This window comes from Diabrotica undecimpunctata, chromosome 4 (assembly GCF_040954645.1).
Source record: "Diabrotica undecimpunctata isolate CICGRU chromosome 4, icDiaUnde3, whole genome shotgun sequence".
Lineage (NCBI taxonomy): Eukaryota > Metazoa > Arthropoda > Insecta > Coleoptera > Chrysomelidae > Diabrotica > Diabrotica undecimpunctata.
The window spans coordinates 138,011,082-138,083,170 of record NC_092806.1 but is presented as its reverse complement, the minus strand read 5'-3'; the positions used below and the strand labels follow the sequence as shown (position 1 = coordinate 138,083,170).

Sequence of the window (72,089 nt, the reverse complement as noted above, 5' to 3'; positions counted from 1 at the left end):
AAAGAATGGGAGAGGATAGGCTACCAAAACGAGCACTGAACGCCAGAATGCAGGGAAAGAGACCAGTTGGAAAGCCAAGAAAGCGCTGGGAAGACACAGTAAGCAGCGACGCACAAGCACTTTTAGGAGTCCGTGTATGGAGAAGAGCAGCCACAGACAGACAAGGGTGGAGGCAAAAAATAAAGGAGGCCAAGGCTCATTTTGGGCTGTAGTGCCGTAGAAGAAGAAGATTTAAAGAATGTTTATGAAACGAAACCTGCAAATGTTGGAGACTTAAAAACAAGAATTCGTAAAGAAATAAACAATATTTCTCAAGAAAGCATAACCAAGGTTCTACAAGAATTTGTACAACGTTTGGGTTACTGTCAAATACAACCAGGGCTACAATCCGAAAATATAAGATTAAGTCATGTATTAATTACTGGATTACTTTCAAGTTATTTATTATAATTTTTTTATAATTTATTATTATTATAAATCAATAAAAATTAATTTTCTAAGCGCATATCTTTCAAATTATATCCGTTAGACCCCCAGTCTTATACTTTTTTGAAATCAGCTCGTTTTTATCGATCTAAAAATGTCCTAAAATATAGGGTGTTACATTTAAAAAAAGAGCCGATGACGTCATCGCTGTAATGTGTATCATCTTGTGTAATGAAATTTTATTGTAAAATGTAGAACATTAAATTTAAAAAACGACGTGTTTTATATTTTTTTAAAAAGGCTTTTTATTTAGGAAATATCGAATTTATTCCATACTTTACGGACACACTGTATATATAAATGTATATAAAAATACTTGAGTTACTTGTACCTAAACGTACTGCAATTTCTTAGTTATTCGTTAAGAAACTCTTCCACTGAATCATATGGTCTTTCAGATAGATAGGCTTTTGTCAATTTACGGAACTTAAGGAAGAAAGTTGTAGATTTAAGTTACGCTGACATCCTCGAAGCTACTCCAATAGCTTACAGAACCCACCTCTAACTTCTAATTCCTTTTCCATACCTTGGACAGGGGGAGATTGGTTTTTGGTTTTCCAATCTCACTACTCAGCGATACCTGTCCGTCTCTGAGAAAATGGCCGCAACTATTTTCTTACCTGGGCCGGCAATTGCTGGAACCGTCTATCGAACTCCGACGAGGGCTGGCCGTTAGCGAAAGCGATCAATAACAGAATTACAGTGCAATACACTAGTTCTGAAGTTGGTCGCAATCAGAAAAACGGCTTGCAGGAACAATGGTAACTACAGAACACGGTGTTAGCCTCTGCCGACTCAGACTCGCACACTCTCAACACTTAACCCGGCGTCACATACGTGGATTTTTCTGTCATTAGTACATATGTGGGGTGTGACAAACCCCAATTTCTAAGAAAATCAGAATTTTTACTGGCAGTTTTTTTTTATATGTTTTCTAATTTCATGGTCTGAAGTGATCATCTAAGGACTATTTAAGCAAAAAAGAAATAATCAGAACACCTTTATTCAAAAGAAATTAAAAATAAACTAATAATAGGCAATTCTCCATAAGCAAAAACCACAACTTAACTGAACAATCTTACCAAAAAATATAAACACCATATGATCAAAAATACAATAGTAACTGAAAATCTAATAGTAAGATAATACAAGGAAAAATTCTGCCTGGTTGTACAGTGAAAGAAAAAAAATTAATCGCTATTTGAATTCATGCAATTTTGACAACTTATGACAGCATGCTCCAGGCACAGTAATGATTTACAGTTTGAACAGAAATATTTAGTTTTCCGATCTCGGCTTCTTAGACATACTGAACATCTTCCCATGAGTTTTGGAATCTTGGCAGGTGGCACTGCAGGGGCATCTTGGCCAAAATGTGCAATGTTTTGACGAATACTCCTTGGTATTCTTGGATTATTTTTTCTTTCAGATATGTGGTCCTGGATCAATTCAAAGCCCAAAATTTTGATAAACAATCTTCTGGCAAGTTTGAAATCTTGATCGTTTTCTCTGTATATCACCAAAGCATTTATGGCGGCTGTATTCAAGAGAGAAAACACGATCGTAAGAGGCCATCTCCGTGAGTTTCCAGATACGTTATATGATGCAGACAGTTCATCCACTACATCTACTTTTAGTAAAGTTGTAGAAGCTTATTATTTCTGGTAAATTTTTATCGCCAGTTGCTTCATCAATAGCTCCATCATGGTGCATGATGGACAACAGTAGGACGTTTTTATTTTTTTTTTTTTTCGGCACATACGATAAAAGTGTAATATCTTTCTGAAAGCCAAATAAAGATGTCATTTGTTCTCTGTTCTGGACTGTCAAAAATTGTGCTGGGATGCATCGTTTGTTTTTTCTCAGTGTGCCTACTGACGTAAGTTTATGCTCGTTCAGCAATTTTATCATTAATTCATAACTAGTGTACCAGTTGTCAAAGGTCACATTTCGGTTGGAACCAGAAATAGGTTGTATTAGCCTCTCTACTATATCTATTGGGGAATTACTAACACTGTAGGGACCTTCTGGCTGTTTTCCTGTATATACTTCCAAATTTAAAACGTAGTACGAACGGGTATCAACTAGGGCTTGCACTTTGATCCCATACTTTGCAGGCTTGTTGGGCATGTACTGTTTGAAAGCACATCTTCCACGAAAAGACTCCAACTTCTCATCTATCGTCACATATTGAGAAGGAGTGTAGGCCTGCTTACAATTTTCAATAAATTTGTCCAGAATTCCACGAACTGGAGCTAATTTGTCAATCGCCAATCTGTCTTTACGATTCTCGATGTTATCGAACCGAAGACAGACCATCAGGAATTGAAAACGATTTATAGACATCGTATTGCGGAATATATCGACACCAGTGCCATCTGTTTGCCATAAGTCTCTCAAATTCTGACGATTAGAATGAAACATACCTGCTAAATAAATATTCACATTGGGCAAAATGCGACAATTGGACTCTCGAAAGCTAAGGGCCTCTATTGGCGAGCACACTCGACCGCAAAATTACAGTGCAATACACTGGTTTTGCGGTCGAGTACAAGCTTGAAAATGATACAGGAACAATAGTAACTAGAGACCCGACTCTATCGCATCTAGCTCAAAAAACACACACACTCTCTCTGCAAAGAACATTACAATCCAGACAAGCCTTTCACCTCTGATTCGAATAGTGATTCCATCTCAACAGCCTTTAAGATGTTCCACAGTTCCCAGTAGAAGAACGCCAACGTCCCAGCAGGTTTTCGGACTGTCTTGCTTTTTGCTTTTCTCAACACATTCAACGTAAGCCTGAAGAGTATCAGATGATCCTAAACGGGTACAAATTGTTCATTCCTTTTTCAAACAGTTTCTAGAATATATAAAGAGGGAAGAATTAAAATCCCGTGATTTTTGAAGTAGCTTCTGCAATGTGTTATTCTACTGAGGCCAAAAGGATACCGTATTGCTCTTTTTTGTAATTTAAAAATAACATCAGATTAGGCAAATTAGGAAAACGCAAAATAACACTAAAAAAAAGAATCAACAACAATATATAATGGTTCAGAAAAGAAATAAAAGAAATTTAAAGAGAAATGAGAGCCCTACACGAATTATAAAACATCAAATACTCCAGAAGCCCGAGACACCTATAGAAGAATACCAGATGAAACAAAACAGTTGGTAAGAAGAACAAAAAATGAACACTGGGCATGATTTACAAAAATAATGGAAAGCGACATCTCCGGTACACAAAAACAAATATCGAGATTTATAAAAAACCAACGGAAAGAAATGGCAAAATTGAAGGAACAACGTACCAGCAAACGAATGGAAAAGATACCTGACGGAACTTTTTAAAGGAAAGGAAAATAATAATCAACACAATAACGTACCTGAATTAAGACTCGAAATAGAAATCAGTTTTCAGGAAGTAGAGATAGCCATAAATTCACTCAAAAATAGAAAGTCACCAGGACCAGACGGAATAACCAACGAGCTTCTCAATGAGGAGAAAGTATAACCCTTGAGATGACTAAACTTATACAAAAACTAATATTGCACTGCAAGATACTAGATGCTTGGAGAAACAGCATAATGATACCAATGTTCAAGAAAGGAGATAAAGAAGACTCCAATAATTATAGAGGTATAAATCTATTGAACACCGCACTTAAGCTTACCGTCGATCGGATAGCCAAGCGGGCTGGGCGGCTGGCTTCTCCTTCGCTTCACTGCGAGAGATGTCAGTTCAATCCCCAGCTCGGTGTACAGAAAAACAAAAAGGCTAACGCAGCAGTTTAAAATTCTAAATGAATCTGCGGCTTAGTCTAGAATATGCTGGTATCTGATCGGCCTATGGTGGAGCAGTACGGCAAGAGATAAGGGCTTGCGGCTTGGTGATACTCCTCCATAGATCCCTACCGGAAGGGCGTGTGCCGCCTAAATAACAAGTATATATATATATATATATATATATATATATATATATATATATATATATATATATATATATATATATATATATATATATATATATATATATATACTTAAACTTACCACAAAAGTCATAACCAACAAAATCAATAAACTAACAATTTTATCAGACAAACAACAAGGATTCAGATCTGGCAGATCCTGGGTAGACGCCGTATTTGTACTAAGACAAATCACAGAAACGGCCATCGATTACAGTAAACCAGCATATATATGTTTTATAGACCTGACAAAGGCTTTCGATCGCATCCACATTGAAGACGTCTTACACCTAGTGTATACAAGAAACATACCATTCCAAGTATCTACTTCCATAATCGAATACAGGCAAAGATAAATGGAAAACACAGTTTTAATATAATTCTCTTTAATATAATAATGGACAAAATAATACAATCAGTACGTAAAGGTCATGGTTACAGAATGGAGAACAAATAAATCTAAATATTATGTTATGCAGACGACGCCGTATTAATCGCCGAGACAGAAGACGAGCTCCAAAGATTAACACACATCTTCAATACAACAGCCAAAAAATACAATATGATAATATCAGCAAAAAAAACAAATCTATGACAACAGATAAAAAATATCTGGGTATAAATATAACTAGTTATGAAGATGTTGAAGAAGAAATACGACAGCAAAGCTTAAAAGGAAGTAAAGCGGCGGATTTCTTAATGACACAATCTCGAAGAACCAACACCTAAGACAAGACACAATAACAAGAATCTATAAAGCAGCAATTAGACCTATATTAAAATACACGGCGGAGACAAGATGAAAATACTCCGATGAATATCAGGGAAAAGTCTGTTGGATAGGAAGAGAAGCGAAAACATAAGAAGAGCATGTAATATAGAAAAAATAAATGGATGGGTGAGGATGGACGAAGAAGTATTGGCAGACCAAGAAAAAGATGGTGCGATAATTTAAACAATTTAGGAGGCTAATATTGAAGAAGAATCAGGCTTTAAAGACTACATACACGAAGAACGAAGAAGAAGCCATAACCAAAATTTTTAAAGCGTTTTTTTTTAAGTCAAGTGTACAATCTTTTTTGTATTTTTTTATTGAAATATTTTAACATAGAACCAGCTTAAAGAAAATTTTCTGTTTTTTCCCAAATAAGATCTCTCCTAGTAGTGATACTTTTAAAAACTTGTTGACTATAGCTCTGAAGATGGCTTATAAGCCGAAAGTGCTCAGCTTGGAAACAAATTTTTACACACTTCAAACTTTTTTTTGTGTTACTTTAATTTTGTAAAAATTTTTTTTTATTTTTTTTTTTTGTAATAAACGCAATTATTTTTAAGGCTACTTAATTTTTACCAAGCATTTGCAGAATGGCGTTTCTTCTTCATTATATTGACTGCCGGTACCTGTATGGGTTCACTTTTGGTTTACGTTTTGGTAAGTATAACGTCATAAAACTATTTTATAATAAAATACAACAAGTTCAGTTAATGCGTTCATTGAATTTACCAACAATTTAAAGAGTTAATAGTACGTGAATACTATTATATTCTATAAAAATATTAAAATAACGTAAGGGCTTGTTTTCCTTATCTTATATATATATATATATATATATATACAATAGCACTAAAGGCCTTAGAGGCCCATGGCTTAAAAAGTTTGTTCTTTCTTCATTTTCGCTTTTCTTTATGTACTGAGATCTTCTCTGGCTCGATATGTGATTTTTCTCCATTCCTTCTTGTTATTCATTTTTCTTTTCTGGCCTTGTAGTCCAATTTCTTCCATATCTTTTTCTACCTCCTGATTCCATCTATTTTTTGGCCTTCCTTTTCTCTTTTTTAAAGTTATAGTGTAGTTCATTACCCTTTTTGAAGTCCTCGTGTTCGACATCCTTTCTAGGTGACCTCGCCATCTTAGTCTCTGTGCCTTTATGACTCCTATTATGTTAGGTTGATTATATAATTTCTTTAACTCATCATTTGATCTTCTTATCCATAAACCGTCCCTTATTATTCCTCCATATATCTTCCTCAGGATTTTCCTTTCCCATATCTCCAGTAAATTTTGTTCATTTTTTGTCATTGTCCATGTCTCACTGCAGTACGTTACTATTGGTTGTATAGTTGTTTTGTATAACTGTATTTTTGCCTTTCTTGATAAAAACTTGCTTTTCAACATTCCACTAAGAGCATATACACTTCTATTGCCTGCCATTATTCTAGCTTGTATTTCTTCTTTAATGTTAGGTTTGCGTGATATTATTGTACCTAGGTATGTAAATCTTTCTACCATTTCGAATTCGTATGATAATCTTTCTTCTACTTCTACTTTAAACTTTTGTCCATCCCTGAACTGATCATCTGTCCACTGCATACATTTTGTTTTAGTTTCATTTATGTAAAGTCCCATTTTCTTTGCTGCTTTTACTATTCTCTGTACTATCTCCTGTAGCTCTTTTTTTCCTCTTGCCAGCAACACTATATCATCCGCAAATGCCAAAACTTGGTGTCTTTTATGATATAGGAGTCCTTCTCTATTGATTTTCTCTTCTCGCATTATTTTTTCTAGGCATAAATTGAAGAGTAATGATGACAAAGGATCGCCCTGCCTTAATCCTTCGTTTACTATAAATTTGTCCGATACATGATTGTTTACTTTGACTCTGTTTTCTGTATTCTCTAAAGTAAGATGTATCATGTTATTTTCCTTATCTTACATATGTTTATTATAGAATAAACTTACATCATCTTCCTTTTATTCGTTTCCATGTTTATGAACTGTTTTATTAGACTAGATGTTTTGACAAGCGAAATCACGCATACATATTCATTACTTACTAATATTATTCAATTTTTGTATATTTTTTTTAGATGGTACACAATCAAGTTGCAATGCTTCAATTTTTGGCATTACTTAGTGCATTAATAAACATTTTTCTCACTTCTGAAGCTGGACAGACCATAGAGAACGAAGTAAGCTATTTCAATTTAAATTCTTTCAATTATAAAGTTCGTCACTACATAAAATGTATCTCAAAGTGAATAAATACCGGTTTATAATGCGTTAAAAAGAAGAATGTAGAAGAAAGTCGTCTTGTTATGCAGATAATAGTACAACTCAACATAAACAATTAAAAGCAAGACAAACTACAATAACATTTAATAATTATATTTGTTCATATTCACAATAATTCTATATATATATATATATATATATATATATATATATATATATATATATATATATATATATATAGTTAACTCTCCTACGCCAGTCATGTTGGCACAACTTTCGACTATGTTGCGAACAGTGTTTGTGGGATTCTGATAAACCAGAGCATCGTGAACATTTAGGACAATAGTCTTCTCTCTTGGTGAATAGACAGACTTACTGACTGTACGCAACAGTACCGGTGTAAAACTTGATGATGTTGATAATGAAGCAATCACAAACAATTCAACAAAACGAGCCCGAGCGAAATATACGTATATGTTCGTAGGTATATGGAATAAAAAATCACTCACGCACTGCATATAATTCGCAAAATAAATATTCGAGACGCTAATTACTGCCGTAGACGCGGAAATACCGACGAGCCATAAATTACATGCGATCAAAAACGTACTAAACAAAAAAATTGTTTTCGTTCGTAATAACTTCACCCTTTCAAGTTAAGTTTCGAATATCAACTGAACAGACGAGGCACGTGGCCAAAGCCGGCATCTTTATACCCATTATATTATTAAAAATCTGGGGAATTCCATCCTAATTATCTTGCAACGAATAGTACCTTCGGATATGAATTCCAGGTTTTCTAGTTAAGTGATTAAACGCGAAGATTAGTATTGAAATATCCAAAGAGATAAGGTATTCTTATTTACAAAATTGTTAATGGTTAAATTCTTATTTTTATTAATAAACACCTTAGGAACGTCTATGATTTACGACCGTTTTATGAGTTTGAGGCACATTTCGTGCTATCAACAATTTGTGAACGGAGAATAAATAGTTCTGAAAAGAACTGTTTTTTTATATACATGCAAACGAAAAATCTAAAAGTTTAAAGGAATAATGCTGAAAATACAAAATATCTTGATATAAATTTTGAATTTTAAAATTTCATAAATGTCATTAGTCACATCAGTCATCATCAGAATGTCACAATTTAGTGGAGTAAACTTGCCTGCGGTTGGACCAATTACAAACAAGCATTACGGAGCGGTAAATGTGAATTACTCCTCCTGGTTAAAAAAACAAACCATAGTATTGTAGGACCAATATAAAATTGTGCCTGTTCATGCACAGATGTAAATATTTTGGTGTAAATCGACTGTGAGTTAAAATGGTTTTCTAATTCTATTTTTACTAAATTATAAAAAAAATTTAATTCCTGTTCACAGTGTATCCCTTAACATGCTTTTTAGTCAGAAACTGTTGAACGTGCCGCTTCATATTTCAAGTGGTATCAATGGAATAAGAGCAATCGTCAATTGCTGAATATGTTACTTATACAAACAAGTAGACCTTATAATTTAACGTTCTATGGAATCCTTGTTCAAAATCGTAGACTGTTAGTGTTTGTAAGTATACAAGTATTAATATATCAAATACTACACCAGCTTATACATTTTAAACATTCAAATACTAAAATCAAAATAAACTCATTATTATCTTGCCTAATTCATTGAAGATCTCCTTATACATGTCCATATTATACATACAATATGAGGATCTGATTGCTCTCCCGGATATATTCGAATTGCTTGGCATGTATTCTTGTTAACGGGTGAAAAATTACTAAAGTGGTATAAAGTTCAATGTTGATGTATTAAAAAATATTTTTAACGATTTGAAACATTTTTAGATCGAATTGTTTATAGACAAAAATTAATTTTTTACTTATAAAATGACCTACTTTTTTCAACCCTTACAAGCACCCCTTTTGATGAAAATGAAATCCTTAAATCCTTAACTTAGACATGGACATAAATAGAAAAAATTTAGTTTATAATATATTACAATTTTTTTATTTTCCAAAAAACTAAAAATAAATAATATTTATATAAAACGAGGTATAAAATAAATGAATATCTATTCATCATCGGAATCATAATTTTCAGCGTCCAATTGGTCTTCGTTATCTGGAGGACAATTTTGGCAATTGTCACTACAGCATGTTCCTATTGGTTTTTTTACAATAACTCGGTTAATTTTGATGCTACAACATGCATAAAAAAACGATTTTACAGGTAATTTAACGGGCTATTAGTATAGTAATGTTAAAACATTCTAAAGTCCTTCATGTTTAAAGGGAGAAGGGTCAAAGGGTCGGAGAGCAGTTGTTCATGCGCTAGTTTTCAAACTTTAACCAACTATATCTCCGTTATTTTTTAAGCTACAAAAAAAATTAAAAAATGAAAATTTTTGTTAAAAAAAACCTATATTTTTGTATTTGTATTTTGTATGTCATCTTTTACGTATCTTTTATCATACTTTTTTCAAAAACTGGGTATTCCAAAGTGGCTAAACTTTTGGATCATACAAAATACACTAAAATAAAGTGAATTCTATAAGGAAAACAATTTATTTCAATCCTAGTGAACATGACGTTAGTTTTATTGCGTTTTTTTTACAAAAATTTGAGAAACCCATCGTTTTTTTGATCGTATCTCACATACAGTTAGTAAGAACTTTTACCACCACTCATTTTAAAGGTCTTATCAAGCTCTTAAAATATTATATGAGTTTTTGTCGAAAAATGTACCCGTTTTCCGTTATTTAACGTTAAATACTCGTATTGAAAGACAAAAACAAAAACAATCCTTCTTTAAACAGCCATAACTCAGTTAATATTGAACTGAAAATATTCATTAAGAAGCCAATCTTTTTGTTTTTTTATGAGCCTTACTTTTAGTTGTTACACTTTTTTGATAAAACTCTTAGTTTCAGAGGTATTCTTAAAAAACCTTTGAAAACCATGTTTTTTTAACGAAAAATGACACTTTTTAACAGCGAATAACTCAAAAAGTATTGATCTAGCGAAAAAAATGTTTACCACATTTTTTGTTTGAAATTTATCCTATCGAATAGCGTGGTTATTTTAAGTGAAAAAATTTACACCCTCAAAAAGGGGTGGCAAACATCCCCAGAGTGGAAGCTCACATCGGCACTATATAACTTTTGTTCCTTGAGTAATTATTTACCAACACACAAAATTTCAAATAAATCGATTCAGTTATAAAGAATTCAGAGGTAAAAACCCTCAGTAACTAATCTATTAAGATGTTGATATTTCTGTAACCAGTTGCAATTTTTTCTTTTGACAATTATATTATAAAATTACATTTTTTTATTTTCAGGTACTTCGAGTTATGCACATATACGTTACCTATTACCAATCAGTTATTCTGAACAATTCTTAAAGTCTCGTCTATTCAAATTTGTGATTAATGCGTAGGAAGTAATCAGTTAAATAAACGTTGCATATGCTTAATTATAATTAAATAATTAGTATTAAATAAATAATTTCAATTAAAATTAAAAATAGTAGCGTTTTATTATGTATTTATGTGTTGTGTAATTATTACTTACAGATACAGAGATGCTTTACGTGTATAAAGCTTTGGTTTCCTCGAAAGCGGTACCGGCAAATTTCGACCGTAATATTGCGATGAATGTACGGGTACCACACCCGTTGCGAAATGTTACAAAAGCTAATTGCTCAACAAACGCCATCAGTTATTTGCCTTCAAGAAACTCATTTCAAAGATTCTTACCATGCAAGGTTAAAGGGTTTTAAATGCTTTTATAAAAACATGACCAATAGAGATAAAGCAAGTGGTGGAGTAGCAATCTATATCAACCAAATGTATAAAGCAGAACTAATACCTTTAAATACATCCTTAGAAGCTGTTGCAATCACAGTTAATAGTGATATAAAGATCTCAATATGCAACATTTATATTCCACCGAGTGAAAATTTTTCAACTGCCATAATTGAGGAACTACTTCAACAGATCCCATCTCCCCGTATACTATTAGGAGATTTTAATAGCCATAGTCCCTACTGGGGGTCCAAATTTCCATCATTAAAAGGAAAAGTACTAGAACAATTACTAGACAGTAACAATATAAACATCTTGAATACAGGGAAACCCACAAGATTTAATATACAAACAGGAGAATCCTCAGTTATCGACCTGAGCATGTGCGATCCGATCCTACAAACATCCTTAAATTGGGAAGTCCATCCCTACTTATACGGGAGTGATCACTTTCCCATTCTTATAACCCGTTCTTTTAAAACCGCCTTAACCACTCCTCTCTCAAAATGGAAATTAGACCAGGCAAATTGGAAAATCTTCTCAAAGCAAGTAGACCAAAAACTCCTATATCTCCCTGACCCTAGTACCTCAAATATATCTTCAACTTATCTAAAATTCTCTGAGGTACTATTAGAAGCATGCCATAAAGCAGTCGGAAAAACCAAAACTCTAAAAACTCACACGCCAGTACCGTGGTAGAATACCAAATGTGACGAAGCTATTAAAAAATACAAGCGAGCTTTTAACAAATTCAGACGATGTCCTTTTACACAAAGTCAGATAGGTATAAGAAGGTAAGTATAAAAAACTAAGAGCTGAATCTCGATATCATATTAAGCAAACCAAAAACAAAACTGGAAATCTTTCGTGGCATCCATCAACAACTCTACTCCCCTGTCTGCATTATGGAGGAAAATTCGTCGACTATCTAGAAAACAGCAAAAAACCCAAATTAGTTTCTTAAAACATAATGATCAATTCATTACCTCAACAGAAGAATAACTACTCTCCAAATTTTCTTCAGTTTAAATTTAGAAATGAAAAGAAGGAGATAATGATCACAGAAAGCACGGAAGACTTCATGAACTCTCCAATTTTACTGGAAGAAAAGGACGTTGCATTGTTTGGCATTAAAAACTCTTCTCCGGGTCCAAATGATATACCAATAATTTTTTTCCAAAAGCTAAGCACAAACGCTAGAACATACCTCCTTAATGTTTTGAACCAAATGTGGATTCAGTACTACTTTCCAAACTCTTGGTCAGAATCATATATTATCCCAATCCCTAAACCCCAAAAACCGAAAACAGATCCCCAGTCCTATAGACCAATATCCCTAACCTCGTCAACCTGTAAGCTATTTGAAAAGATTATAAACCGTCGTCTTACATGGTTTCTGGAAGATAAAAAATTACTTATCCCGGAGCAAAATGGCTTTCGTCAAAATAGATCAACGACGGATAACCTAGTTGATCTTGAATCCGAAGTTCACGAAGCACTCGTTAACAAACAATACTGTCTAGCTATTTTGTGCGATATAACAAAAGTCTACGATTGCACATTGAGATATGGTATAGTAGAAAAGCTTCACTTCTGGGGTATTAATGAAAAATTCCTAAAATATATTCAAAATTTTCTTTAACTTTTGAAGTTGAACATTTAAGGTATGAGCAAACGGAACACTATCATCAACTATTTCTTGTTGCAATTAACATCTTGGAACAATGTCAACATCCAGTAAAAGCAAGACTATACGCAGACGATCTGGTTATCCTACTAAGAGGAACAAATCTAGAATCCACCCAAAGAATCCTACAAAGAGCATTAAATAATCTCCAGAAATGGTCTGACAAAACAGGACTCAGTTTCTCTAAAGAAAAAACAAAATGCTTGCTCTTCTCAAAAAAGCGAAAAGGGGATAATCCAATTTTAATATTGAATGGTAAAAATCTGATCTTTGTAAAAGAAATAAAGTTCCTCGGTCTTACATTTGACAAAACATTGAATTGGAAAAGTCACGTTAAAAATCTAAAAGGTACTTGCAAGCAAAGCATTAATATTTTGAAGACACTGTCAAACATCAGCTAGGGCAGCGATACGGCAAGTCTTCTACGAATCTTTTCATCCTTAGTTCAATCAAAAATTGACTACGGCTCAGTGGTATTCAACTCAGCCAAGAAATTTGTTCTTAAAGAACTAGATGTAATTCAAAATACGGGACCGCGAGTCACTTTGGGTGCCTTTCGAACAAGCCCCATACTAAGTATATGCAGTGAGTCAGGGCAAACCCCTTTAGAATTTAGAAGAGATTTTTTAAGTTTGTCGATTGCTTATAAAGTTCTATCCTCTCTAGATAAACCAGTCTACCACAACGTTCATAGCAATCGTTTTAGCCACTACTTCTCATCTCATCCTCAATGTAATTCGCCTTTGTATGAACGAATTAACCGATTACTTCATAAATATAGCATAATATTCCCGACAATATACCACCCTTCCGAAAACCCTCCTCCTCCATGGACTGTAAATAAATTACCAGTAATCACTGATCTATCAAAATTTAATAAACATGAATCTCCACCAGCCTTATTAATAAACCACTTCAAAGATATTATGGATAGATTTAGCGACTACCGACAGATCTACACAGATGCATCAAAAACAACGGACGGAATAGGTGCAGCCATTTTCTGTAATACTCATAATGCTAAATTTAAGTTGCATAACAACTGGACTATCTCCAATGCAGAACTATACGCAATCCCTAAAGCTCTAAAATTCATTAACAAAACGAACCAGAGAAATTACACAATTTTAACTGACTAAATGAATGCCCTTTGGGACATCCAAAACATATACTCCAGCAACCCTATTCATAAAGACATTTACAAAGAACTTCAAAATGCTGCAAAGGAAAACAAACACGTGGTATTAATCTAAGTTCTATCTCATATTGGAATACACGGTAACGAGGTTGTGGACCGTCTAGCTCACGAAGCAGCGACAAGTGATGGTCAAGTTCAATTAAATAAAATAGTGCCAAGTGATCTTAAATTGTGCTTAAAAAACGTAGTTAGTTGTGCGTGGCAAAACAAATGGTCGCAGTGTTCCGAAAAACTAAGGCAAATTAAAGACAATGCTTTACAAAAACAAACTTTTGTGTTACCTAGAAAAAACAAGTCATCTTTTCTCGACTTCGACTTGGTCACACCCGCCATACACATCTTTACCGAATTACAAGAGACAATCCTCCATACTGCAACCAGTGTCAAACCAACAGTACAGTAAAAAAAATTTAACCGAATGTCAAATTTTCCAGGAAACGAGAAGTAAACTCAACCTTCCCAGCGACATAGGCGAGCTCCTTAGAGACAATAATTATCTAAACAACATTATAAAGATCTCAAAGGTTATAGGCATAAAAGATCTTCTTCTTAAAGTGCCTATCCGTTCCGGACGTTGGCGATCATCACGGCTATCTTCACTTTGCTTATTGCAGCGCGGAACAGTTCAGTGGTAGTCGTGTTATACCACTTTCGCAAATTTTGAAGCCAGGAAATGCGTCTTCTTCCCGGTCCTCTCTTACCATTTACTTTCCCTTGGAGAATCAGCTGGAGAAGGTCGTAACGTTCTTGATTTCTCATTACATGACCTAGATATTCCAACTTTTTAGTTTTGACGGTCATGAGAATTTCACATTCTTTCCCCATTCTACGCAGGACCTCCACATTAGTAACTCTGTCAACCCAGGATATACGTAAAATGCGCCTATAACACCACATTTCGAAAGCTTCGAGCTGATTCATAGATGCAACAGTCAGTGTCCATGCTTCCATTCCGTAGAGCAGAACTGTGAATATGTAGCAGTTCAATAGACGGCATTTTGTTTTTAATGATATGTCTCGACTGTTGAAAATAGATCTCATTCTAACGAATGCTGCTTTTGCTTTTAGCATTCGCTGTTTAATTTCTGTTGAGTGGTCCCATTGGCTATTTAAATTGGTGCCTAGATATGTATATTGCTCGACTCTTTCGATATTCTGTTGGTTGATTGTAAGTTGAGCGTTTAGTATTGGTTTTTTACTAATTGTCATAAATTTGGTTTTCTTTATGTTAAGAGCTAGTCCGTATCTGTTGCTGACTTCTGTTATGCGATTTGTTAATATCTGTAAGTCATTCAGATTATCGGCAAAAACTATAGTGTCATCTGCATATCTAATGTTATTCAACCATTCACCGTTTATTAGTATTCCTTTCGCACAACCGTCTAAAGCTTCCTTAAATACCCATTCAGAATAAATATTGAACAACAATGGAGACAAAATACAGACCTGTCGTACTCCACGTTCAATTGCAATTTTATCAGTTAACTGGTCTTCTATTTTGATTTTGGCCGTTTGATTGTAGTAAATGTTTCTGATAATTCTAAGATCTTTGTTGTCAATTCCAATTTCTTGCATTAGAGTCATTAATTTGTCATGTTTTACTCTGTCAAATGCCTTCTGGTAATCTATAAAGCATACGTATATATCACAATTCACATCCCTGCATCTCTGAAATAGCACCTGTACAGCAAAAAGGGCCTCCCGTGTTCCCAGAGCATCACGAAATCCGAATTGTGTTCTTGTTAGTTGTTCCTCACATTTTGTATATATTCTTTTGTGGATGACCTTTAGAAATGTTTTAAGTAAATGGCTCATAAGGCTTATAATTCTATAGTCTTCGCACTTTCTCGCATTGGGTTTTTTTGGAAGATTTATAAAAGTTGACACTAACCACTCTTGGGGAACCACGCCCGTATCATATATACTGTTAAATATATTTGTCAATCATTTTAAGAATTCTGAGTGAAAATTATCAGGGCCTACTGCTTTACCATCTTTGGTGCTTTTGATGGCATATTTTACTTCTTCGATTGTAAATGGTGGTCCAGATTCGCAATTGGTGTTTGTTGTAATACCAGTGTTACTTCGTATATCTTCAAAAGTTTTTTCCACGTATTTGATCCAAATATCTCTTTTATGCTCTATTTCCAGTACTATGTTTCCCTGATTATCTGTCAGGAATCCAGTGTTCTTGTGTTTATATAAGCCTGCCGCTTCTTTAATCTTTTTATGGAGGTTAAATGAATCATGTTTTTGTTGTAATGACTCTATCTCTGTACACTTCGAGCTAAACCAATTTTCTTTTGCTATTTGAATAGCCCTTTTTATGTCGTTATTTATGTTGTTGTAGTAATTCTTATTATCTTTAGCGTTTCTTCTGTCTTCCATCATACATAGAATCTCCTCCGTCATCCATTCCTTTTTATTTGTTCTTTCAGGTTTTAAGTATTTTTCTGTTATTTCTTGACTTACTTTGTGCAAATTTTCTAGTTCTACATCTGTGTTATCTGTTTCTGTACGGGCCCATGGTTTTTCTGTACGAGAACACGTTTTTTCTTTTAGGCGTTTTTGTACCTTTTCCTTTACTGTTTTATTTTTCAGTTGGTTAATATCGTACTTCATAATTTTTGGTCTTTGAACTTTCTTTAAACTAAGTTTCATTTTGGCGATAAGTGGATTGTGGTCCGAATTTATGTCGGATCCCGGGTACGCTTTAACAGATGTTATAGAGTTTCTTAATCGTTTGTTAATAAGAATATAGTCTATTTGATTTCGTACTGTGTGATCTGGAGTATCCTGGGGAGATTTCCACGTATATAGTCGTCTTGGAGGAAGATCATAAAAGGTGTTTGTCACTACGAGCTGTTCTTCAGTTGCAAATTCAATCAAACGGTCTCCGCGTTCATTACGTTCCCCTAGACCAAAGGATCCCACTAAATTTAAGTATAAAAGATATTTAAATTAAAATCTAGTTTGTATCACAAATTACATAAAATATATCAATATTCTTCCATGTTAGTATGTAATTAATATTTACCTTTCTTTGTTCTAATATGTATTTTTCATTGTTGTCGTCTATAACCTCAGTGGTTCGGACGACATTAAATAAATCAATAAAAAAAAACTATTTTTATATAAATAAATATTTATCCACGAAATTAACTAAGTAAACTTTTTTAACTGTCTAATATTATATTACAAACCACAAAAAGTCCAAAATTACAATGTCCATTATCATCATTAAAAAAAATTATGTAAATATTTATAATTAATAATAATTACAAAACTATTTTCAACCTTGCCGAACTTATACCATTAGGGATATAGCTAGTATAATAAACGTTTTGTGAGTTTCGGTTTTTCTTTATAGGTAGAAAAGAAGCCAAACATAGCAATATATTGTTGTATTCCTATCATTTAAAATAATGAGAAAAATTATTAAGTTCTTGTTCGGAGAACTGCAAACTTTTGAAGGTATTTTTTTTCTTTTACTGTGTAAATATTTGAGTTCGTAACCTTAAAATATCCCCATTTAAGCAAAAAACGCCGAAACAATTCGATCTTTAAATTTAGTTTGCTTTTATTTTGGATAACCGAACCTGTCATATATCACCATGACGTTGTAGTGACGTCATTCATTTATTTTGTAAATGGGAACCTATATTTTTTTTTGTCAAAATTAAATAGACAATGAAATTTTTAGAACAGCAATATGTATCAATATCGACCTAAAATTCGTGGCTTTTAAGATCATTATCATCATAACCGTTCAATCCTATCAGATTAGGGCAATGCCAGAGGCATATATCAATCCTTTGAGACGGATTACTCCTCTTTACTTCATTTCTTATAAATCACTATGTGTCGTCGCAACGTTGGTTATTTGTTTCCATTACTTTTCAATCCTGCATTTTGTCTTACAGACTGTTACGTTCATTGTGTTTATGTCCTCTTCTATCTGGTCCCACTATCTTTTTCTAGATCTTTCCCTATTTCTTGGCTCCAATGAGATCAATATTGTAATTCTTTTAACCATTTATCTCGATGTTCTCCTCATTATGTGTCGTGCCCATTATAGTCGCCTTGATTTTATATGTTTTACTATAATTTCGCATCCTATTTCTTGTTCTATTTCCTTATTCCATCTCATACCTATTCTCCTTCTTAGTTATCTTTGGTCCAATAATTGATCTCACTATTTTTCTTTTCGATCTTCTCAAATTTTTTCCGTCCTTGTTTGTTAATGTCGTTGTTTTCATTGCGTAAGTCATTACCGGTCTGATCAATGTCAAAGCTTGGTACCTCCTTTAAATTCTCTCCTTTATTATGTCCACTTCTAGGTAGTTAAAGTTGTTTACTTTTTCCAGTTGATGATTTCTGGTTATTAGAGGAGCCCTTCCTCCCTCCCTGTCCAATCTCATGTATTTAGTTTTGTCTTCAGTAATGGCCAGCTCCCTTTTTTGTGCTTCTATCTAGTCTGTTTATGGTTCTTATTAGGTCTAATTTATTGCCTTGTGATCGTTATCATCCTGCCTTATCAATTTCTTTAGCTATAAAAGATAATATGCCCGAGCTTCAATATAATAGTTTTGCCTTCAATTTTAGGAGAGGAGACTATGTTGCTCTTAATATGTATCTTGCTAGTATCTCCTGGGAGAACGTTTTAGGTATTTGCAGAGATATTAACGAAGCCACGGAACTGTTCTACTCCATATTGCAGTTTGGTGTCAATTGTTCAATACCACGTACAAGATTAAAAAATTCCAAATTTCCTCGTTGGATGACTAATGACCTAAAATCATTAATATTTAGGAAAAAAATTGCTCATAAGATATATAAACAAACAAATTCTTGGGACGATTATCTACTTTTCTCTTCCTTGAGAACCAAATGCAAAGAACTAAGCAGGTCATGTCATGAAATTTATATAAGTCAAACTGAATCTAGAATTAGTTCAAACGTAAAGCACTTTTGGAATTTTGTTAACAGCAAACGCAAAAATAATGGTCTACCAAACACAATGTTTTTTGGAAACACAATGCTTTCAAAATATTTACAGAGCAAATGATGATGATTTTATACAGCCCATCTTAGAGTATGAGAAAACAATGAGTCTAAATTCTTGTAATGTATCTATTGAAATCATATTTGAAAAATTAGCCAATTTAGACATTTATAAGGGCTCTGGGCCAGATGGAATTCCACCCATACTATTAAAAAAATGTAGATGTACTTTAACCCATCCCTTATATTTTCTGTTTACTCATTCACTTGATTCAGGTATTTGTCCAAGTTTGTGGAAATCTAGTTTTATTGTTCCTATTCATAAATCAGGTGACAGGAGTAACATAGCTAACTACAGACCAATAAGCATTCTTTCTTCTATTCCTAAAATACTAGAGAGTATAATATGTGACTCTAATAAAACACCTTTATTCAATGTACTAATTGAAGAGCAACATGGTTTTCTTTCAGGTAGATCAACTTCGACAAATCTTCTACTTTTCACGCAATACATATCTGATGCTTTGGAAAGGAGACTACAGGTGGATGCTATTTATACATATTTCTCCAAAACATTTGACACTGTGAACCCTTAATTGTTGTTTAACAAGCTTAAAACTATTAGATTTACAGGCAATCTGTATAACTGGTTATGTAGTTTCCTAACTAGCAGAATACAACTTGTTAAAATTAAACACTTTCAATCTAGTGAGATCTCCGTAACATCTGGTGTTCCACAAGGAAGCCACTTAGGGCCTTTCCTTTTTAATATATTTGTTAATGACATTAATCTCAAATTAATTTTTGCTATTTGCTGATGATTTAAAAATCTATAGAATTATCGAAGACGACTCAGATTGTGAAAAACTTCAAATTGATATTAACAAAATTATGGCATGGTGCAATTGGAACCAAATGAGCATTAATGTTAGAAAATGTCACTTTATTAGTTTCTGTAGAAGAATTAACAACCTCTCTTATAATTACAAATTAGCTGAAGAACCACTGAAGGCTGTCTCAACTGTAAGAGATCTAGGTGTTCAATTAGATTCCAAACTAAATTTTTGCGCTCATTTTGATTATGTGAATAACCAGGCATTTAAAATGTTAGGCTTCATTATTAGAACCTCTAGATGTTTGCATAACATTAATTCCATCAGACTGATTCACATTTCCCTAGTTAGATCTGTTCTTGAGTATTGCTCAGTCGTTTGGTCACCCACGTATGAAGTCACGTAGACAAGCTTGAAAAAGTCCAAAATAAATTCAGTAGTACTTAAGTACTTAAGTTTTAAATTACACAAACCTTTAAGCGACCATTCCTACTCAGAAATTAGAAATACATTAAACCTTCCTAGGCTATCTTTCAGACGGATGTATGCTGATGTTTTGTTTCTTCATAAACTACTGAATTCAAAAATGTTGCTTTGTTGCTGTGCGCTTCGGAAAATGTCTGTAGAATGTGTTTAAAAAAAAATTTTGTAATTTTATGTGATTTATATTTGCTATGTGCTTTATTTAATTTTAATATTTGTTTTTTTTTTCTATATAGCTGCATCGCCAATTCTTTTCATACATATTTACTATATTTTTATAATTATTGTATCACTAGATAATACTTGTAATACTTTGTGTATAATTAAATTGGGTGGTATCCCGTTAATAAATAAATAAATAAATTTTTATTATTCTACTAGTGTTAGGTCATCTGAATATGACAATTATTTGAATTAAATTCAGTATCTTAAATATTCTTTTCATTTAATTTTGCTTCTTTCATCACGTATTCTAAAACGAGATTAAAGAGTGTGGGAGACATTGGATCGCCCTGTTTCACCCCATTAATAATGTTGAATTCTTTCCACGTCACTCCCTGAAATTTAATTCTTGCTTTGAAGTTCCTTAAACACATTTCTGCAGTTCTGTTAGTTTAGTTGGTATCCCTATTGCTTTTAATGCCAAGTTCAATATTTGTCTGTCTACACTGTCAAATGCTCTGCTAAAGTCGGTAAAAATCTAAAATCAAAAAGGCCCATTTTATATTCTCTGGATTTCTGAATTATTTATTCTAATGTATGGATGGTGTTTTTTGTTGACGGTTATGAGCGAAATCCGATCTGATAATCACCTAATATTTTCTCTGAGTGTGCTTAAAGTTGCTGGTTTATTAAGTTAGCTACGCTTTTGTGAGATGTATTGAAAAGCGCTCTGTAACTAGAGAATTTCTCCTTATTTTTTTTTTTGTGGATTGGCTTAATTATTCCAGTTGTTCACTCTACAGGCATTTAATTCCATTCACTTATCAGCTCCTGAATTTGTGTATGTAGATGCTTACGCCTTATTTTATTAGTTCTGTCACCATTTTGTCCTCTCCTACTGCTTTACCATTTTTTGCCCTATTTATTTCCTTTGTTATTTCAGCTTATTTCGGGCATTCTATTATTACCTCGTTCTTCCCCTATTCTTTCTCCGTATGTTTAACTATTTCATTTTTTCCACTTTGTTTGTTCAAGGTTGTGAAGAAATATCCTTTCCAAATTTTTTTTCATATTTGTGGGGTCATGTTTAATTCTTCTCTCGTTAGGTCTGATACCTTGTAGTACAGCATAATTTTTTATGGAAATAAAGTAAGTTATATGGTGATAGCAAGGAAAGGAAAGTGGCAACAATTTAACGATAACACTTGGAATGTATTAAATATTTGAGACTGTACATTGACCATAGACTTACTTGGAAGAGCAACAAATTAAATATAGGAAAATATGTAACAGACATGTCCCGTCTTCTTCTTCTTCAGCCTTAAGTAATCCAACTTTGGACATAGGCCTCCTCCAAATCAATTCAGTGTTTTCTATTTTGCGCCACTTGCTTCCAGTTGTGTCCTCCGATCTTATTAATATCATCATCCCATCTCATTTGTGGTCTTTCTCTGCTTCTCTTTCCTAGCCATTAGTGTTGCCCAAAATCGGTCTTGGTCTTGCAGTCTTGGTCCTGTTCTTGCGTTTTCGCAAGACCAAGACCAAGACCAAGACCGCCTAATTTTAGCAAGACCAAGACCAAGACTGACCGTGCAAGATTTACGCAAGAACAAGACTAAGCCTGCGAGACTCTTGCGTCTTGCAGTTAGGACGGAGTGTCGTTTTAGCGAGTATTGTAGTTCGGGTATATGTTTAAATACTCTATAAGACGCAAAAAAATATGTAATAAAAATTTAAAAAACTGGACTTATGCGCATTACGAACAATACCATAAACATACATCAAAATCATCCATCAAAATATTCATTAAAAACAACACATTTGACACGTGCTCAGAGATCATAATTACAATGTAAAAATAAAATATTTTGTACATTTTTTTTTTCAGCATACGACTTCTTCGCTCTGAAATTAATTGTCCAGATTTATAGCCGCCCTCTAATCATAAAATAATATTCATTGATACGTCGACAGTAATGTTGTATCGAAATTTTTTAAAAATATGTCACCTTAGCTATAAAAAATATAACACTCATTATTACGGACACCCACTTCCCACTTAATAATTCAATTTTTTTCCCATTATAATTTAGTTAGGAGGAATCTAAATAAACAAATCTTATCGGCCTAAGACTAAACATTGTTTCTGCTGAGTGTGCGATGAGATCATTCGGTTAAACCAACTTTGCTGAAAGAGCGCGATAATATTCAAAAGTTTATTAATAACAGATAATGTAGCTTACCGTGTAAACAAAATACCGAAGTAACGATATATTGTAATTCTCGGTTTGTTATTAGATACTTAGGGTATTGAATAGTAACGGACATTTATAGTAGTAGATACTTTACTTACTTAGGTAAGTTTACAATTTGACATGGGGGGCAGAGATTCAAATAGTTTTAAAATAGTCGGAGTAGTGAGCGTTGGAATTATAGATATAAAAGACCTAAAAGCAAATTTGATGAGTTTTTCGAAATCATTTATGCATCCCAAATTCATTTGTTTGAATTGTGCCTACACAGAAAGGTTAAAATGAAAATGAAAAACAGAAACACTTAAGGTTTAAGGAAGCATCTAATATCTTTTCACAAAAAAGAATTACAAATATGTCTTCCTGAAAAACCAAAATTCTGGTTGCTAAAAAAATATTCCTACTACTTTATTTTGGTAAATTAATGTATTTATTAAGTAGATATCTCCTTAATTTAAAATAACTTCTTTTGATTATCATTACTTTCTTACCTATTCTTTATTTTTTCAAGTTAGTTTTTTATATAAAAGTAGAGCTAAGATTGTTAATAACATTTATGTTGCATTAATAAGCGGATTATTGTTTGTTATCTTATCACCTAAAGAATATGTGCCCTTGATACCTGTATTTGGATTTTTGCCACGTACCAATCTTTTTTAAGATTTCCATTTCATATATGGTGGAGGTCCATCAACACCTTTCTAGACAGAAAATGTTCTTTAAAATACAGTCAAGTTTATGTCATTAATTTGGTTTTTTTGTGTTTTAACCATGTTTGATTGACTTTCATGGGGCATGGTAGATAGCTGGGTTAGTTAGACCATAGGCACGGATCGCTTAGATCGTGGCTTCAAACTTCCCTAGTAACGTTTAATAAATAGCAATAGGCTAATGGGTAACTGCAAGACTTGCAAGACTCTTGCCGCAAGACCAACTGCGAAGCTGCAGTTTAATTTGGCAGCATGTTCTTCTGCGTCTTTTACTTTGGTTTTGCTTTTAATCTATTTGTTTGTTTTTTGTCTATAAGTCTCACCCCGAGCATTGACCTTTCCATCGCTCTTTTTGCTTTTACTATTTTATCCATATTATACTTGGTGAGTGTCCACGTCTGTGAACCATACGTGAGTATAGGGAGGATACACTGATCGTAAATTCTGGTTTTCAAATATTGTTCTATTTTAGTGCTTTTCAAGATTCAATTAAGTTTTCCAAATCCTGTCCATGCTAACCTTATTCTTCTGGTAATTTCGGCAGTTTGATTTTCTTTGTTAACTTTCATTATCTGTCCCAGGTAGATGTATTCTAAATATGATTTCTAAATTTATGTCGTTCAACGTTATTTCTATAATGTTCGGTGTATTTGTCATTATTTATATTTATTTCCAAGTTCATCTTAGGACCTAATTTTTCCGAAGGTTGAAATAGTTGCGTCATCATGGTCTATAGTTCTTTGAAACTTGTAGTGAATTTTACACTGTCATCAGCGTATCTCAAGTTACTTAGTTCTCCTCCATTAACATTTATTCCTTTATCTACCCAGTTAATGTCTTTCAACACGTCTTCCAGTCCAAATGAGAATAGCTTTGGTGAGATAAAATCTCCCTGGCGAACTCCTCTGTTGATTGGTATAGCTTTGTTTTTCGCATCTATTTATATTTTCATTGTAGCTTTTTTGTAAATATTATGTATGAGCATTCTGTATCGGGAGTCTATCCAGCAGTTATTCATAGCTTTCTCTATTGCCCAAAGTTCTATGGAGTTGAATGCCCTTTCATATTCAACGAAGCCAATGTATAAGTTCAAGTGACATTCATTGGCTTTCTCTATTAACCTTCTGACTGTAAGAAGATGATCCGCTGTACTGTATCCCTTTCGGAATTCTGCCTGCTCTACCGGTTGATAGCTATCGAGTTTCGACGTTAACCTGTTAGTTATTGACGTTAACAATGAAATTAATTGCCTGATTTGGGTACTTCTTAGTGAAAAAGGTATTAACACCGCGGATTAAGCCTTTTTATGCGTAAACAATTTTGGTATATGAGCGATCAACTTGAATCAGCGAGCGATCAATTTTTTTGAGTATTTCATGATTAATTAATAACCTTAACACGTTTTATACCTACAAAATTAATATTAATAACATCGTTTTTAAATTCAATTACTCGTTGTAAATAAAAACCAATTTTCATAGGGAAAATATGACCGAGATTTTTATTAGTATATTCCAAAAATACCTGATACGGGCCTGAATCAGTTGGTTAATATTTATTATTAAAATCATAATTATTTACGTTTGAGAATATTTTATCCATTAAACTATCATTACCATTATTTATATTAATCGAGGGTAGACCAGGGCCAGTCCCGCCCTCGTTACCCTTCATGGTCTATACAATTTACTGTCTCCTAAACACATTTTTTCACTAATTGTTATAAAGTAGTCTCTATTGATAAACACTGCACTAAAAACAAGACGTAGGTCTGATGCCTTTAGATGTAGAAACACGACTGGAATCTACCAAAAAACCGCCAAAAATTAATATTTTTGGGGAGAGCTCCAAAAAAACTAAAATGTATCCTGTACTGCCCAATTTTTTTAACTGAAAAAAAAATCTACTGTTATATACTTCCAGGAAAGGATCAAATTAAAACATTTTTAAAGAGTTTTTTTAATTCTTTATTTCCTTTGTGACCTCAAGTTACAATGAGAAAAAAGTTAATTTTTATGAAAGTCCACAAATCAGTTAGAATTAGACATAAAGCACAAATTTACATTACATTTTTCACTATTACTTTTGGCACGATTACGCATACCGGTTTCTTGCAACAAAATTTCTGAAAATTTAGGCCAATGGCCTATTCCGTCTCTCCTTATGTTTTTCTCGGGTAGAGAAGTAATATGTCCTCTTTTACTTTTCTGCTCCATTCCTTGTTCTATTAGAGCCTTCCCCTCTTCTTGAGCCACTTTTTATCCTCTTGACCAAGACAAGCGGCAACAGATGCTTTGAAATCTAAAGCACTTAGTTCATCGGGTTTTTTCATATACCAAGTAACTGGGCGTCTCTTCTATAAAGTAATCAAGCATTCACAACTACTAAATCAAATATATAGAACACAATGCGGAGGTACCAGTTTTAAGAACGAATCCTAGTTCTATATAAAGTCATCAACTAGTCCAATAAGTCAACTCCTCCCATACATACACTCGCGATCATAAAATCTGGGTCACCTTGAAAATTTCAAGTTTCTTGGATATTTTTGCATCTGGTGCAGTAATAACCTTTTTTTTTAGGCTAATGTATTTTTTATTTGTTATCAATGTTTGTTTTGAAAGAAAAAAAAACGGTTTTTTTATTGTTTTTATTGAAAAAAGCAGAAAACAAACCAAATTGTTGAAACAGACGTAAGCAAAAAAAATTAAAAATACAGAACGTGGTAACATCAATGGAATTTCAATGACTAATATCGTGTATTGCCTCCCCTTGCTCTAATAACCTCTTGCAGACGATGGGGCATATTCTCAATTTTTCTCCGGATTACATGTTGTGGTATGTTATTCCACTCTCACACTAACATATCCTTAAGCTCCTGTGCGTTATTAGGAGGAGGTATATAGGTTTGAATACGTTTTTTCAAATTGTCCCAGAGATGTTCGATGGGATTCAGGTCCGAAGACCTAGCTGGCCAGGGTAACCTCGTAATTCCAACCTCGTCCAAGTATTGTATACTGATCCTGGCAACGTGCGGTTGCGCGTTGTCTTGCATAAAAATGGCGTCTCCGTCTCCTGAAAGCGTTGAAGCACTCATTGAACCGTAGACAGGCTTACGCCAACAGTTCTTGCGACTTGCCGTTGAGTGTGACCGTCTTCCACAAACGCAACAATGCGTGCCGTTTCAACAACAGTCAAAGGCATTTTTGGCAAAAAATAAACACTAATAATGGCACTAATAAACACTAATGGTGGCAATAATAAACTTTTGTTTGTTGCGTTTGAACAGAAAGTCGAAGCACAAATGAGACATTTAAAACAAGCAGCAGTTACAGGTACCGTTCATTTTGAGAAGTGTATAGTTTTCCGCGAAATCGGCATTATTGGAATTCTTTGTTACAAAGGAAACCGCTAAGCCGACAACAATTCTCAGAAACGTGCATTAGTTTGTATTTGTGTTATTATTATTTACGATAAAGCTCGTTAAAAATGAAATAACGGTGATTTTCAAGGTGACCCAGATTTTATGATCGCGAGTGTATATTGTAAAACGTTACAATGTTAGGACATTCCACAAGAATAGTTTCTTTCTTTGCTTTGTCCCATCTTTGAACGTGACTTATAGGATACGTGCCTACAAACGAACTCAGTAAATGCACCGGCTTATTATCGTATCATTTGACTGCTCTAAGGGTTATTCCTCCTTTCTTGTAGACAAGTTCTTTAAAACTGAAATTTCTCTAAAATTTGCTACGACTGGTTCTAAAAGCGGTTTGATATTGTATAACTTATCTTCCGGAATTATCTGACTACTGTCATTGAAGTATATATGGTTTTTTATTTGTTCCCAGCGATTCCGACTTATAGTTTCAGCAACAAGTAAAATTCAAGTAGACGCTTTCCAGTACAAAGGCTTGTTTGAGGTTTATACCCACTTTTTATCTATTTTAGGTATTCGTAGCCCTCTAATTTCGTTGTTTTTGAAATTTTTTCCATTTTTCTATTTGTCCATTTTCATAGGCTCTTTATTTATTTCTACATTTCTGTCTGCTTTATTATATTTATTATATCCTGCATTCTGATGATTGGGCACGTCATTTTCGTCGTCATTGTCATCCTTTTTTTATTATCATCTTCGTGGTTCTCATTATTGTCTCAATATCTCCCAGGCTCACTTCTTCCGAAAAAACATTTTCGGAAAAATGTACCACTTCATCATCATCACTGTCGGATTTTAGAATGGAATCTTCAGAGTCATATCCACAAATGTCTCTAATTTGAACATTATTTGGTTCTTTAACATTTCTGTTACCACCTGCAAAAAAAATTATGTTATACATTATGAACCATTGCAACTTTAAAGTTACACAACACTTTTTACTCACAAAATACCTAATATTTTGTTATCAGAGCATATATTTGCTACAATAAGAGTCAGAATGAACTTACTTTTAGTTTTTATTTTTTTTTTATTTCGTCAGCTAGTATAAAAAGTACTTAAAATTGTGATCAAAGTCACCTATTACAACGCTGCAATACTACTAATGACCACACATGACAACTGGTAGAAGTTATGCATAAAATATGACCTTGTGTATAATTGGAATGGTAGACAGCTAGCTGTCTGCAACCTTATAGAAACAACGGACGTTTACGGAAATATCAGGTTTAGAAAGTATTTTATGACTCTTAAGGCGGCTGCACAATTGGCAGGGAACGGGTACGAGAACGGAAACGGGAACAGGAAAAAAGTTAACCTCTACGTAAATCATTGTTAATATGTACAATAGCCGAGAACGAGAAGCCGTCCGGTAACGAGAACGGGAAAGTTACCAATGTTTTAACTTTCTCGTTCCCGTTGTACTCCCGAAACAAATCAGAAAGCAGTATTTAAAATACTGTCAAATGCCAAATAAAAATTTGTTTACATTATGAGTGACCATTTTATAACCTAACCCTCTTGTCTAAGCGTTTTATTTATTTTACATTAAAATGAATGACTATGACGAACTATTGATTTCTTTAGTGGAAAAATGTCCTCATCTGTGTGATCGATGCAGTAAGGGGTATAAAGATGAGACATTGAAAAACAATGGTGTTTTATTGCAGAATATTGTCAATGTGATGGTATGTGAGCTTTAAATTTTAATATAATTGGTTGTAAAACAATTATAATTATTATAATAATAATAATATAATAATATTAATTATTAATTAGAGTTTTTACAGTTAAAAAAAGATGGAAGAATTTGAGAGACCATTTTGTTAGAGTATATCGTGAATATAATGCTAAAGCTCCATCAGGTTTAGCTGCAGGTTCTACTAAAAAAGTTAGTAAACTTTGTGAGTCAAAATTAAAAGACTCACACAGCAGTAGTGACTTAAATTTTACGAAGTCAGTAGTAGAAGATATAAAGTCGTTAAAACCAAAAAACAAATTAAAGTTTAAAAAAGATGTAGGTACTAGATATTTTATTGAAATATACAGATTATCATAATAAACTATGCAAAAGAACTAATTATTTTCATTTCAGTTGAGTAAAATTTATTTTTGAAGAATAATACTTTATTTATATACATTGGTTACAATAAAAAAAATTAAATTCTGCCTCTAATAATATATTTTTGCTGCCATGCTACTGAACCTACATCAGATGTAAAATAGTTGGCTAATCTATCCCTTAATCTTGTGACAACATTTGCAGCCATGTTCGATCCCATTCGACCAGCAGGGGTTAAATTTGTATCAGTTTTTGTTATTTCTCTCCCTTTTCCTTCCACTAATTCACCATCTTCTAAAATTGTATCTATCAATGCTGGTGGAGTATCACCATCATCTATCAATGCTTCTCGTCTACTATCAATGCTGGTGGAGTATAAGTTTGTGATGCCTCAGTCCTTAAATAATCATGTAAATACACGGTAGCTTTAACAATAGCCTCCATTATTTTTATAGAACATAATAAGGGTGACGGATATAATCTGCATACACTTGCTAAGATTCCAAATGAATTTTCAATTGTTCTTCTGGAACGTGATAATCTAAAAGCATTGTTAAATAATAACCAACATATAACAGAATTGATAAATGTACCTGTAGTTAAACACCAATTTTTTTGCCTCTAAGTTCTTGCCTGGGTAAATTCTCATAATATATGGCTTCAAAGAAAATGCTTCATCAGCAACAAAAAAGAATGGCATCTCGATAGTACTCCTATGCAAATTTTCCGAATTTGGCAATTTGAAGTTACCATTTTCAAGATCTTGACCCATTTGGGGTAATGTAAAAACTAATTTCTGACTTGAAGTCAATTAATTTTATCATGACTTTTTACATAGATGAGTTTTAGAACATTCCAGATTGCTTCACAAGTTTCAAAAATTACTTTGGAAACTGTAGAATGTCCCACTCGAAATTCCCAGGATAAATTTTGAAATGATCCTTCATATGTCAAATATTTTAAGGTCATGGCAAGTCGTAGTTCTGAAGACAAATATTCTCGTCTACTACGTTTTGATAAATTACGTCTTACAAAGTTTAAAAGTAAATCAAAATGTTCAGGAAATATTCTCATATATTTGAAAAACGCGAAAAAAATATAGTATGTGATACATAATATAATATAAATATTTGAATGATATGCTGTTTATCTTTATGCTGACAAACCTTCTTTGAGATTGCACACATATTGAGTAAAATTGTTGCAAGATCATAAAAAAGGAAGATATTAAAAGGTCGTCCTCATCAAATAAATCCATATTTTCAGAGTTACCAGACATCATCTTTTAATCAAATTAGAAAAAGATTGTTCCACAAAATTGATTTTGAGAAAAAAATAATTAACAGCACAAGTGACAGTGACACAAAACATTTAGCTATTCGTAGCACAAAACACCTTGTTTACCCTTAATTGTGAATCTACTGATGCTTTCAGTTTCCGTTCTCGTTCCAGTTTCCGGTCAATTGTGCAGCCGCCTTTATTCAATATGTAACTTAAAAGTTACAAGGGACAATACAGGGTTAAAGTAATTATATTGGTGTTTGTATTATAAATGTTTTGTCTAGTTTGTCCCACATAGCCTCGTTCAGACTTATTAATTGTATATTTAGAATTTCTATAAATGAATTTTTTTTATTTTCATGGAATCGATAAATAAATAATAGAACTTTACATGTGATAATTAAACTAGTCTTTACAGTAACTGTTGTCTTAAATTACCACAATGACAAATAGTCTAAAATTTCTGACAAAATGCTAAACATATACACAAAAATCAGCAGTAAAGATAAAACAGGACACAGTATTATGTATAGCGGGCTTTTAGAGATGAAAAAGTTCATTAGATTAAATATTCCTCCTTAGTTAAAGAGAATCTCGAAATTAAAAAAATTGAAAATCTGCATTAATTACATTCATAGACTTTGGTGCATTCGCTCACTTTTATTAATAATTATTTTAGAGTACCTTTTATTAATTACATTAAAACATTTTAGATGACCCATTTTACTGGATACTCAACTGGGGCACACTTCTCTTTCGAAGTTTACTTCAAAGAATCATTGCAACTTTTCAATTTTACATAAACATTTTATTATTGGGTATTGTTTGTGTACATGCATGGTTTATTATACCTACTACTACCCAACAGATGGTTGACTATCTAGCACTGGGTACAGTCGGTTTTTATGTAAGTGATGTCTATTATCATGGTCGCTTTGGATATTCACTCAAAGGAAAGCTGTTGAGTAAACATGCTTTAGTAAAGTAACCATTTTTTTATACGAAATATACTATCGAATTAGATTTAAAATTCAAAATTTTACCTTTAGGGTTTTTGCGTTTTAAAGTGGAAATATAGGTACTTTCAGATTTTTTTACTGATGATGGTCTGACTAGATAAAAAAAAAAGTTTTGAAGATTTGTAATCCTTTTTGGATAAATTTTTAAATTATCTATAATATAAAAATGAATCGCAAAATGTGTTGGTAAGCGCATAACTCAACAACGCATGGACCAATCTTAACAATTCTTATTTTAAAATGTTCCTTGAAATCTAAGGATGGTTTTACGGCAAGAAAAATTCGAATAATTTCCGGAAAAACCCCAAAACAACCCTTTTCTTTTTCCCATACAAATATTTTCTAACTAAATGTAGAGTCAATTTGAACTTTATAAAGTTTATGTTAAATTACAAGCCCTCACTGTGGTCTAAACAATGTAGGTGTGTTCCTAACGTTGAAGAGTCAATTTTTGCTTTATTGTCGCTACACAAAGTTCAAATTCAATCAAATGTATGTGTGTGCGCGTTCGTGTGTGTGCATGTTCGCGTTGGAGAATCTAATGCGTTCACACAAAAGTGGTAATATCGTGAACCCGACGAAATTGAAAAGTAATTATCTTTAATAATTAATTTTATAAACTCTATACACATACAACATTATTTTGGCTTAAAGGACTTGACTCGGAGTCATATCAAATTTAAAAAAGTTAAAAAAAATTAAACGTAGTGTTATATGATCTTTGATTATATTCTCTTTCACAGACAAAGTAGAGATTTCACAGACAACAACAACCAGTCAATTTGCCGGTGTACATTGGTGTACACACACGTGTTGTTTTTCTTGGATTTTCTCTTACCTTATCCACTCAGTTTTCTATTGTCAACTTGATAAACGAAACAAATTCCCCAAATTTCTTCTATTTATTTTTAATTGATTGTTTTATTTCGTGTTTTGTACAAAGTGTTTTAATACCTGTAATTAATAATTATTAAGTATGTTCGATATGCCTCCTATAAGACGAAGTAATTTAGGTATAAGAACCCGAAATGCTACAAACAAAACTAATTACCGATCTAATCATACTGCACAAGAACGTGACGACCGAAATGAACGTGAAAGAATTCGTATATCACGAACGCGGAAAGCGAGAGCGAGAGATTCAACTCATAATCGCGCTAATTTCAATTACGATTTGTCAATTGACTACAGTAACTACCAATGTATTACTATTGGATCTATGAACTTGGTTTGCTCTCATTGTAAGACATTGAAATACAAAAATGAAGCCAATGGATGATTGTGTTGCGCAAATGGGAAAGTGAAATTGATACCATTGGATCCACCACCAGAGCCATTGTACTCTTTGGTTTCAGGAATAGGACCAGATTCCATACACTTTTTCTCAAATATCCAACAATATAACAATTGCTTTCAAATGACGTCATTTGGGGCAACAAACCTAGTTCGGGAAAATTTCATGCCAACTTTTAAGGTATGTATTATAGCAGTTAATCATTCAAAAGGTGTTTCCAGATGTTGCTCAAAATTACAGAAACCATGATTGGTTTAGCGAACGGGCTATATTGGATGCAAAAAAACATAGATGTAAATGAATTAAATTTCAAAATTCAAGAACAAATTACAGGCGAATTGGGAATATATAAATCAGTTGATTCGGCTACTAACCAAGATGATGTCGTTAACTATCCGTCTGAATTTTTAAGCTCGCTGGATTTACCTGGATTGTCACCTCACAATCTTCAATTAAAGGTTGGATCGGTAGTTATAATGTTGAGAAATATCAACCAACCTCGTCTTTGCAGCGGCACACAGTTAGCGATAAAAAAAAATTATTGAACAACGTGATAGAAGCAACTATACTGAAAGGAAAGTATAAAGGAGAAGACGTTTTGATACCACGCATACCAATGATTCCGACTAATGTACCATTTAAATTTAATAGTACAGTTACAGTAATTACAGTTTCCAATGCGGCTTGCTTTTGCTATGACCATAAATAAGTCCCAGGGGCAATCATTAGGTGTTTGTGGTAATAATCTAGAAAACCCATGTTTCTCACATGGTCAATTGTATGTTGCCTGTTCCCGTGTTGGAAAACCATCAGATTTGTTTGTATATTCACCAGTTGATAAAAAAAAACATTGTATATCACAAAGCACTACAATAAAAATAAAACAGATTTTTGTAAATAATTATGATTCACTTGATTTACAATAAAGCGATTACTGAAAATACTTATATACGTTTTATTTCATTATTTTTTATTACCTCGGTTATTAACCCTATGTTAATAATATTAATAATAAATAATTAATTATCTCTATGTTTTGTCATTGAAACACCCACTTTATAAATATTTGTCACCTTTAGATTCCCACTATCCCTTTAGATTATTTTTCAATCAGGTTTGAACCTTAAGTTCCCCTCTTATCTCAGTCGGGGTTTTTAGTGGTTCCAAAAGGGCCAAAGTTCGTGGAAGCGAAGATACTTAAGTTACCCGAGCTGACCCTCACACACCGCCCTATCATCATGGTGACGGTTCTGTTCAGGAGAATTAAAGAAATAAACTGCCACATTTCAAATCTATTTGACAGAACGAAGTCTGTCGGGTCCACTAGTTTTTCACAAATTAGTCAGGTATTTAGGTATACCGTACCCACTTAGGTGAGTAACCACCACTGTCAGATTACATACTAACAGTAATCGCATAAAAATAGAACGGGATGTTAGACAAGGAGACCCAATGTAACCTAAACTTTTTAATACCGTGCTAGAACATGCTTTTAAGAATTTGGATTGGATGACAAAGGGAATAAAAATAGATGGAGAATATTTAAACAACTTACGTTTCGCCGATGATATACTTATAATAGCTGAAGATCTAGGTATGGCAAGAGAGGTGGTACAGGAACTCGTTGTGGCTACAAGAATGTAGGTTTAAATATAAATATCTCGAAAACAAAAATCATCACCAATTTGGTACCCAAAAAGAACATTAGTATTGGTGGAAAAGAAATAGAACTCACTTTTAAAAGTGAGCTGCCCACATGCCTAAAGAGAAAGGTATTTGATCAGTGCGTCCTCCCAGTCTTGACGTACGGAGCAGAAACACTTATCTTAACAAAAGCAGCAGCTACAAAACTGAGAGTCACGCAGAGAAGAATGGAGCGGTCCATGTTAGGAATAACTCTGCGAGACAGAATAACGAACGAAGACATCAGGAGAAGAACCGGAGTGACTGACATCATCGAGAAGATAGCCAGACTAAAATGGAGATGGGCAGGACACATAGCCAGAATGACAGATGGGCGATGGACAAAGAGGTTAGTGAAATGTAGGCCAAGGGAAGACAAGAGAAGCGTCGGTCGACCACCTACAAGATGGACTGACGATTTAAGAAGACTCAATAAAAACTGGATAAGAGCGGCGCAAGATAGACGGGGTTGGAAAGTAATCTGTTTTTCTAATTGCTCGCTTAAGTCCTCGTCCTCCTAAATACCGCGGTAATGTCGTTCTTTCTACTGCACTTAAGGATGGTGTTTTTGTGCCTTTGTGAGGTGTGTTCGTACTTTTCGCTGAAGAGTTTCTATATCCGTTTTAGTCCACTTAATAATCCCAAATGAGTAGCTAAGTGCGGAAAATGAGTAGGTGTATAATGCCTTAAACAAATTTTTACTATTAAGATGTGAGCGGAGTAGCTGTTTTACTCTTTGTATGAACTCTGATGTTAATTCGATTTTCATTTGTTTATGGTCAATTTTCCGAGCTTGTTTTACTCCTAGATATTTATACATCTCATTTTAGCCCATAGCCTCGATGTTTTGACCATTTTGCATGTCAAATCCTCTGGGCTGAACCTTTTCCTTGACTATATTTATTACTATATTCCCTTGACTTTATTATTGTTATTATTAATATAATTCATTTCATTCTATAAACAATTGTGTCAATTATCCATATCTTTACTCACTTATTTTAAAACCAACAGTAAGGAAATTGACTATTAACCAGCTTGACGGTAAAAATCTCGATATCTTTTGATCAAAATGTCCTATCGATAAAAATCAAGATGCGTTTTATACGCAAAGAGTGCAGCTTTCGTATGCAGTTTTTGTATTCTGCTGAGAATAAACTCACCTTTTTACAATTCTCGTGAGATCAATAAAATTTATCACTTTCACTGACCAGTTGTAGTAAAATTTCCATTTTTAGAGATCAACCTTTAAATCCTACGACATGAAATTTAAATTAGTCGTGTAACAAATATGAGGCATTTGAAGTATGAATAAAAAACGCGGAATTTAATGTTTTACATTACAAACGATCACACGTCACGGTAAATGCATTTAAGAAGACGGTTTTGGGTATAGTTTATTGCAGAAGTTTTGTTCTTTTGAAAAATGTACTAGTGTAATTGAAAAAAACAGTTTTTAATGTTTTAAAGCATGTTTAAAATTCCTTTAAATTCTTCCCCTTAGAAAATTAATTTCACGCCGCCGCCTATGTGTACATATTTTGTTACAAGTCTTAAAAATAACCCAACAGCCACGAGCGATTCACTACGTTTTTATGAAAACGTTTTTTTTTATGAAATTTTTCGCCAAATGTTCCCTGATCTTTTTTATCTATCCTTTGCTTAATAGAAATCTTTCCTAGTAACAAAGTAGTCAGTGCCTATTGTGAAATCCCCGGTCTACCTTCTCAGAAAAGCAGAAAAGTTGGTTTTGAGTGAGCGTATAATTCCTGTCGGGAGATAGTGGTTAGGTTACAAAAATGATCCCACTAGCCTTGCTATGTAAATATCAATTTTGCGTAGCACTCTTAAGCCAATACTCCCACCCCTTTTGTATCTTTAGCTTGCCTCAGATCAAAATTCGAATTCATTTTCAAGTGTTTACTTTATTCTCGCGTTATTATCTTACCTTTCTTGTTATCGTATTCTCTATGTCTTAAGGTATACCTGTTCCTCTAAAAATTGGGTGGTGTCCAAATAATTTCCTTCTCTTATCTTCTAACTTCTCTTCTCTTATCTTCTAACTTCTCGTCTCTGTATCTTCAGTACTTCTCTAACTGATTCTTTATATTTGAGCTGTAATAAGAGCCCTGACCAAGATACCTCTACCAGACTGAAGCCCGAGCCTAGTACCGTTCTTTGTGTAACCTCTAACCTATCATTAATGAGGGTACACAGAAAGAAAATGGCGCCCAACGTGGTAGCTAAATGGAAGAAAATGGCGCCCAACGTGGTAACTAAATGGAAGAAAATGGCGCACAACGTGGTACCTAAATGAAAGAAAATGATGCCCAAACGTGGTAGCTAAATGGTAAAAAATAGCACCGAAACGCAGTCTTCAAATATAAGAATCTTATCTTCTCTTTTCTCGACTAATTTTTTATCTAAACGAGTTTTAAAAAATGGAGTCTTCCGTTATCTCTTATCTCAAGGTAAATCAGGTCGATTACGAACTGAAAATCAGAAGTATAAAGTCAAATAAAACTCTTTCCGAAAAAAAGTCTATTCTAAAGAAAGCCATTCAGAAAGCCACTCCGATTATCAATCTAACGGAAAATCCCCTTATCTTCGAAGAAGAATCGAGCCAGATCGAAACTATCTTTTCTGAAGTCGAAAATCTTATTTCCGAATTCGAAGGAAACCCTAGTGATTCCGTCTACAAAAGAACAAAGGCCCATTTATTGCATCTTTCCCTGAGACTCCAACGTCTAATCCCAGATCCACAGAAACCTGTAGAATCGAATTTTAAAGACGAAGCTATCTCTACCTGCTTTCTGTTAGAAGCAAACTTAGATGATAAAATTATCGCTACCGACTCGAATCCCGCATATATACCTTTAACTTCACAAGCCCCTATGCCAGCCATTAACCCTATCGTCCATGTTAATACTCCTGTCAACGTAGGTGACTGGAATATTAAATTTTTCGGCGATCCTAAGCATATATTTAGTGTCTTGGAAAAAATCCAAAATCTTGCTGAATTGCGTGATATTTCCGATACGATACTTTTCCGATCTGCTGTGGAATTTTTCTCAGGTAACGCAGCTAAATGGTTTAGCAGCGTTAAATCTAAACTTACCTCTTAGCCACAACTGGTCGAATTACTTAAATTCACTTTCCTTCCGCATGGCTATGAAGACGAACTGTGGGATCAGATCAAAAACCGTAAGCAAAGAAAAAATAAACCTCTCGTTCTGTAGACATACTCAATTTAATAAAGAGATTACCTAGACAGTTTTAGACTGTTTGTTGCGTGAAAGTTTAAATCCAACGTTTTTCAAGCAAAGTTCAAATGCCTCACATATATTGTCAAAACTCAAAACTAAAATATCATGATATAGGTTTCAAAGGTTAGGTACTAGTAATCAAAACTTTATAGTTACCAGTCAATGAATGGGATAGATTCTTGGTAAAATTCAGCTTGTTCGTGTGATTTTTAGAGGTTCAGTGGCATTTTCGTCTCTGACGACTGGAGTATTATACGACTTTTTTTTAATCCGAGAAAGATCTTCTGACAATATTATCACAAATCGCTTGCATTGCTCTTGTAGCGATCCATTTCCAAGTTATCTTGTTTCTGTTGGTATTATCGTAGTTCATAGAAATATGAAATATATTTATTTAGACTACCCGATAGATCCTGGGATATACATTACGAATAGAAATATTGCAGAAAAATCATCGTTAGTGACAGTAATCTTGTAGTGTGTGAATGACAGTTGTTTTTTCTTAATGAAACATCAAAGCAGACCATCATCTACAAAACCTCAATAAAATGTATCAAAAATATTCATTTATTCTTGATTATATTTTGTTATAGATCATTATTGTATATGGAATGTTTATTAGAAACATAAAAATGGTGGTCTTTGGAGTGGACCTTTTAAGAGATATTTACAGTAGATACCCTAGACCAATAAGCAGAAATTTAAAAAAATCCGCATTTAATTATAGCTATACTTTAAAAAAATTTTGTTTTATATATACTTGGATAATGGCAGGTATTTATGGTATAATATTATTATTATTGAATCACAAGAAGCAACTTTACTATAAAGTAATTAAAGATTTTTTTCAAGAGAGAGTTGAAGCTGCTATACTATTTTTTGTAATTATAGTACCTCATTCTGTTGCATTCACCTTACAACCAATATTAACAAACTGTTACTTTACATGGCACGCTTATTATTGCTTAAAGGCTTTGAACGAACAGATCGAAATCTTAATAGATTATGAAAGGGACTCCAAAATTATAAGTTTCTACTCGACCGAATATCAAAAAAAAATTCGGAATGATATGATCTATTTTTGTACACAACTCGAACAAATTAAAACGTAAGTATAAATATAATATTTTAACAGTAGGTATACAAAGAGTTGTTTTTACCAATTTACTACTTTTATTGAAAATAACTCACAATTTTACTTTAAAATAAGTTTATTTTAAAGTTTTACCTTTGTAGTATTTTTTCTTTAAATATTAAATGTCAAATATATAAAAATTTATTTGATACGCCCCTGGCTCATGTTGTTTACTTAAAAATGTTTTGCCGAATGATCTGAAAACACATATTAATAAATTAGTTTTAATTTAAATGAGTTACCTACAAAAATTTGAAAACCCTAAGCTTTAAGGTTCAATTTCGAATCCAAGACATCGCAGAAGAGAAATCCGATTTTCTGCGAGTAAAATCTGGTACGAAAAAATATGAGTTTGACAACGTGAAAGTTGTCGGTGAGGGAGAACATTTCAGGGTCTGGGAACGTGAATATCGTTTTTGTTAGAGAGTTTTGAAAACCGGCAAAATTTTCCCTTAACACGTTGCATTCTAATCACGCCTATGATCGTCAAAATATCGCTTCAGTCATATACTGATGACGCATGTGTAAGTTTTTAAGATACCTATATTTTTGTATTGTCTAGTATAAATACCCTTGTGTATAAAAGTTTACATTTTGTAAGAGTTTGTAGAGGAAACTATCTGTTAACATATTTATCAAGCGGTTCTTAAAAACATTTTCTACCTTTCCTTCTACTACCAATAGTTCCAGATAGAACATGTTTTTTTTCTCTTTCATTATTTTGGTATAAATACTTGTAATTATATATTTTGTAATTATTTTTGTATTATCTGCATGTGTAACTGTTTGTTTTGAGACAACCATAAATGTTTGATTTATTTCTCTAAATCATTTTTAAAAGTCTCCTAACCATTTTTGTATTTCTAATAATTATTTCAATAGTTACAACTAGTTGTTGTAATCGTTATAATTTGGCACCTCGAAGCGGCGTCCCTTTTAATTTGCTAGAGGTCCTTCCTATTGTTTGTTTAGTTTGTCCATTTGTTCCAGGAGATTCATGTAAGTATTCCTTTGTTTCGTTTTTGTAGTTGCCCCAATCCAAATCCAACCCCCTTGCCATTCAAATTTATACACGAACCAGCTCTTCAAACAAACCCTGAGTGCCGTTCGCATAATTATCGTTTATTTTGCTTGCCGTATCTCCTCAACTCCCCCAGCAGTTTCTGTCCCCAATTTTCAACACCCCATAATAATACTCTATGTGGTAGGCAAAATATTACGTTACACTACTAACTTCCAATTTTAATATGGGTAACCAGATTCTACTTCATTCTTATATACAGAAGCCGCTTCTTCGATTTGTCTCTTTTTGCCATAATATGTTTCTGTGGGCAGTGATTCTTTCTATTAAACAAAAAGAATTACTAAGAATAATCAAAGAGAGGAAAATGCAATACTTGGGTCATGCGTTGAGAGGCGAAATATACAAATAATTTCAAGTTATACCGAAAAGTACAAGGCAAAAGATCAGTAGGAAGACGCCAGAACTCGTGGCTGAAAGACCTGAGGAGATGTTTCGACCGCTCATCCGCAGAAATCTTTCGCGCAGCAGTTTCCAAAACTGCAATTGCCATTTGGATCGCCAACCTTCGAAAGGAGACGGCGCCATAAGAAGAATGAATGTTTACATCTTTATTTAAGATCTATCAATTTCCTATTTTTGGTCTAGTAGTGGATCAAAGTTGCTGGACACATTCCTGAGTAATATAAACCATAAAGAAGAGGCAATAACATTTACCATTTAAAAGGAATATAATAACACACGTGTGTGTGTGTGTGTGTTTTATTGGATGACTTCAAAATGAAATCAAAAGAGGTTGTTTTTAATAGCAATGTGCAAAATTTACATTTTTTTTTCTTTGTAACTGTCTTTTTTTGACGTATGATATATCATACGTTGGGCAATGAACGACACAATATTTCATAAAACATTATTTATTTTAAAATTTTTACAACTCCACGTAGCGTTTGAATATCTGGAGCTGTCAGCAGGGCCTCCGCAATTTGCCTGGAAAATTCTAATAAAGAAATTGCTTCAATGTTGCGGTAAAGAAGCCACATGTTGACCACCCCATTTAAGCAAAATCTAAATATGGCCCAATACCATTTTTTAGATCCACTTCGAATCCTTGAATTAAAATCGATTATGCGAACTTGGTGGGGTGCAGAACCTCAAATAGATCTAACCCTCTATAAAGCTTACATAAGATCCATAATTGATTATGGTTGTACACTTTATGGAACAACCAATAAAACAAATCTACGTAATCTGGATATTTTACAAAACAAATCACTCAGAATATGTCTGGGAGCAATGAAATCTACACCAGTTGAACCGTTGAACCGAAGAGCTGAAGCAATTGAACCCCCATTAGAACTGAGAAGATTATTTTTAGCTGAAAAAATGGTTATTAAGTCGCTAAAGAAAAACTCACCAGTCATTAGCAGCATATATAAGTTAAAGGAATACGACCTAACTAAGCGTTTTTGTATTCATAAAAACTCTCCTCCTATTTGTGATGGATTAAGAAACGTGACCTTAAAACCACAAACAAAGGTTCGGATCGACTACTTTGATCACTTTGTTTCCTGTGATGTTAATATACCGCTTTAATCGGAATTAGCATCATTTAATAGTATAGTCATAAATCAAATTTTAGAGGATCATCCAAACTACGTCACTATATACACTGATGGATCAAAAAACACCGAAGGTACAGGTTGCGCTTTCGTTATACCTAAACGTATACAGAAAAAATATAAGTTAAACAAAAACACATATATTTTCACAGCTGAGGCAATAGCAATTCTAAAAGCACTAAAATATGTTCACCAGGAAGAGGATCAGAATGCTATAACCTTTTCCGATTCACTTTCCGTTCTTAAAATTTTAAAATCAAACTCAATCACAACTAATGACATTATTTTTAGCATCCAAGCAATACTTAAACATTTACAAGATCAAAATAAATATATAAAATTCTTCTGGGTCAAAGCACACGCACGAATAACAAACAATGAAATTGCAGATCAAATTGCCAAAGAAAGCATAGTAATGGGGAACAAATAAATTACGAATAAACGACAGATGAACAAATAATCACATCAAAACAGAGAATGATGAAGAAATGGTCCTATTTATGGCAAGAGTACAGCTTTACAAATCCAACACGTTACACCAGACTTAAAACCAAATTAAGGAAAAAACCTTGGTACAATGAGTACGAGTCGAAAAAGTACAACTACTATCAGCAGAATGAAGTTTGGTCACGCATGTTATCCAGCACATTTATTTAAAATAAAAATACTTGAGAGTAATCTCTGCGAAGCCTGTAATAAAATCGGTGACCTGGACCACATCTTTTTTGACTGTTTAAAATATAGAGCTCAATCTAATAAGCTTTTCAGAAGACTTTTGACATTAAACATTGAAAGCCCATATAATATACTGCATCTTTTTGCTTTAGACAGAAAAGAAATTTACGATTGTTTGCTGTCTTTCGTCAGAACAACGAATATACACATATAACCACCTTTGTTGACACCTAATGTCTTTCCTTTATGTATGTATACCTATCTGTCACATCATGATAACAGGATTATAGCGACAATGCGCTGTCCTGAGTTTTGCAATCGGTTAGGAAACCATGTTGGGGTTCTATTACCCAGGACCTCCATATGAAGAGCATTTGGCTTATAGTTGTGCTCCTATCGCGCATCAAAGTGCTATAGGGGGGAAAGGAATGGTCCGGAGCATTGGAGCGCGGTGGGGTGACTCCTGTTTTACTCGAGTTAACACACCTCGCTCCAATGAATTGTTACACCTGAACGTTATTCCCAGGGGTGAACATTTCTCACAGGCTGGGTTCAATTAAATTGCTTGCTTGCTCTTAGCTTATTGAATAAGTCAATATTTAACTTGTTATACACTTACATAACGTTTGGTTGAGGGACCGCTATAAGTTTTCCGTCTTTTCTGGACCATCTGTTACAGTTTTTTGTAGTAAATATTTATGAAGTTGAAATAGTAGTTGTCATAGTAACTTCATTATTGTCATTCCAGCGAAAAAGAGTGAGCTGATGTTCTTCGCTATGCAGACGTAGGAAGTTCCACGAATTTGTTTTTTTATTTCTTTTAGTGGGGTTTAGTAGTTTAGACAGGTTTCAATCCTGTCTTTTCTAATTGTTCCAAAAGTGTATCTTTTGATCTCTCAACCTTATCAGTAAAGGTAAAGATGTAAAAAATTATTATTATAGATATCAGATTCTTGTGGTAAAAACCCTATACAAAGCTTTTCGGTTACGGAACTTCCTAACGAGTTACCCTGTAATTTATCTTCACTTCCAGTATAGGGATGCAATTTTGCAAGGCAACCTTTATTGTTAGTAACGCTCCAGAATTTATATCCGTAACGGATGGGTATTCTTCTGAATAAACTACTTCATTGAATGATGTTCATAATACAGCTCCATGGCTTAGTCCACTGAGAAACTTACAGTTACCTTCTAACATCTACACTGTAACCTATATTGGGAAAACAACAAATGTTTACTTTTTTTCTGACAAGTAGATGGCGCAATATGTAGCAGTGTCTCGAGTATTACATAAAATACGGTGGGCAAACTGATCAGTTAATTATCTACATCAATTACACAACATCAATATTAAAAAGGAACTTACCGTCAAATCTTAATCTGATTGAGCCAAAATTACTTGTTCTAACGAAAATCTGTTTTATTAACAAATAATAATTTATCCTTTGTCGTTTATACATAACGAATTGTTAATAATAGAGCGAATTAACAGAACTACTTACAACGGGATCCTACAGCACTCACAAAAAATAATAACGAGGAAAATATAAATACCATTCAAAACAAGATTATTTTCGGAAAAACTTAAAACAATAGGAAATAAGTTTAACATTTCAACACATTCTAAACAACAAATACATTAAGATCTATTGTAATGATAATTTTTCGACTGTTCTAACAACCATTCAAATTTCGTCATTTTGTGTCATGTGGAACAATTTCACCCAATCATGTCAACATTAGACTGATAATTGCATTCAGTGCAATTTTCAATCCCTATGACAACACGATCGAGTTTGACAACTTCATCCAAATAAATTTCAAAATGTCACGTTTCGGCAATGAGAATGTTCAAAGTATAAATGCGCTAATCAAAGAAAAAATTCCCAGAAATACAACCTACAGTCACAAATATATTTGGGGAATATTCATGGAATTTTTAAATAAACAGCAACGAATCTAATGTTAACTTAAATTTTAATAATTGTACTTTCACTAATTGTACTTTTAAAAATAAATGTTTCGTTATGATTTTTTTTTTTTTTCGAAAAATTATCCTCCGAATATCCCTCGGACATTGATGAATGCCTCATAATTTCATGACAAATTTCTCAAGCTCGTTGCTTGGTAACAGCACTCAGCCTTCGGCTTCGTGCTGTTACCAAGGAACGAGCTTTCGCTTGTCATGAAATTATCTCGTCTGTTATCAATGTCCTAGGGATATTACTACTGAAAACTAAACCTTACAATGAACAAGGCAGAACAAAGAATTATATTTATAAAATAATTTGTGAATACGAATATTCATTATTTAGGTAAAACATCATAAACGGGTAAATACATCTCATCTACCATGAAATTTCTTAAAACAAGGTGTTATACATAATGGAAGATTGCAGTAGGTGCAGATATACCTACCGAGTCCTTTTCTCATTTTGCTTAGTTACTGCACATCCTACATGACCTGTAATTTTTCTCCTTGTTTGGCATATGTCTACCAACTCCCGCTAATCTAACTTCATTTGGAACTAAACGTTTATTTGCTAAACATATTACGGATTTATGTCTACGTTTCCGTGAAGTAAAACCCGAAATTAACTGTCTTGCTAAATTACGCTAAATAATAGTTGGTCAAGTTTCTTCCCTCTACTTATCTTCATTAGTATGAACGAATTGGCGAAAGCCATATCGACTAAATATATAGTCATCAACTTTATTACAGCTATCTTTTGTTTCGTACTAAACATAAATTCTCCACGGCACGTCTTCGTTTTACTTTAATACATATATGGTAATCCCTTTCTGTGTGATCTCACCCTACCAACAGTATAAATCTTATCACTCAATAATTTTTTCTTAAAACGAAAGGATGTTCGCAAGGTTTAAAACAAATTTTTCACCTAGGTTTTTTGCGTCGTCAACATCTGCCGACTTTCCAGTGTAAATATGTAATTTGTATATAGCCTGTACTTGAGTCTGCCAAACAAATACTTTATAGCCTCGTTTGACAGGCTTCATGGGCATGTATTGTTTGAATGATGATCTACCCTTTAACTCTATCATTGATTTATCAACAGTATCCGCAGATTGGATTGTACTGTTTAGTTTTTCCACAAGTGGTCTCACCCTAAGCAGTTTGTCATATCCAGGTTTTCTTCGAGGCACTACATTTTCATTGTTGTTTAGGTGTAAATTTTCAATTAGTTTCAGTGGACCATTAATTGAAAAGTTGAGGAAGTGTATGTATTCCCATTATAATCATTACTCCAATTAGGTTTTTACGTTCCCTAGATTTGTATCTTGCCAGGGTGATTTGTCTTATTATTATCTATCTTATTATATAATTAAATTAGTCTGATATATATATATATATATATACATATATATATATATATATATATATATATATATATATATATATATATATATATATATCAAGAATATCTTAATCAAAAATTTTAGTAGAATAATCGATTTCTTTTTCTACAATATTAAAATCGTATGCAGAAGTGGCATCTTTGGACAAATCAAGTGCAAGGTGCTCAAAGAAATCTGTGTTTTGATCAAATTTTTTATCATTTTCTTCATCTTCACTATCTTCTGATAAAGATAGTTGAAATTGTAACGGAGATGTAGGAAGAGAAAAAGTTATCTATATATTGAGCACGTGAAGATTCCAAACAGACTGTATTCACACTAGAAGAATCTGAACAGTTGTCTTCCAAATTTTCAAGTTTTTCGAAAGTATCTTCATCTCCTTCTTCTTCTGTATGTTCCTCATTGTCAGGTAAAGAATATAAATAAGCTAACTTATCCTCAGCATCTCTGGGGTTATTTAGATCCCACATTTCTAACATAAAATAATAAAAATGAGCAACGAGGTTGGGTGGTGGGAAGCATATTACCCACTTACAAATATATATTTAGCACACGTCAAATGCATTTTATTATCATTGTTTTTATATGAATGTCTGTATAAAAGTCAAAAGAATAGAAAAATAATATTTAAATCCTTAGTACTCACCTTAATTTTAGTGTAAACCATTATTTATTTACAACCAGAACATAACCGCAAAAAAAACGTCAAAACGTCGTATATTCAAAGATAAGTATAAATGGTAATGTAAATATTTGTACATCGGCTTCAAAGTAATCTTTTATAGTTTTACTGATATCACTACTAGGTAGCAGCTGCCTCAAATGGTGGGAAAATCGATGTACACTGTGTGTAGACGTGATATTATATGGTGGAAATTATATTTCCTATGAAAGGGTTAAAAATACTGGCCCCCTTTTCTTTTAAAAAGTTGTTCTCTTCCCTGTTACTTTTTTGTTCTTTTATATCCAATAAGTATTGCTTGTGTTTCTCACCTCTCTAAAGGACCACGCCCATAATCTACCAGTACAAGGCAACGGATCCTTCGAGTCCATTATGTACCAGTGTCCTAAGCAGGATGAGCAGGCTTAAATTTTTAATAGGGAATACAAATTTAAAAAAAAATGAATAAAGACGGTTGCATTTCGATTCAATTTTCTTAACATTCTTCATTCTCTCACACGTGTTTCAACTTTTAAGTTTCATCATCAAGACTGTGTAATAGGACTGAATTAAACTGAGGCGTACCATTGAAGTGACCATTATTAATAAAATAATACACTAATAAATGCTAATAGTTTACCTTTAGGCTAGCACTCCACTTGCGATTTGTAGTCGCGCGATTATTTTGTCGCGAATATTGAACATATTGTTTCAAATACAGATTAATCCATTTGCGACTAAATAATCACAGCGATTAATAAAACGCAACCTGTCCTATTTTTATCGCGACGCGATTATCGCTCTAGAAGATGAATCATACGGACAAGCATAGACATGCATTCACTTGCGATTGTTTATTCGCAATTCTGAAACCAAGTAAGCCTGGTGGCCTGGTGTGTCATAAACAATATTTCATTTTCAACTTTTTTAACATGTCAGACGAGGGAGAAGCAAATGTTAAGGGATTTTGAGTACTATTGATTCAGAACAGTTGATCAAAGAAGTGGAAAAAAGACCAGCAATGTATAATAAACAACTAAAAGAGTACAGCGACAGAGATGTTAGAGAAAAAACGTGGGGTGAAGTTTGTATTCTTGTGGTGCCAAACTGGAACGAACTCTCTGCAAAAGAAAAAAAAATCAAAGGTAAGTTAAAATTGAATTGATTTATTTATTGTCTATTATATTTTCATACGTGTAATTTTTTCTTGTTTTCTTTTTGGCTTAGCAGCTACAAACAAGTAATGTAAATTCACTCACTTCTCATTTTTTATCAAGAAAAGGTGACTTTATCTCCTATATTCACATTATCAGTCTTCACTTTGTTTTATTATTTGGTAATATGTAATAAAGCTTTAACATTCAGATTGATTCACACTAAATACCAATTAACTTCTCATTAGCGGAAGTAATAGTTGAGTCATAGACGTAATATATATTAACATTGTTATGATATTGATAATATATTATATCTACGATCTGAGTTGGATGAGTTCAGATAAATTCAGCAATTCAACAATTTTCGGAACAAGATACACATGTACACAACATTACATAATACGAGATTGCCGGCAAGCTTTAGATAGATAGATTCATCTATGCTGATGATACCGTCAAAATATAATAAATGCGGTACTTCTTCATAGCGAAATGTTCAGTTTATATCTAAATGTTTTCAAAACTTTAACTTTAGTATTTTCAAAGACACCAATAAACGTACATGTGTATGCCAAGGGTCAAATACAGGTAAATTTCATAAAATATTTGAGAGCGAATATCAATAGTCAGTGTAATCCAAAAAAAGAAATCCTATCAAGAATCGAACAAGCAAGGAATGATCAGATGTTACGTTTTTTCTGTCTTACTGTATGGCTGTAAAAGTTGGACAATGGACTCTGAAATAGAAAAAAAAAATAGATGCCTTTGAAATGTATATATACAGACGAATGTTGAGAATTCCATGCGTACAAAGAGTTACTAATGTTGAGGTACTTTGTCGCATGTGCAAACAAAAAGATTTGTTGAGAATAATCAAAGAGAGAAAAATGCAATATTTGGGTCATGTGCTGAGAGGAGAAAGATACGAATTACTTCAAGTTATACTGGAAGGAAAAGTACAGGGCAAAATATCAGTAGGAAGACGCCAGAACTCGTGGCTGAAAGACCTGAGGAGATGGTTCGACCGCTCATCCGCAGAATTCTTTCGCGCAGCAGTTTAGAAAACTACAATTGCCATTTGGATCGCTAACCTTCGAAACAAGAAAGCGCCATGAAAAGAAGACAAGCTTTAAACAATTGGCGCCAATTTTTTAAGAAATGGATTCAACGTAAATTATTTTTATTCCAAAATTAATGCATTTTGACTAAAAAATGTATCTATTTACTTAATACATGGGCTATATTTTATCATATTGCCAAGCTAATGCACCCTTAGGTGAAACAAAGTAGTCAGCAAAATAGTTTCTTATTTCAGTACCTCCAGTGTCAGACCGCAAACCAATGCGAGATATGTAATTTAAGGGCTCTCATAGCATTCATCTTCAACTCGTACTCCATCTTTTCTCCAACAAAATTGTGTAATACGCAACAAGATTTTACAATGTCATCTGCTAATTTTGTTTCCACATCTAGTGCCCGGTGAAAAATGCGCCATTTATTTGCTAGAACTCCAAAAGCACATTCAACCATTCTTAGAGCACGACATATTCTGTAGTTGCAAATACGTTGTTTCATACTTAAGTTCCTTCCAGAGTATGGTCTCATTATCTGTTTGGATTGGGCAAATGCTTCATCACCTACGATGACAAAAGGCATGGACTTCGTCATTAAAGGGAAGAGTTTGTGCATCCGGGATGTTTAATTTACCTTCACTTAACATCTTACCAAGTGGTGAATTTTCCAATATATTCGAATCAGTGTTACCACCATATGACCCTACATCAATCGATGTAAAGCAGTGATAAGCATCTACTATAGCAAGTAAGACAGGTGAAAGATAGTTTTTATAGTTGAAAAAAAGGATCCAGAATTAGATGACTTCTTTAATCTGATATGTTTACCGTCAATTGCACCAATGCAATTTGGAAAGTTAGTACGAAGATAAAATGTTGTAGCGATCTCCTTCCAATCTTCTTCGGATTTGGTAGACATATGTAGGGGTTGTAAACATTTCCATAACTGTGCACATGTATGTTTTACAATATGTCCAATTGTACTGGCACCTAAAAGATATTCAAAGTGCAATGCGTTGAAACTGTTTCCAGTTGCAAAGTATCTGTAAATAAAGTTTAAAATTAATTTAGGAAGTTGATCTATTTAAAACAAACATTAACTTCTGTATAGGACAGATTTAGAAGCCAATATTATTTTTATTTATATTTCAGGATCCAGAGGAAATGGAAGAATTTGAAAGACTGTTTTCAGAGGGACATGGCAGCTCAACGAAAAACAACATCGGGGCAAGGGCCCAAAAAAGAAGAAAATATATCCATTTTGACCACTTATTATTTTTGGTTCCCTTTGTAAATGATAGAGAGACTAGTAGCAACATTTGCCAAAATCAAAATGATGAAGAGCGACATCCGGCTCCCGGTACATCCAACAACACAGCGAATACGACCCCTAGCAATGTTGAAGAAAAAGCCAAGCCTATATTACATCCTCGTAATAAGAAGTGTGTTACGTCATATGAAACATCACTTTTATTAGAGATCTTAAAAGCAAAACAAAATGAAGAAATTAATGAAGATAAACATTTTGCCTTGATGTTGGTTCCTATGATGGGACGATTAAATGAAGAACAAAGGTATTATGCTAAAATTGAAATTGAAATGTTATGCAGAATGCTGCAAATTATTTACTTCAAAGTTACTGACAAACGTTCTGGTGGTATGCATTTTCTCCACTTTATGTCACTATATGTTATTGATGGTGAAAAAGGAGTAGGGTTTATGGTAGCCAAAAAACTGCGGAAAGCCATTATCGCATTTACACCAATATCAGATAGAATTTGCACCATAAGATTTAAAGGTAAATTTCATAACGTAACAATGGTTAATGTATATGCACCGACGGAAGAGGCTGATGAAGAAGACGTTGAAAGATTCTACGGAGAACTACAGGATGTATGTGATAAAATCCAAAGACACGATGCTGTTATAACGTTAGGCGATTTTAATGCTAAACTGGGGAAAGAAGAAACGTTTGCAAATATATTTGGGAAACACAGTTTGCACACTGAAACCAGTCAAAATGGACTCAGGGTGGCACAGTTCGCAGCAGCAAATAATTACGTAGTTGTCAGTACTAACTTCCTGAGAAAAGATATCCATAAAGGAACATGGAAAATACCAGGAACTAATGAAGCCAATCAAATTGACCATATACTCATCTCAAAAAGATGGGCAACAGACATAACTAATGTCAGAACGTATCGCGGGGTGAACTCTGACTCAGATCACTATCTTGTAGGGGCAAAATTACGGCAGAAAATAGCGACAGTAGCAAAAGGGAAAAATGCTCAAATCAAAAAATGGAATGTCGAAGGATTCAAAAGCGCAACAAAGAGACACAATTACAGAAATGCTCTTCAAATAAAACTCAACCGAACTAGAGAGGAAGATACTGCAGAGGAGGAATGGAGACAATTAAAAACAATTATAACGGAGTCAGCAGAGGAAACTGTCAAAAAAGCCAAAAGGCAAAGAAATGCGGAATGGTATGATGATGAATGCAGAACTGCAGTAGAGGAAAAAAGGCAAGCTAGGCTTAACCAACTTCAAAGAAACACAAGAAATAGCAGTGAGATTTATAACGAAAAAAGAATACAAGCGACTAGAATATGCAGAAGAAAGAAAAGAAAGGCTATGAAAAAACAAGTACAAGAAATCGTAAAGCATAACAACAGACGCGAAAGCAAAAAATTCTATAAATGCATAAAAGAAAGCACACAGTCATTTAGACCAAAACTAACGATATGCAAAGACAAGGACGGAGAACTACTAACAGAGAAGCAAAAAATTATAATGAGATGGAAACAATATTTCGAAGAAAATCTAAATGCAGGCAACGAAAATGATCAGAACGAGACAATATATTATACGGCGGAGCTGCACATCGAAAATCCGAGTTATGAAGAAGTAGTTCAGATAATAAATAAACTAAAAAACAATAAAGCACCAGGAACGGACGGAATTTCGGCAGAATTATTAAAGCATGGAGGATCCGAACTCTGGGAAACAATCCATTACCTAATAACATTAATATGGACGAAGGAGCAAATGCCAGAGGAATGGACAGTTGGCCTCATACAGCCAATGTATAAAAAAGGAGATAAGAGGGAATGCCAGAATTATAGGCCAATTACATTGCTAAATGTAATATACAAAATTCTTTCTGGTATAATCTACAATAGATTATTAGAATAGTCCGAAAATATAATTGGTGATTATCAAAATGGATTCAGACCAAATAGAGCCACTACAGATAACATATTCATACTAAGAACGATACAAGAAAAAGCTTATGAATACGACATAGACCTATATAATATGTATATAGACTTTAAACAAGCTTTTGATAGTGTGAATAGAGACAGAATGCTGGAAGACCTTTGTAATCTAGGTATACCTAAGAAATACATCAGCCTCATAAAAATGACGTTGCAGGGTTCAAAAGTCGCAGTCAGAGTAGATGGAGAACTGACTTCCCTATTTAACATCAACATGGGAGTAAGACAGGGAGATGCCCTATCAACCTAGTTCTTGAGGCAGTCATCAGAAAAACCAATATAACCGGCCATATAAACACCAAATCAGTACAAATTACTGCATATGCAGACGATGTAGTCATCATTAGTAGGAATAAGCCACGACTAATGGAAGTGTTCAAACAAATTGATCCTGAAGCAAGAAAAAGAGGTCTTAAAATAAACGAAGCAAAGACGAAGTATATGACAGTCAAAAGAATAACTGACAATGAAAATAATATCACAATAGACAACTATACTATCGAACGAGTGGATGCCTTTACATATCTCGGCACAGAAATCAATCAGAAGAACTCCGTAAGTAGCGAAATTATTGCACGTATTTCCAGCGGGAATCGTACATACTATGCTAATAAAAGATTGATGACATCGAAATTATTAGACAAAAGAACCAAAATGACTATCTACAGAACACTGATTAGACCCGTAGTAACCTATGGATGTGAAACTTGGATAATGACGAAAAAAGATGAAGCCCAACTCAGGACATTCGAGAGAAAAATACTGAGGAAAGTATATGGCCCGGTACAAGAGGAAGATGGCACATGGAGAATCAGGAGAAACGACGAGGTTAATGAGTTAAATGAAGGTTATGACATTGTAAGATTTGTGAAAAGTCAAAGACTGTCATGGCTGGGACATGTGCAGCGACAAAGCGATGCAAAAACAACTAAGAAAATGTTACAATGGAAGCCCATAGGAAGGCGAAAAAAAGGAAGGCCCAGAACGAGATGGTTGGATGACGTGGAAGACGACCTGAAAACAATGAACATAAGACAATGGAGAAGAAGGGCACAAGAGAGATCTGAATGGAAGGACATAGCCAGACAGGCAAAGACCCATCCAGGGTTATGATGCCAAAAGAAGAAGAAGAAGAATGTTATTGATGGACCAATTATTCCCAATAATTTATCAATGCTACTTTTTGACATGCGGTAGTATTGAAAAAAATTTTCAGGGTGCTCACATAAATCTTCAAATAACATGTAAAACTGTTCTTTAATAAATCTTTTATTTATTAATGGATGAATCCAATATCCATGCTTTCGCTGTTTACTTCTCTCCCGAAGCAAAAGAGCGATCACACAAGTGGTTTCGATGTCATCCATTGCAAAACTGATGTAAATTCAGCAACTTAAAAATCGCAGTGGGGGCACCCTCTAGATTTTCTCCGACAGTGATTTTTTTGTCACCGCGACTACAAATTGCAAGTGGATTGCTAGCTTTAATGAGATAAAATACATGTTTGTTAAAAATTATTATTATATATTTTCGTTTATTTTTTGTGCTTACAGAAAATATGTCATTTGTTTAAGGGCAATGAATTATTATAGAAACTTAGTACAATGGCGTTTTTTGTCCATTGTCTTTACTGGAGCTGCAGCATTGGGAGCGTCACTGATAAATATTCTGGTATGTATAATCTTCACTATGTACATTGTTGGTAAAATATTTTACTAAAACACCAAGAAATTTAGAAAATCAAATCGAAATCGATGTATTAACAGCAGGAGGTAAAAGTTCCCGAACCATTACAGACTAGTTTGACATTCATAATTCTACAGCCCTAAAAATTTTGAAAATAAATAAATTGAGTTTTTTCTATAAATTTCAATGTCATTAGGAATTAAAAGATGCTGAGAGACAACTGAAACTTTGTTATAAAATTTTGGGGGAGGGATAATGCAGCCAGATAATGTTTAAAAAACATTTTGTTTATCAATGAATGTACATTTACATTAATTAATAAACCAAGTGTTCAAAATTCAAAAATTTGGCTGGCAATAAAGCCTGAGAATATTATTGAAAACAATACCCAATATCGTCGAAAAATAAATATCTGATTAGGAATATTTAAACAAAATATTATTGTTCTATCAGAAAAAGAAAAGACCGTACACAAAGAAATAGCGAAAATGGCGAAAGAAGAAAAAAATAAGGGAAATAATATTAAAATCGGATACAAGAAACTAATCGTAAATGAGAAAGCATGGATATGGGATGAACAACATAATAAATTATGCGAAACTAATAGCTTGTAAACACGCTGTCGGATTAAGGGAAATGTACACCGCTAGGATAAAGGGACTAGAGACTAATTATTCTAGAAAAACAAAAAATGGAAGCGAAAACCAAAGGAAAGAAAACATAAATATAGATAGGAATATGACCCTCAAGGAAAAAGCAAGTCCGTCTTTAGAAACTTAGAAAAGATACGTGGATGACATAAATGGACAACAAACATTTAAAGAGATTGGAGATCAAAGAGGAAGTGAGCTGAAAATCGGGAGATGGAACGTCAGAAGCAAAAAGAAATAGAAAAGGCTTACACGGCTTATCGTTACTTCATATCATCTTAAACATTTACATCTGGGACAACAAACTTTATTATCTATTTTACGGCTAAAATTTTGGGTTTTTTCAGGGCGTAATACAATCAGACGTATTCTGCACAAGTGCATAACATTTTTTAGGGCAAGGCCAGTAACGATAAATAGTCTAATGAGTCCATTACCCAGATCACGAGTAGTAGCATCCAGACCCTTCTTTAATTGAGGTATTGATTATGGTGGTTCCTTTCAGTTAACATCAAGCAACCTATGAAATTGTAAAATTTTTAAGAGTCACATTTGTATATTCACTTGCTTTGCTACTAGGACAACTCATATTGAAGTGGTTTATGAGTTAACTACAGAGTCATTCTTAAACTGTTTCAAACGTCTTGTTGCTAGAAGGGGTCTCTGTCAAAACTTGTACTCTGACAATGCTACAAATTTTGTGGTAGCAAACAATCATTTGAAGGAACTGTACTCATTTATAAGTGATACAAATATTAAGTCAAAGTTTCTTGAGCATTTTGCTGATCACCAAATCAATCACTCTCCTCATTTTGGTGGGGTATGGGAGTCAACTATTAAGTCTGTAGGTAAGGGAGAAAACAAATACACATATGATGAGATGTATACTCTCCTGACAAATTAATTCATGTTTAAATTCACGACCCCTCTTACCATTATCCAATAATCCACTTGACCTTGGTGTGCTCACGCCAGGACATTTCTTAATTGTAGATTTCTTAGTGGCTGTACCACAAGAGGATCTCACAGATGTCCATACAAACAAACTCAAGCGATATCATCACCTTACGCAAGTTATTCAACATTTTTGGGCTAGATGGTGGCGAGAATATTTGTCATCTCTTCAGAAACGTACAAAATAGAAAGCAGCAAGTATTAATATCCAAAGGGGCTCGATGGTTATTCTCAAAGATCACAAAATTCTTTCAATGAAATGGGAACTAGGAAGAGTAGTCGATGTGTATCCGGGCAGCGATGGGATAGTGCGCGTTGTGTGTGTTCGTACTGCTAACGGTACCTACATTCAAAAGAGCATGCACGAAATTATGTGTTTTACCGATTAGTGACAATTCGCTCGTCCGATTGTATAGTTATTGACACAATTTCAGTCTGTTGAAAAGCCTTTCAAGGGGACGGGAACAGTGTAGCTAAGCCGACTCTGTGTGCGGCATCTACGCGCCGACTCGTGAGCAAGTGTCAACCGGCGAGACAGATCCATGATGGCGATCAAAATGGCGGTTCATAGTTTTGATGTTGAAGTTTTGATTGGTAAGAATGCAGTATTATCTCTAAAATATAAAAATATACAGTCCACTTAAATCGTACGGATTTAATTTCATACCGAACTGCGGCGATCCAATACAAATCAGGGCTCATTAAACAATATTCTAAAAGCAAAAAATGTATGTAGGACAGCAAAAATTAGAATATATGAAACAGTCATTCGGCCAGTGGCAGTATATGCCTGTGAGACCTGGACTATGAATAAGAAAGATGAAATGAAAATCAAGATCTGGGAAAGGAAGGTGTTGCGGAAGATTTTTGATGTTATTAGGACAGCGGAAGGAAACTGGCGAAGAAGAACAAATAAAGAAGTAATGGAGATGTATGGAAAACCCCTAATTGTACAAACAGTCAAAGCACAGAGAGTCAGGTGGTTAGGTCACATCACTCAAATGCCAGAGAAACGTTGTATAAAAAAGATGCTTTTTGGAGGAGGCGGGTGTAAAGTGTAAAATGAAGAGAGGAAGACCGCGGTCTTGTGTCACGAAAAGTGATTTAAATGGTATAGGAGTGCAGAATTGGAGAGAGAGAGAGCACAGACCGGAAAAAGTGAAAAAATTAACGAATAAAATAAAAGCCAAGGGCCTGTAGTGCTTTATATATATATATATATATATATATATATATATATATATATATATATATATATATATATATATATAGAAAAGAAATTTAATCTTTGCAGATAAGTTAAATAGTAAACTCTTAAATATTGGGGAAATCTGCAAGAAAGACTCTAATAAGTATCAATTGTTTCGCCGAACGTTTTCGCCAAAGAGAATTAATTTGGCTTCTTCAGGGCTGAAAGAGAATTAATTATAATTAGCTACCATATATTATCTATTAAAAACATTATTGATCTTACCGTAACTTAGAATTGTAGAGTTAGAATGTTAAAAAACTTAGCTAGTAACAACATAGTGGTGTTTTTTGTTACTATGTGCAAAAAAAAAGTTTTTTTGACGTGACAACGTCTTAAATTAGGTTGTGGCTCGGAGTCACTCATGAAAAAGTGTAACGCCCGCTCACGTCTGTTACGATGAGTCACCGAACGAGAGAGAGGCCCGCCGGACCGGCGAATGCCTTGCGTCTCTCTCCCACTCAAACATGATCGGTCCGCTGCGCGCGCAGCACTAGAGAATTAGGCGCGTTGAATCGGTGCGTGCTTGTGTCTCTGTCTTTCTCGAGCGTTCTTGGCGTTGGAAAACCGAGAAAGCGTCATAATACAAGTTCACACGTGTGGTTAAAGTATCGTCAGCTGTGTCTGTAGTGAAAATGTGGAGTGCTTAGATTCGTCATTTACAACAACTACAACAATAAAGGTAAATAATTGTACACTAATATTTCATTATCGTAAACTATGATTGATTGATTAATTGTTAGATTGACACAAAAGTTGAGAAACTGAGTTTATAGGTTATGTCATACTATTGACAAATGTTGATAGTGTTAAGCAAATTATTAGTTTAAATCACTCTGCAATCAATCGTAATTCAGTCGATTGAGAAGAAACAGCGCGTTTCAACTGCAAACAACTATTTTGCAATTTAATAATATTCATATCAATAAATATTCTACCGAGAAAAAGACGTTGTCACGTAAAATCTTCGCCCGTAAAACCGACTTTACAGGCAACCGATTTCATTTAACGTTGGAAATGTATGGTAGCTTTGAACTTAAAACGCAAAGGTTTACACAAGGTTAATCGAAAAACCCAATGTAACTTGATTTAAAAGGAGGTAATTCTTTGAATTGTCGGCAATAACTAAATTTTTGATTGTTAGAAAGTTTAAATGTGAGGTTCTGTTTTACCAGAACGCATGTGCTGACAATTCAAGTAGTTCTTTTGAATCTTTATGTCGTTAAGGTTCATTGGTAAAACCGAATGAAGTTAAATCCCAGTATAGGGAAATATTATTTTAGATTTTCTTTTTTAATTATATTATATTATATTGTTCATTTATTATTATAATAATATCTTATTGAGATGTATCTAAGAAAAGCAAGGGAATGTTATCTTTTTTAGTTAATGAAAATTAATTATTAAAGTAGGTTAGTTGTTAATGGATATATCAGTCAAGTTAGTTATCTGTGATGTTGTAGATAATTATAATTTATCCTCCTTCAGCCCTGACGAAGCCAAATTAAATCTCTTTGGCGAAAAAGTTCGGCGAAACAATTGATACTCATTAGAGTCTTTCTTACAGATTTCCCCAATATTTAAGAGTTTACTATATATATATATATATATATATATATATATATATATATATATATATATATATATATATATATATATATATATATATATGTATATATGGTTTCAGTTGTTTTCCGGGTTTCAGTTCTCCTGAAATGGCAATTCTCCTGAAATGAAAATTATACCGCTGATAAATGACGATCCCGCAGTGTTGACTCGTTTAAAGCGATCATCTAAAGCGGTAGTTCTGCGCTTCTTGCCACTTCCCGCTTTACGCTTGTTTGTTCCAGTTCGTATAAAACGTTCCACTACCCTTTGGATGGTAGAGTGATGAGTGTGTAGTACTCTAGCCACATATTCATAATATCGCCCATCTTCAATCAGAGCAACGGCTTTCGCACAATCTTCGACAGTAAGAACCATGATCAATCATAGGTAAACAAAATGTAAGTGTCAATATGAGATAATGATAACCGTCACCAAAGCCACCTCGTCGTATTACAAAATAACTCCAAAATAATCATAATTAAAAAAGTCCTAAATTGTGGGTGGCAGATTCATTTGGCTCTAAAAAATGAACCAAGGAATATTTTGACATGAAACAAAAAACACGATGCTTAGGATAAGGTTTTACGAAAATTCGCAAACGGAATTATTCCACAGAATGTTTCAAAGTTAGGATAATAAAACCACGTTTTAATTAACCCGGTACAATAAGTCAAATATGAAATTTTATCAAAAAACTGACTATACCAAATTAAAATTTATAAATTTATACAAAGTGTGCTAAAAAAATCATCAAAATAGGGCTAAAAATAAAAAAATTGAAATACATTGAATTTGACCAAAATTTTCTGCGTTGCGTTTTTTTTTGCATCTGAGTGAGATTTTATAAATTAAGCACAATATAAGGATATTATGAGGTCCTTGTATATAAGTTATTTTATATAAATGTAACTAAATTTTATTGTGTTTAATATTTTATTTTTTTTTTTAAGATGGTAAAATCACGAGAAGTTTTGCCCCAAATTGTATTTTTTTTCAGTGGTATAGTAGTTTTTGTTATTGTATCAGAGGGTGGACAATATTTACAGAGCGAGGTAAGATATTATATTTAAATAGTTAACATGAATAAAAAGTCTTAAAGCAAAATTAATCAATAAATTACAAATTTAATTACTTATAATACAAATTAGATATGTCAGACTTTAATAACGAAAGTAATCTTTTTTGTAAAAAAGCCAATTGGCAAAATATTTTGCCAATTGTCTTTTATCTACACCCATAAGTACTTTTATCCAATACAACTTCCAAAAATATTTAAGTTTTGTACTCATTTATACACTAACTGCTAAAAAATGGCCTCCTTATAAATTTCCGAAAATAAAATTTCATTGAAAGTTTTATGGGCTGTTTCATATTGAGTAAATTTAAATATTTTTTGCAATCATGTATGATTGTTTTTGACAGTTTTGACGTTTATGTTGTTGTTTTTTGTAGTCGCTGTTTATCTTCTAAGTTGAAAACATTTAGTTAAACGTAATTTAGCTTTTCAGACGTGGATTTTGACTAAGTGAATAATTAAGATATGGTGTAATCTGCAGTAGATGTTGCTCGAATTATTGCATTGCTAGAAGACGGAGGAAGTCAAGTTTATGTATCTGAAACTTTAGTTATTCCGAGAACTACAGTACGCAGAGCTTCCCGTCGCTTTATAGAGACTGGTACACACTCACGTCGACCTGGTTCCGGTCGTAGAAGAGTTACCTCGCAAAGAGATGATCGTTTTGTTGTGATGGAATTTTTAAAATCGCTATTCCACCGCAATTGCCGCATAAAATCGTCTGCAGGAGGTTTGAAATGTGAATGTAAGTGGGAGAAAGGTTTAAAGACGCTTCAATCAAAGAGGACTAATAACAAGAAGGCCTGCTATTGTTCCCGAATTACAACTCAGGAATCGATTCATTTTTGCTCGACAACTGGGATATACAGGATTGAAGCCGAATTCTCTTTACTGATGAATTGCGGTTCTGTTTCAAGTTCAGTGATGACCAAGAGAGGATTTCAACAGATGAAGAAAGTTCTCTACAATTGAACCTTGAACTTACATCTCCGACGCAAAATCCTTAATTGTTATGTTTTCATGCTCAGAATATCATATGTACATCATATAACTAACGACGCAGTAATGCAACGTTTACAAAAAGAACCTGAAGTCTTGAAATCCATTAACAAAATAAAGTTAGCATACTTCGGACATATAGTGAGAAATGAAAATAAATACAGAATATTACTATTTATATTAGAAGGGAAAATGGAAGGAAATAGGACCAGGACGCAGCCGAATATCCTGGCTTAAGAATTTGAGACAGTGGACAGGTATGACCACCACTAGGTATGACCTATTTCGAACAGCTGCTAATAAAATACGATGGGCCATTGTGGTAGCCAACATCCATAAAGGATAGGCACTGGCAGAAGAAGAAGAAGAGAGCATTAGGAGACGGAGAAATGAAAGATATGCCCAAGCTTGTATGTCCCAGAGAAGAAAATTTGCCGGTGGTAATGTCATGGTTTGAGCTGAAATCTCATTTGAAGCTCGAAATGAACGTACTTTTATCAATGGCCCGTGAACGCTCACTGGTATATAGAGGATATCTTGGCAGAAGCAGTAGTTCCATTTGGTCAATTAATCGGTGATAATTTCATCTTTATGCATGATAATGCACGGCCTGCAAAAATCATGACAAATTACGTGAAGTAAGCAGGAATTAATATCCTAAAATGGCCAGCCTGCAGTCCGGATCTAAATTTCGTCGAGAATATTTGGGATGAACTTCATCATAGGGTTAGAAGTCAACCAGGCCAGCCAGAAAGTCTTGCAGAACTTCAAAACATCCTTCGTAAACAATATGAACGTATTCCTCAAGTTTTTATTTAAAATTTCGTTTCTCTTTCCAATCATGTGCAAAGGGTTATTAATGTTTTAGGGTATGATAGCCGACATTAGACAATTTTGTTCAAGTTCACTCGTAATTTTTATCTTTTGTAATTCGTTTCAATATTACACTTTTTTATTTTGTATCCTGTATAATTAAATAAATTATAGTAAGGAATCAAGCAATAATGGCTATTTTTTATTTTAAAAATGAAAGATGTTGATTATACAATATGAAACAGTGTAAAAAACTTCCAATGAATGTTTATTTTCGGAAATTTCTAAGATAGCAACTTTTTGTGCCAGTCAGTGTATTTATTATTAATATTATCATAATTATATTTCCTTTTATAACTGTGCGGAGTTGGCTTTCCTAATTACCTTTCTATCTAAGTTTATATATAATAGCCCTAACATCTGTATGATGGGACAAACTAAAATACATGCAAAATTCAGATAGTTGACAGTTTATTTTTTTTTATTCATGTTTTTTAATGTCTTACTACTATGTATATACTTAATTATGAATAATAAATAAGATCGAAGGTAGGAGCGGAGCCGGCCGCAAACAATTATCCTGGTTAAGGAATATTAAAGAATGGACAGGAATACACAATACCGGCGAGCTGTGTCACGCCGCCAAGAACAGAATTCTAGTAATGAGATAATCGCCTACGCACTTTGGTGTATGGCATGTTAAGAAGAAGAAGAAGATATATATATATATATATATATATATATATATATATATATATATATATATATATATATATATATATATATATATATATATATATATATGTATGTATATATAAATATATATATATATATATATATATGTATATATAAATAAATATATATATATATATATATATATATATATATATATATAGTAAACTCTTAAATATTGGGGGAAAATGCAAGAAAGACTCTAATGAGTATCAATTGTTTTCGCCAAAGAGAATTAATTTGGCTTCTTCAGGGCTGAAAGAGAATAAATTATAATTAGCTACCATATATTATCTATTAAAAACATTATTGATCTTACCGTAACTTAGAATTGTAGAGATAGACTGTTAAAAAACTTAGCTAGTAACAACATAGTGGTGTTTTTTGTTACTATGTGCAAAATAAATTTTTTTTTATAACGTTGGAAATGTATGGTAGCTTTGAACTTAAAACGCAAAGGTTTACCCAAGGTTAATCGAAAAACCCAATGTGACTACATTCAAAAGGAGGTAATTCTTTGAATTGTCGGCAATTTCGTCTCTCAATTCTTCTTCTTTTCGTCTGTCATCGTTCATACGTGAAGATGGCGTCAATTCTTCTTCTTTTCAGCCGTCTCTTCTTATAATATAATACAGGATGTATACGTAGACACAGAAAAAACATGGCGGCGTATCGCCAATAGGACACTAATCTCCTAACGTCTAAACGGCTCAACGTACAACAACATACAAGGTATCGATGTAAAGTGGAGGAGCCAACAAATACGTACACAGAAAAAAAACATGGCGGCGTATTACCAAAAGGACACTAAGCTTATAACGTCTAAACGGCTTAACGTTCAACAATGTGCAAGGTATTGACGGAAAGGGGAGGTGGTAAGGAATATGTTAAATAAAAATCAAACGCTATTCTCCTATTTCTATCAGAAACTAGTTTTAGATAACCCAGGCGTTTACCTTTGTTATCTAAGATACTTTATGTTTTCTGTTAATGCTTAATTATATTTTACACTGTAGTTTTGGGAATATTAATTTCATCCGTGACTTCAAGGATTGTTTATTGCTTAATTATATTTTACACTGTAGTTTTGGGAATATTAATTTCATCCGTGACTTCAAGGATTGTTTATTGCGGCAATAATTTTTAACTAGCGGACCAACTCGACATCAAGTTTTTTAAATAAAATTTTTATTTTTCGAGAAAAATATACAATATACAATCTCAAATGATAAAGATGACATGGAATACATGCTTAGAAAACTAATTGAAGAATAATTGGAGCTGAAGCAGAACAACTCGATATCGATGACAATCAAAAAATAAATCCATGCAACGAATATAAATACCTGGGCGTCATCTTCGACCGTAGTGGAAAAGACGAACGAGAAATAGAACATCGAATTGTACAAGCACGAAGAGCTATAGCATGTTTGAACAGAATTCTATGGAGTAAAGAAATATCAAAGAAAAGAAAATGGAACATCTATGAGACAATGGTTAAAACTAGCCTACTTTATGGAGCTGAGACATGGAGAATAACCGAAAAATATAAGAAAAAGGTCGAAGCCACGGAAATGGATGCCATCAGAAGATCGATGAGAATATCAAGAGCCGACAGAATACGGAATGAAGTGATAAAACAACAAATGGGTATGAAGGGCACTATAGTTGAGGATATTGAGAGAAAACAGCTCATATGGTATGGGCATGTGAGCCGAATGGGGGACGAAAGATTGCCTAAAAAAACGATGATGTGGCAACCCCCAGAGAAGAGGAAACGAGGAAGACCACCACAGAGCTGGACCCTGAGAGTTAGGAAAGCGATTAGCGCTCGAAATCTGGACGAATACCTAACTCAAGACAGAATACAGTGGCGTTTGGGAGTCGGACAACGTCGTAAGACGTTATAAAAAACCGAATATATATAATATACAATATATACAATGACCGGAAGTAAAAATATTTTTATTAATAACTCAAAAACTATAAATGATAATTTCGTGAACTTACATTTTTGAACTCTACGTTGAATTCTCTATTGATTTGACTAATAAAAACGAAACCGGAAGTCGATCTCAAAACCGGAATGCAATTTTTAGTTCATCAAATGTCGACATGGATATCATTTAGCAGTAAATTTTGCATGCTGATCACGAATCCGGTGTCAGATTTGCTCTATCTTGACGTTTTATGCTCATTTCGGGTCACGTCCGGTGTCGGATCTCAACCGGAAGTACATATTTAGATTCGTCTCGACGAGACCTTTCGATCCATATATACATTGTGGAGTCTAAAACTTAAAGTAAATTTTAACTTCCGGTCATCTCAAAACCGGAAGTGAATTTTTGTACCAAAAATATATCTTGACAATCTCATACGTAATACTAATAATATTCCGAAAAAATATTTTAATTATCTAATATGGTTTTTGAGTAAAGTGGTGGACAAGAAAAGGGCTTAGCGTTTTAGTATATTATTCCGAAAAAATATTTTAATTATCTAATATGGTTTTTGAGTAAAGTGGTGGACAAGAAAAGGGCTTAGCGCTTTAGTATATAAAATGATTACCAACTCTAGAATTTTTAAATTTAAATTCAATCATTTTATTAAAGTAATACAGCGATTCACTTAATTTGACAAGAAATTAATTGTTCTGAAGCTATTTTCTTTTTGCCATTTGGCGATTTTAAAGTAACTACTATTTAAATGGGAATAAGCCACAATTAAAGGTTAAAGTAAGTTTATTGACGTTTCAATTTCCACTTGTGGAAGTGGAAAGTGGATAATATAATTTTATAGTATAATACCACATTAGTATGTTTGTATTTTGAGAACGATTTCCGAAGTGGAAATTGAAACGTCAATAAACGTACTTTAACCTTTAATTGTGGCTTATTCCCATTTAAATAGTAATTAAGAAATTAATTGTAGAATATAGTTTGACGTTTGTAAGTGTCCGGCTTTGGTGTTTTCGCAGCCTTTCGTCTTATCGTGTGTGGTTTTAGAGTTATTTTAAACTGTCCTATATTTATTATTTGAAAGTATACAAAATTGGACACTTTGGACACACAACATTGGCCTGCTCCCTTACTAATAACCTGAGCAAGACAAGAATGTCAATGCCTGAGAATGTGAATCCATTAAATAAACAATATGCAGAAGGCTCTACCATACTGGTGTAAAATAATGTTTAAATTAAAAATTTTTCATAAATATTTTTTCAAAAATGTGCAATTTGTGATTTATGTTAAAGATTTTGTTTAGTTGATACATTGTTTATAAATTTTAGTCAGAAGCTATACACATAAAGGCGACGAGTTTTAAATGGTTTCAATGGGACAAAAGTAATCGCATTTTGTTGTCGATGTTTATCCTACAGACAAAAAAGCCTATTTCTTTCCGGTGTTACGGTATAATTTATCAAAATCGGGCACTTCTACTTGTGGTAAGTATATACAGTGATTAGTGTCTTACCACCCGGCAAAATAGCGGAAAGGATAGAAGATAAAGTTGTGAGATAGTATGAGATAAACTAGTTTTTAGACGTGGCTATTTGACTTCAGTCATAATTATACGGATGACCTCGAAAATATTTTATTTTAATAATTTCTGATGTTAGAATAAATGATTGAATAAATTAAGATATATTATAGTAAAAAACATTAATTAGTAGCGATTTTAACTTATAAATCTTTAAGTTAGTTAATAATAAAAATAACTCAACGGAAATATTTGACTAAAGGTAGGTATGTTCCGTCCGAAAACAATTATTGTATGTGGAATTGGTGTAATAGTTAGAGACGTGGTCTATTGACAAGAAGGTTGGGGTTTAAATCACACCAAGGATAAAATTTTTGTTTTATTCAATCAAAAAATAATAGAAAATATGATACATATTAGGTAACAAGTTTCCGAAAAACTCATTATTTACAATTTATTCTTATTCCAATGTTATAAAATAGAGATACAAAATAATTCAAATTCAATTCCAGTTTTACAGTCTTCAGTTGTGAATGCAAAATAATCCGGTGAAGACTGTTTAATGTCAAATCCATCACTAAATTCTCAGTGATAATATCAATTCCTCTGTACAGGTAATGATTTTCAAAACAATTGACAACATTGGAATGGATGCGCGCGAACAGCTGCCTGCTTTACAGCTAATCAAATCATCAAGCCTTCAGCCATCAAATAATAACATATCGAGAAGTGTTTTTGCACGGTAAACAGAAACTTTTTATTGAAAAAGCAATTCGTAAAAATGGTTTTAACGGTCGGGGAAAAAGTGCAAATTGTTGTCTGGAATGTGAATGGATTATCAGACAACATGATTAAACAACAATTTCTAAATATGTTTCCAAATAGGCCGGCTCCAGCACGATCAACAATTCACTCTATTATCCGTATTTTTTTTTTTACTTATGGATCAGTGTTCGCTCCAAGAGGAGTTCGTAGACGAAAGGAGGTAAATCCAGATTTGGAACTAAGGAACACTTTGATTTGTGCAAGTATTGAGCAAAATCCTACCCAATCAACATCTCGTCTCGGAGAACAATATGGAATTTCAAGATTTAGAGTAGGTAAAATTTTGAAAAGACATGGATACCGTCCCTATAAACTTCATAAATCCAATGAACAGTTCCCTGGGGATTAATATAGACGTTTAGACTTTTGTCAAACTGCAATGGAAATGTCACATCAAGATGAACATTTTTTAGAGAACGTTTTGTTCACCGATGAATGTATGTTTTCATTGCATGGCCGTCACAATTCAATGAATGCTCGGTATTGGTCTCAGGAAATCCTCGTCAGATTTATGTCGCTCGTACCCAGCGTATTCGAAATGTAAATGTTTGGGGAGGCATAATAGGGAATCATGTCATTGGTACATTTTTATAGACGGTATGTTGACTGGGCGGAAATACTTGGAACTTCTGCAAAATCAAATTTTCCCAGCCCTTCGTAATTTACCAATACCTTTCGATTCCATATGGTTTTAACACGATGGTTGTCCTGCACATAATTCTCGCATCGTCAGTGAATATCTCAGTGCGACTTTTCCTAATCGATTGATTAGTGGTCGCGAAGATATTTTTTGGCCTGCAAGATCACCTGATCTTGCACACAAATTGGCTATCGCGAATATATTTTTGGTTGGCGAACAGTTCGGCTCGCATATGTGTACCCGGGCGACTACGAACTCTCCCACACTACCTAGATTTTAATGGGTTCAGTTTTATAGTAGGATTAAAAGCGACTACGAAGTGCCCCACGCTACCTAGGTACTTACCTATTATAGATAATATTTTTGTGAACTTATATAGTTTTTATTTTAATTTATTGTATTCAAAAAGGAACCCAATTCCCAAAGTATTAGCGAAAATTTTAAATGATTAAATAATGAAACTATAACAATATAATCGAATAAAGTTTATTTATAATTCTACATTAACTTATATACAATAACAAAAACTACAGTTAAACAATAACAATGCTTAATTCTAATGTCTGATTAGTGATTAAAATAAGTAAGAGTGAACACTATATTTTAGATTTTAAAAGTTAGCTGCATAATAATTGCAAACTGACTTAATGAAGTCTAATTTAGTAATGTTTTGATTAACGTAATATTCATTTAGCCTATTTTCAATAAAATCAACTTTTCTTTTTGCCGTTTTATCAAGTTTTTTTTCGAATCTATGTGCAGTTCTAATTTTCACATATACTTCTGCTTCAAAATTTAACAAAATGTCTGTAAATTTAAATATGTCAGGATGTGATTTATAAAAACAATTGTTAAATTTCGAGTGAAATGATTCACATGCGTTTGTAGTAAATATAAGAGTTGATGAATTTGAAGCCCACATGTAAGGTGGAAATGTTGAATCTTCCGTTAAATAATTATCAACTAGGTAATCACAAAATTATAAAATTCTGTCATCTTCTGGCATAATATTAAAAAGTTCATCAGAAAAAAAGTCAATAACATCATTTGGATCTGAATAAGGAATGCCGAAAAACAATTTTAAATATTTTCCAATAACAGTTTGATTATTATATTCCGAGGTCAAACCTAAATTTTGAATTTTTCGGTACCAATTTTGTGTTAAATGAAATTTGCAACAAAAAATAATAATGTCGGGCCACACTAACTTGGCTGTATTTTGAATTGCTATTTCAAAATCAGAAATTTTTTGCTTCGGTTTGAAATTTAAATTTAAATCTGTACATATTGTTATTAATATATTAAAAGTACTTTTGTACGATTGCTGTTATTTATTTGTTAACAAACAAAATACTAGAGGAACATAAAAACCATTTTTGTAGCCATTTATAGTAAACATCTGACAAAAATATTTAGAACAGTATTGAAAAGTTCTATCTACATACAAAGAATCTACATTACACAAAAAGTAAAGATTTGTGAAACAACTAAAAATTGCGGAATTATTTTTCGTAGATAATAAAAAGTTTTCACCTGTATTTGTTTTTAAATTTAAGTTCAATAACACTTGTAAAACTTCTTCCTGTGACTTGGGCAATGATGGTGTGGATTTTCGTCTTGCAGCATAGATATTTTCGTCGTCAGCGGTAATTTGCTGAAATTTTCCTTCCTTAATTCCTTGTGGACAATCTTTTGTATCACCGTCCTTTGTGTACACTTTTTGTTGACACCCTTTTTTGATGCATCGCCATCTAACTTTTCCATCTTTGGAGACATGGGCCTTTGAATATTTATATTCATTAATTATTAATAAAAGTTCTCCCCTTTGACTAAACATAGTCGTTGGATTCGCCATTTAAAGTTAAACACTAACAGACAAAACTATATCGTAATACTTACAACTGAAATAAATAACTGAAAATATGTATATTCTTACTTTCAACTATAATCAAATATGGAATTTCCGGTCATTACGACTTAATCCCCAACTTTCTCGGCGATGGGGCTGCAGATACTTGGGATTAATGGGAACGGTAGCTCGTGGGGCAGTTAGATAACGCCTTTTTACTCACCTGAAGACATTTTATTCTTAGAATGTTTAACTATTCTTAGAATATTACAATTATTTAAATTTGTCTACCAAAACCAAAAGTTTCTATTATTTTCCGAATATTTTCTCTGTTGAACGTCCACCTAAACTTTACGCAGACAAAATGTCTCCCACCGGTTATAGTTCATAATTTTTATCTTAAGCATGCTAATTTTTTTTTCTTGTTTTAGGTATATCGTATGTTACATTTGTGTATTACATTCTATGAATCCCTAAAACGGAATAGCTAATAAAGTTAATAATGTAAAAATTAAAGCCTCTTGACTAATAAGGAAACAGCACGGTAAATACTCTTCGTGAATAAACTACCAAATATAAAGAAATCGTTTCTTAACTTTTAATAAAATATGGTTCATTAAATTTTATTTTTTTATTTGTTGACCTATGTAGAAAGAGTAGACAAATATTGTTACGCCATCTTGCAGACTAAAGGAACTACTGCGATTGCGATTGGAATGGACCATGGTAGAGATAGTGCAAACACTCCTGCCCTCGGCGCAGTAGACGAAATTTTGTTTAGTCCCCACTTCCATGCGAAATGCACTGTACTATGCAACGTGAAAATATCGACTTGAAAATTTTTAGTTGTGTTCTTGACTTTGAGGTGTTAACTTTCAATAAGTTTGTGTGTTTTCTCCCGTTTACCTGTTGCGTATTCAAATTTATTAAAAGCAGTCAAAAGGTAGGTACTTGGTCATAAATTAAAATACATAGGGGCGCATAGAGGAAATTTTAATAACATTTTTTCATTTGTTTTTTTTTTGAGACTGGCGCGAAACAAAAACTTGCAGTCTGTTTCAATTAATTGGTTTATATTTGATATTGGAAAATCTTTTTTTCTAAAACTACTTTATATTTCATATTTCATATTCATATCATATTTTTAAGGACTATTTAAATGGGAGAATAAGCTACAATTAAAGGTTAAAGTACGTTTATTGACGTTTCAATTTCCACTTTGGAAATCGTTCTCAAAATACAAACATTAGTAAATGAAACAAATTTTGTTTTTTTTTAAAGTTGATTTATGAATAAACTTTTTGATTCTGGCAGATGAAGAAAAGAAACAGCAGCTTAGGTTTTCTTTTTGTATTCATATTGCAGCTCTTTTATTATGCAAAAGTTGGGGTATCCTGGACAAAACATGCGCCTCCAAAAAATGATCGGACAAGTAGTTCTAATTTAATTTCATACTTACCAGGTTCAAAAGGACATGCTCGTCAAGCAGTTGATTCTTTAGATTGTTGGAAATGTTTTGTTGATGATAATATTCTGAAAACCATTGTAAAGAACACAAACATATTTGTAAACTAAGAAAAAATTATGCAGATCCGAATGAAGCCAGACCTACAGATACTGTGGAAATAAAGGCGGTAATTGGTCCATTATACCTAGCTGCGGTTTTCAAAGCAAGCCGCTGAAATTGAAATGAATTTTGGGCTACTGGTGGAACAGGCGAAGAGCCTGCGCCTATTGTCCAGATCTGCGAAGAACATCGCGCCTATTGAACAAATCGATATTTTTGTGTCAAATGCTAAAAATCGCTTGCTTAGAGTATGTTAAACCGATTTGCGAAGACTGCAATAAAAATTGAAATAAGGATTAGAATTTTGTTAATTAAATGTAAGTGAAGTAAATTTTTGTTAACTTTTTTTTGCATTTTCTTAACCCGGCGTCACCCAGGTGAAAAATGTGTGTATAATAACCCAAGTGGGTATAAATGCATGTATTTGAAATTAATTGAAAAAACTCAACAAACATTTCGAACACGAATTTATTTTTTTAAATATCTTATTTGACTATCTAAGTTCATTTCTATCATTCTCATACTGCTGTCGCAGTTCGTCAATTTCTTCAGGGACATTTTCCAAACAAATTCATTTCACGATTTACTGACTTCCCCTATCTTGCACATTCTCCAGACTCAACATCTCCAGACGCATACATTTGGAGCATGGCTAAAACTGCCGTTTTTAAACGGGCACCACGAACCACCAATGAGTTAAAGGATGCCGTTAGAGCCTTCTTCGCGGTCTTGAGACAACATTTATTTCATAACATTACGAGAAATCTGGAATATCGGTATAAAGTCTGTCTTGAGAGAGGAGGAGCTCATTTAGAACATGTTATAAAGCGCCAATAATATGTTTTTTTTTGCCAACAATAAAATAATTACAAGTTCAGTACTGTTTATTTTGGGCTATACTGTATTATACTTTATATTACAGATTATGTATTATTATAGAATAGTCTATTTATTATTATTTATTTTAAGATGATTTAGAACTAGAACTTTTCTTAATTTTCTCTACTACTTCTGCTAATTGTGGAACAGGCCCCATATCCCAATGTACACTGAAAGCATCTTCAGAATCCTGATTTTCTTCCCATGTATGTTTTGATTTAATTAAAACAGATGTAAACGTAAAATCCACTGCCAGATAGATTCTGGTAGATGCAATAATCAATTGAATAATCCATAGAAATGCATTTATGAGGTAAGCCCTTTTGCTGACATAAATGTGATTATAAAGATGACGGTATCCAAGTTTTTGTTCCTTGGTAAAGTAGTCCATTATTGGCGAACATTCTGTTTTTCCAGTTAGGTGCTTGAATGAATAACAAAATTTGTTTGTGCCGTTATAAAGAATGTGAAATGCAAGAAGGGTAAAAACTGTCATAATACTGGCTGCCACTACCAAGGGGAGCACACATAAAGAAGATGCAGGAACAGAGTCATGTGAGATGTGAGTTGTTCTTGAAAAAAGAAGTACAATAAGTCCAAAAAACGTACCAATTATAAGTGACATAAAAGGAACAAATACCACAAAATTGCACATTTGGGGCGACTCAAAAAGCGTAGTTGTCATGCCTACATGAGCTCTTCCTGTTAGCGTATCGTTGTTTAACCAAAGTTCTTCATCTAAAATGTATATGTCTTCTACCCCTGGTAGTTTTTCTGCATTCGAAATATTAAATTTTGAGTGATTTATAGTGTCGTTCGAATCACTTTGATTCTTATAAAAGACATCTCTAAACTCTGTAGATGCTTTAGAGTACAGAATACATCGATAATTAAAAATATCAAATATATCGCAAAATGCTTCTGCCCCTATAACTGAAGCAAAATATATAAGAATAAATACAATTGAATGAAAAACTATCCATAACTTGCTGGTTATATGATCTTTGGCAATGAACTGGTAATATTTTCTTGGTTTCATGATTTGATTATACGATTACACGAATAAATAAATTAACCACTTCTTATTTATTTTCGTTTCTAATTATTTGTTCTACAATGACGTACGTTACTGACATTACCATTAGCGGCCCGTCATATTTCAGTTTGGCTGTGGAAAAACTACTACCAAAACATTTTTGGTGACATTCTGTGACTGTGACAGTCACAGAATAAATAACTGAATGCCCACTCTCAGATGTCGCCTTTGAAGTGTGTCAGCACACGATCGTCATAATAAATTTAAACGGAAAATATTCGCTCCGTGCGTGACTGACGCGACACCTACCGCCTTCATCAAATCTGATAGTTTTGGACCTACCAATTTTTAGGTTAAACATATGACATATGTTTGACATTGTTAAATACATGCGAAATTGA

The 72,089-nt window shown here is 33.3% G+C and overlaps 1 long non-coding RNA gene across 1 annotated transcript; it reads left to right on the top strand.

The window, feature by feature from the left end:
- Nucleotides 1-17,495: 17,495 nt before the first annotated feature.
- LOC140438439 (uncharacterized) lies at nt 17,496-64,851 on the top strand. Its single transcript, XR_011950528.1, has 4 exons — nt 17,496-17,635; nt 53,221-53,317; nt 58,744-58,845; nt 64,702-64,851. It is a non-coding gene; the product is annotated as an uncharacterized lncRNA (long non-coding RNA).
- The last annotated feature ends 7,238 nt before the right edge of the window (nt 64,852-72,089 follow it).